The sequence below is a fragment of the Sapajus apella genome, unplaced genomic scaffold (assembly GCF_009761245.1).
Source record: "Sapajus apella isolate SASKATOON/1434 unplaced genomic scaffold, GSC_monkey_1.0 scaffold10, whole genome shotgun sequence".
NCBI classification, from domain to species: domain Eukaryota; kingdom Metazoa; phylum Chordata; class Mammalia; order Primates; family Cebidae; genus Sapajus; species Sapajus apella.
This window is the reverse complement of record NW_022436950.1, coordinates 22,864,623-22,935,604: the sequence shown is the minus strand read 5'-3', so window position 1 is coordinate 22,935,604 and position 70,982 is coordinate 22,864,623. Positions and strand designations below refer to the sequence as shown.

Genomic DNA, 70,982 nt, shown 5'->3' with positions numbered 1-70,982 from the left:
CATTGCCTTTAATCTAAGCTGACTCACAGTGTTGCTTATGTACCCCTGAAGAACCATTATTACACAGCTCACTTTGTCTATTGCAAACATTTTTTAAACCCAAGTTCCTGTCTCTAGCAGATGCTCTCAGGCTGGATCCATATCCTCTCAGCTTGTGCTCTTTCCAGGCATGCTTCCAATCACTTGTACCTGGCTGCCAGAGCGGCTATGTCCATGGCACTGCCCCCAGTGTGCCCCTTAGAAGCATTCCCAAACCAATCACTGGTGGGAGCTGGTGGATCAATGCGCCGGGCCCCTCACCTTTCTAGAAGGATACTTCTGAGAGATGTGTTCTGTGCTGGTTCCTGGAGTTCTCCATTGGACAAAGCTGCAGCCACCATGGTGGACGCTGGCCTGAGAGGGCATCCTTTGCTGGGCACCCTCCCTCCCATCTCACCTCTCCACTCCCTTATGGTTGCTTCTGGAATCAACTCCCACATAAACTAATTGTCCCAAATCCTCACTGCGGAGTCTGTTTTGGGACACCCAGACAAACACCATCTCTCTTCCCTCTATCTCTCTCATAGCTGATAACGTCATCTCCTATTTTGTGGGGAACATGAGGCTGGCTGAGTTTACGGGGAGAGCTGTATGGCCTGACTCATGTGCCTCTGTATCCAAACCTTAAAACTTCCAAATATATCCATGTATCTTCGCCTCAGAAGGGAAGGGAAGGGAAGGGAGAGACCAGGTGAGCCTTGTCTACCTTTCCTGGGAGTCCTTTCTGCCTCGTAAGGTCTTGTTTAACCACTCTCCCCACCACTCAGCATTTTTTTTTTTAAAATCACGTTTATTTCTTTTCTCTACTGACATGTTTCTTTCTGTCTCTGACCTGATGGGAAAGAAAATACAACTTTCCTTGAACCTGTCCCATAACCTGCTGACCTTCCCTCCACTCGGAAGCATCTCCCTGGAATTGTGATTGCTCTTCACCTTGGCATGACCTACCCATTCCTCCTGCCTTTGTGGCCTGGTTTCCACCCATGTCACTCTGGTAGTGCCATGGCAAGATCATCACTGGCGCCTCACTTTCCAAATCCATTAGCCTTCTCTTGTCCTCATCGTATTTTTCTTGATGGTTGGTCTCTTCCCTCACTTTAACCTGTTTGTTAAACTTGGCATTGGGTAATATTGTGAAGCCCCGTTGCGATCACATTACTCTCCTGGTTACAATTTTTTGAAAGCTCCTACTGGTAAAGGGATTGAAGTTGTTTTCTTAATTCACACATTTCGTCTTCCATGGATGACCTCTAGCTTCTCAGCTCATCTTGCAAGCCCTCCACTATAGGCAATAGGTCTACTGATAAGCCTGTGCTAATAAGTGGCAGTCAAGACTGGAATCCCCATCTGCTCTAGTCTAATCCAGGGGGCTTTTTTGCAGGCCTGGGTGAAAATTCAACTTCACCCAATGTAGGAGGAAAAGGGAGTCTTCGCATGATCTAGGCAAAAGCTACGGCTTTGGAGGCAGGTGGGCCTGTCACTTACTAACTCTTTGACCTTGGGGTAGTAATTTAATGTTTTAAATGCCAGTTTTCTCATGCATAAAAGTGGGCATGATAACATCTATCTCAGTTATTGTAAGAAGTAAATCAGATGGCATATAGAATTTTACATTGGGAGGAGATATGGCATTGTGTTGAGAACACGGGCTTGGGTTTGAACCGCAGCTCTGTAATTTCTTGGTGGTATGAGCTAGGCGAAGTTATTTGACTTCGGAGAGAAGGACCTCGGTTTCCTTATATGTAAAATGAGGATAATAATAACTGTTATGTATAAATTTTTTCTTGCCGGGCGTGGTGGCTCAAGCCTGTAATCCCAGCACTGTGGGAGGCCGAGGCGGGTGGATCACGAGGTCAAGAGATCGAGACCATCCTGGTCAACATGGTGAAACCCGTCTCTACTAAAAATACAAAAAATTAGCTGGGCATGGTGGCGCGTGCCTGTAATCCCAGCGACTCAGGAGGCTGGGGCAGGAGAATTGCCTGAACCCAGGAGGCGGATGTTGTGGTGAGCCGAGATCGCACCATTGCACTCCAGCCTGGGTAACAAGAGTGAAACTCCGTCTCAGGAAAAAAAAAAAAAAAAAAAATTTTTTTTCTTTTTGGTGCTGCAAGGAAAAATTAGCACTTGGGACAAAGGATCTCTCAGCAAAGCCATTCTTTTTACTTCCTGCAGAAAGGGTACTCCAGTTAGCAGTCTTGCCATGAGAGTACCATGAACAAAGGAAAACACACAAATTTGTCCCTTACACATTTGTGGTTGTCCTTACTGCTGTGACTGATCTCCGTTAGCTGGAGCCAGACCTCACAATCTAAACTAAAACCCTATTGGCTAACAACTTAAAACTTTTCTAAACAGGTAAAAGCAATGGAGAGCTGGGACCTGCCTGTGAGCACATTCAGCACAAATATCTTGGTTAAAGTACAAGGACATAGAATGTACTACATGCCTGTAAGCATGGCATGTCTAACAGCTACAGAGGATGGGGCTTAACAAAGTTATTAGCACACTTATGATTTATTCTTTAACAAGAAAGAAAACTTTAAAAAGGAACTTTCTACTTCCCACAGTAACTGTACTTTATTTATAGGAACAAAGGAGGTAATGTGTATCCAGTGCTCAGCATGGAGCCTGGCACATGAGGAGCCTTCTGCTCTTATGGATGATCGCACTATGGGAGGCACATTCCAGACTTCCAGAGGATGTTAGTTTCACTTTCCTTTGCAAGCAAATACTATAAACAGGATAATGGGAAACACATTTTAACAACCAGAGACAGAGAGAGAGAGAGAGAGAGATGTTTTCTGGGACTTTAGGGCAGCTTAGGCAACCACTGTTACTAATTACCAGCCCTGTTGTGTTATTTCTCTCTCTCCTTCACTAACCTATGAGCAGCCCCAGAGTGGAGTCATGGCTATTTATATTTGCTTTCACAGCAAGCAAAACAGTGTCAGATACTTAGTGGGCGATCAAAAATGTTTGCGGAATCATTGTCATAAGTTGGCTCTTTAGGAAAAATAATGGAAGCATTGCATGAAAAAAGGAAATGCAAAGTAGCATGAATATTTACTCGGTGGAATATACATGTAAAATAATAACATCCTAGAGAGCTTTCTGTTTGTCAGGGACTGTGCATGCGCAATGATGTGTTTAGTCCTGGCCACAAATCCTACAAGGTGTGTACTGTTATTGTCCCCATTTTATGGATTAGGAAATCGGGGCTCAGAGAGGCTAAGAAACTTGCTGGAAGTTATATAACTAGTGAGCAGCAGAACTGGATTGGAATCCAGGTGCCTTGGCTGCAGAGCTTGGGCTTCTCCGCAGTGTTCTGTTCTCCCCTCCTTCTCACAATTAAGCACTAAATTAGCCTCAGGCAGTGGTGAAGGTTAAATGAATGTAAACCACAATGTCCATCACATGGTGGATACCCAGTACCCATTAGCTCCTTACCAAAAAGTCCCACTTACCAATGTAGCTCAGGCCACCAGAGATGTGGCAATTTGGCAAGGCCAGAGGGATTAATTCTGCACAAGTGTTTGCAGTAGTGACAAGGATTCCTTTAAAAAGCAGTTTTGCTGACTAATTAATTAACTCAACTCCCCTTGCACCTTGTACTTCTGTCTCGGCGCCTGTAATCCACACCATCTGGCAGTATGGTCCTTTGTGTGGATATCTGTCTCCCCAACAGGACAGAAGAAGTCCAATCATGTCTCATTAATTTTTCCATTTCCTGCCGTGCCTAGGACAGTGCTTGGCACAAAATAAACATTCCATAAATAGTTGTGGAATTTTTGAGCTAAATTAAATCTTCACAGTAGAAAAGCAGGAATGAAATAGTCCATGAAAAGGCAGAAAGTGGCCGGGCGCGGTGGCTCACGCCTGTAATCCCAGCACTTTGGGAGGCCGAGCGGGCGGATCACGAGGTCAAGAGATCGAGACCATCCTGGCCAACATAGTGAAACCCTGTCTCTACTAAAAATACAAAAAAAAAAAAAAAAAAATTAGCTGGGCGTGGTGGCATGTGCCTCTAGTCCCAGCTACTCAGGAGGCTGAGGCAGGAGAATTGCTTGAACCCGGGAGGCGGAGGTGGCGTCACTGCACTCCAGCCTGGCGCCTGGTGATGGAGTCAGACCCTGTCTCAAAAAAAATAAAAGGCAGAAAGTAATCTTCAGCCCGATTTTATGCCTCCTTTTCATTAGGCAAATAATATATGTCCATGGTAGAAAAATGAGAAAATATAGATAAGCAAACAAGAAAATGTTGAAATTGCCAACAATGGCACGATCTTGGCTCACTGCAACCTCCGCCTCTCAGGTTCAAGCGATTCTCCTGTCTTAGCTTTCCAAGTAGCTGGGACTACAGGTGCCCGCCACCATGCCCAGCTATTTTTTATACTTTTAGTAGAGACGGAGTTTCACCATGTTGGCCACGATGGGCTCGATCTCCTGATCTCGTGATCCACCCACCTCAGCCTCCCAAAGTGCTGGGATTATAGGCTTGAGCCACCGAGCCTGGGGAGGTCTGTTAATTTTCTCTGCCCTCAACCTGACAGAAGGGCAGAGGAGTGCTGTGTAGGGAAGGTCCTGGCTGTCTCTGAGGCCCCACTCAGACACTGGGCTTTCTTCTGCAAAGCAAGCATCCCCCAGACACTGCCCAGACACTGCCAGGGTGGAAGCTGCAAAATGTGAAGCCAAGGGGACCCCTGGCCGCAATGATGGTGGCCACAGCTAGGTTGACTTAATCCTGAGCAAGCCGGGTTCCTGACTTCGAGGGGGTTTAGAGAGTTCCCTCAGTGAGGAGGAAGAGGGCCCTGCAGCGCAAGACGGCCCTCCAGGAAAAGGTCTTCCGCAGACTGTGGCCTTGCTGGGCTGAGCCCCTGCATGCCCCAGGCATCACTTCCAGCCTTTTCCGCCTTTTCCAGCCTTTCCTTGACCTGCCCCTAGCCTCCCCCTCTTCCCCAGCTGGCTCCTGAACATTCCTTGCTTCCTGTTTTGGGTCTTCTCTCTAGTATCCTTTCAGTTCTTTCTCTCCTCTTCATCCTCCCTCCAGCATAATCCCTCTCTCCCCTCGGGAATGTCTTTCCCTCACAATTGACACAAGACTCCTGACTTGGCTTTGTACCTAACCCAGAGCATGCTCGGATGATAAAACGCCAAACCTCATCCCTTGGCCACCGTCTCTTTTCCTGCCAGCCCCAGGCACCACCAGCATCTGTGGCAGCTCCCGGGCTCCCACCTTGTCTGGGACCCAGGGCAACTTTCTGGTACCCTACAGTGGGAGGGTGGGGGAGGAGAGAAAGGCTGAGCAGTTCTGATTCGCAGAGGCAGGGAGGGTAAAGGAAGGGGTGAATACAGTGCCAGGAGGAAGCGGGGGAGGGGGAAATGGTGTTTGCTTGTAGGTCAGAGGGGACCTGGAATGTTGAAAAGCATGAAGGGGAGAATTATGGGTAATGGCAATTTCACCTAAAGCAGTGGTTTCAAATTTCTTGGACAGGAAGAAACACATTTTACATCACAACCTGGCAAACTACACTATGTGTGTGTGTACCCGTGTACACACATACACCATACATCCTGAAAATCAAGTTTCACATGAAGATACTTATGCTTATGACATTCGATACACTATTTCTATTCTACTCGTTTTCTATATGTTTATCTTTGGTATATAAGTAGTCATTAAACACGTATACTACTATGCCTATTAAAATGATTTCATAATTCACTAGTGATAAACCACAGGTTGAGAAACGAAAAATATAGGCAGTTGAGAGTGAATTTATTATTGGCTTCTAACTCTATGAGGGCGATGAATAAATAATGATATTTATAAATAATGATAGTGAATAGACATAGCTCTCAGCAGTTTTACATGCATGATTTTATTCAGTCTTATAAATCTATTAGGTATTATTATTATTTCAATTTTACAAGTGAAGAAACAGACATGCCTGAGAGTTCATATAACTTTGCTCAAGATGGTAAGTGGCAGAACCAGGATTCAGGTCCAATATTCAGACATTCCTGCTGTTAAAGAAATACATTATTCAATGATATTTGCTAAAGCAGAGTAAGAAAAGACTCAGGACTATTTCTATACGTTTAGGGACTACTGCAATGAGGTCTCACAGCAGGGGAGGAGAGACTGGGCTCACCCCGGGCACGTGGGGATTTGTAGCCAAGGAGCAGGGTGGGGGTCAGTGGATGGAAAATTACTGAGAGTAAACATTAGAGGTAAGGGGAATTCTGGCTAAACAGAGCTAACAAGATTCTTGCTGAAGACAGGCCAGGGTGATCAGACGGCACCTGGGGAATGGTAGAGGATGAGGAAACTGATCAGCTGTAAACAGTGTCCAGATATCAATGATTGGGGGGATTCTTGCTAAACTGATTTAGCCAGGTTATTTGCTCTAACTGGATTTTACAAGACAGTGTACAGGTGGCCTGGAGAGGCTCACACCTGTAATCCCAGCACTTTTGAAGGGCAGATCATGAGGTTGAGAGTTTGAGACCAGCCTGGCCAACATAGTGAAACCCCATCTCTACTAAACACACAAAAAATTAGCTGAGCATGGTGGCGGGCACCTATAATACCAGCTACTTGGGAGGCTGAGGCAGGAGACTCCCTTGAACCTCGAAGGTGGAGGTTGCAGTGAGCCGAGATCGAGCCACTGTACTCCAGCACGGGCAACAGTGCAAGACTCCCTCTAAATAAAAAAAATAATAATAAAAAATAAAAGAAGAAAGGAAAAGAAATAAAGTGCACAGGTGGACCTCGGAGGAGATTCAGCAGCCTAACTGAAGTTTGGCCAAGAAAAGAATCTTTGTCACTTGACAAGGTGATCTGTACACATTCATCGAGTCACTCATTCAGAGCTTTGAGCTTGGTGCTCCAGAGTGACAAATGACTGATTGCAGCTCCTGCCACTTGGAGAGCTGTCAGCAGTAAGAGGGGAGCAGATCCGGAACACAGAAGTATTAACATCACAGGACCTGAGGAGCCACCGAGCGGGAGCAGAGATCATCGAGGCTGCCCCTCACTTCACAGATGGGAAACTGAGGCCCCAGGACCCTCAGAGCTAGAAGCTGAGCCTGTCGTGAAAACAAGAGCTCTAGACAACTAAATGTGTTCTCTTCCTTCCAAGGACCTCTCTGTGGGGTTATGTGAAGCCAAGAGGGTAAACAGATATTTGTAGTTGCCATCTGGAGATTCTTGTGGGCAATAGCATGAGCTCCTGGAAAGACAGGTAAGCACATGCCCACTTCTGCCCTGCTGCTCCCCAGCACCTGGCACCATGCCGGGCACTCGCTACCTTCTGTGAGCATCACTTATACTGCCCATTTTCTTCTGGTCGTGTGCACGCTCATCGTTGCTCTGCTAGACAATTCTTGCATTTGCCATTTACATCTTATATTTTAGTTAATTCTTATTGCATTTGATATCTTCCCAACAGGCTAGCTCCATAAGCACCCTGAGAATGTGGAATGTGTCTGCTTTCTATACCACCATCTACTCAATTGTCGTGGACCATGCCTGTCTCATAAGCAGATGTTGAATAAATAAATGAATGAATGGACATTGGGGAACCATATCCTGAGCTTCCCAACTGAAGCACTTCTCCTGGATTCCTAGCGGGGAGCTTTGTACATAGAAGCTGCTCCACGCACGTGTTCTTGTCTGCGTCCTTGGCAGCAAACAGTAACTACTTATTCATGGATCAGGGTAGGGAGAGCACGAACCTCAGGGAGAACACCACTGAACCTGTGGCTTCGTTTCAGCCTGCAGAGAAAATACAACTGCAGCTGTTCGGCCAGGCAGGTCCAGCTTTCCTGGGTCATCTAAAATGACTGCATGCTTGCTCTTCAATCCTTTCCTTGCACCTGCATTTCTGAGGTGGCTTTGCCCACTGGCTTCTAGGTAGCCGTGGCTGCTTGGGGGAACTGGCAGATCACTGGAGGGCCTCCAGGAGGAAGGGAGAAGCCGACCATTCCTCCTCCTCCATTTCCTCCACTTCCTGCTTTGTTGGACAGCAGCTGTGTCTCCTCTGTGGCACCAGTTCCCTTGGGGGCAGCCCCCACCATCATTCTAGTGCCTGCCAGATGTACAACAGCTGGATTTTAAAAATAAAATGCAGGCCACCAGTTAAAATACAGATAAACTGTATTTTTTTGGGGGTGGGGGAGATGGAGTCTCGCTCTGTTGCCAAGGCTGGAGTGCAGTGAAACGATCTCAGTTCACTGCAACTTCTGTCTCCTGGGTTCAAGCAATTCTCCTGTCTCAGCCTCCCTAGTAGCTGGGACAAGAGGCATGTGCCACCACACTCAGCTAAGCTTTCTGTATTTTTAGTAGAGACAGGGTTTCACCAGGTTGGGCAGGCTGGTCTCGAACTCCTGACTTCAGGTGATCTGCCCACCTCAGCCTCTGAAAGTGCTAGGATTACAGGCGTGAGCCGCTGTGCCTGGCCCAACTGGGTACATTTTTACATCACATTTTTGATTAGGACAAAGTACACATAACATAAATTTTACCATTTTAACATTTTTAAAGTATACAATTCTGTGGCATTTAATGCATTCTATGTTGATTTCCAAAATACAGGCTGGGCACGGGGGCTCATGCCTTAATTTCAGCACTTTGGGAGGCCGAGGTGGGTGGATTACCTGAGATCGGGAGTTTGAGACCCCTGACCAACATGGAGAAACCCCCGTCTCTACTAAAAATACAAAGAAAATTAGCCGGGCGTGGTGGCACATGCCTGTAATCCCAGATATTCGGGAGGCTGAGGCAGGAGAATCGCTTGAACTAGGGAGGCAGAGGTTGGGGTGAGCCGAGATTGCACCATCGCACTCCATCTTCGGCAACAATAGCGAAGCTCCGTCTCACAACACTCTCTCTCTCTCTCTCTCTCTCTCTCACACACACACACACACACACACACACACACACACACACACGAAAAAGAAAAAAAATTTAGTAGTTATTTATTTATTTGAAATTCAGATTTAACAGGAGCAACGGTGACCATTGCTCCTGGGCTCTGAAAAAGCACTTCTTCTTTTCATCCCTGCAGTCCAAGGAGTTTTTCTAGCACCTCTGTAACCAATTCCCTTCATTAAAGTTTCTGAGTAAGACTTTGAGAACTGCCTCCCTCCTGCTTCCCCAGCTGGACCCTGACTGTACAGACAATGAGAAGTATTCACTCTCCAACCGCCAGGAGCTCGGATAGCACAATAGGGTCCCGAGGGAGCTCCCAGCTCACCCAGCCCTGCTCCATCATCAACCCCCTTCCTCGGCGGCTCTCAATCCTCCCCTGCTCCGGAAAGCAGGCCAGGGGTCTCTGTAATTCTGCACCCCCAACCCCCGCCTGGGGTGATGGATTCCATATGTCTGTCTGCGGGGCCCCTCGCCCCCGCGCGGCCCCCTCCCGCCTTCCGCCCACCTGCCTGCCTTTCTCACAGCTCCGCTCTCGCCGCGCCGAGCCCTTCCTGTGGCACGTCTGACACGTCCCCAGCGTCTGCGGGCTCTCCTGCTCCCTCCCTGCCCCCTTTCAGACAAGACAAAGGAAAGAAAAGGGTGGCTCTGGTTGCATTCACTACTTTTATTAATGAATGCGAGAACAGAAACAGCTGGCCCTGCAAACAGCCCTGCTGAACGGGGCTGTTGTAAAAGGAGGCGGAATCCCAGCATTTTGGTTTTGAAAGGGAATTGAGGAGTGAATTAATCTCATTTCTGCACGATACGGGGTGCCTCTCCCAAAATCACAAAAACCAGAAACACGGCGCTAGAGTTGTGAACCCGCGGAGGTGAAGAGTTCAGCCGCGGGAATGCAGACAAGTGGTTCCCAGAAGCACTTTATACCCTGAGAGCCTGAGCGTGTAGTGAGGTGGATTCGCACGGCGCTGCCACGGCGCATGTGGCCTGTGCTGCTGGGGTGCTGTGTGTTGCCGCCCCACGACGTGGTAACAGTATAGACAGAGAATGCTCAGAAACTTCGGGAACAATCTGACGTTGCTGCACCTTCCAATGCCTAGTCATTTTGCTAGTAATTCATTTCCTGATTGTATTTTACAAACGTGGCAGTCTGTGATGAACTAGGGCGCAAAAACGGGGTCTTTGCCAGAGGTAATTTGAAAAGAACTGTTTCGCAGTAACACTCAGGAACTGGGTCCGGCTTTGGAAAGAGGATATATGTCTGGAGGCAAGTGACTTAACCTCTATGGATCTGAGTTTCTCCTCTGTAATATGGGGACGATCTTGGCTCCGATCTCATGGGATTGTTGCAAGAATCCTACAAGTTCACGACATAAGCACCGAGGGTCACCAGGCACACAGTGGGGTGTGTGTGATTATTTGTAGCTACTTCTTGGCTTGAGTTGCTCAAACCACCAAGATCACTGTCCATTGACACTCTTTCTGGGAATCTCTGAGGAGGTAGCTTCTATTCCCACTCTTTATTGGCTGTTTTAATAATTACTGATCTTAAAGTTCACTTCTTTCCATGGTGACATATCCATCCCGTCCTCTATCTTGAATCACGGGATCTACAAGATGAAACCTGGGATCTCTGCATTGGACCTGAGCACTGGGTCCACCCTGGGGCCAGGTTGAAGCTGATGAGGGAAGCCAAGGGCAGCTATGGGGGTCTGAAGAGAAGGTATTAAGCCATGGAAGGGAAGGGTCACAAAGCCAGAGTCACAAAATAGGCACTAAAATGGGAACTCCACAAGGGCAGCAGAGGGCGGACCATGAGAGTAAATGTGGGACAGTGGGTGTCATTGTATTACTGGTAAAGGAGTCCCAATCCAGACCCCAGGAGAGGGTTCTTGGGTCTCATGCAAGAAAGAATTCAGGGTGAGTCCAGACAGTAAAATGAAAGCAAGTGTATTAGAGAAGTAAAGAAACCAAAGACTGGCTGCTGTATAGACAGAGCAGCCCCAAGGGCTGCTGGTCAGCTATTTTTATGATTATTTCTTGATCATATGCTAAACAAGGGGTGGATTGTTCACGAGTTTTCTGAGAAAGTAGGGCAATTTCTGGAACTGAGGATTCCTCCCCGTTTCAGATAAAATAGGGTAACTTCTGGACATTACCATGGCATTTGTAAACTGTCATGGTGCTGGTGAGAGGGTCTTTGTGTATGCTAATGCATCATAATTAGCATGTAGTGAGCAGTGAGAACAAGAAGTCACTTTCCTTGCCATCTTGGATTTGGTGGGATTTGGCTGGCTCCTTTACTGCATTCTGTTTTATTAGTGGGGTCTTTATGACCTGTGTTTTGTGATACCAGTCCTGTCGACCTCCTATGTCATCCTGTGACTAAAAATGCCTAACCTCCTGAGAATGCAGCCTAGTAGGTCTCAGCCTTATTTTACCCAGCCGCTATTCAAGATGGAGTCACTCTGGTTCGAACGCCTCTGACAATTGCGGCAAGTCGTTGGCTCATTCACAAGCATCCTTTATTTTTTATTGTTTTATGTTATTTATTTATTTTCTTGAGATGGGGGCTTGCTCTGCCGCCCAGGCTGGAGCCCAGTGGCAGGATCTCGGCTCGCTGCAACCTCTGTCTCCCGGGTTCAAACAATTCCCCTGCCTCAGCTTCCCAAGTAGCTGGGACTACAGGCGTGTACCACCATGTCCTGCTAATTTTTTTATTTTTAGCAGAGATGGGGTTTTGCCATGTTGGCCGGGCTGGTTCTGAACTCCTGACCTTAGGTGATCCGCCTGCCTCAGTCTCCCAAATTGATGGGAATCCAGGCGTGAGCCACCCCAACGGCCTGCAGCATCCTTTAAAGTGTAAGACGTGTGCCTTTCTGATATGCTTCTAGAATGCTGAAGATGTTCTCTGATGTCCGATAACCACTATTCACACCTTAACACATCTCCCTCACTCCAGGAGGGAATGTTCTTGCAGACCGTACCACACGATGGACAGGAGACACCACCACATTTGGAAGGCAGATGTGGTCGTGGTCGCACTGGTGTGCCCTCCCTGTGTCTCCCTTTCCTTCATATACCTTTACTGCTAAAAGGAGGTCTATGCCAGAAGACTCAGTACCAATCCTATATTCACATCTAGCTTATCAGCATGCTGGGTGTACTTTGTACTATGTTTTTCTTTTCTTTTTTGAATTTTGAATTACTTGCCAACACTTTCAAATTGAGAGAATTCATGCAAAGATCTGGAGAACTAATTTTGCTTTGAAATGAGCCCCTTTGGCTACCTTGGACCTTCATTCCTGCCAGGCCACAATCGGCTGATGCTGAGCAGCAGCTCACTTTTTCAGACGGCATATGGGCTCTCCCCTTGGCACAGTCCCCACCACTCCTGATGGTCAAGAAGCATCTACATATGAATCATCACAGCTCTCTGCTTATCTAACTGATTTATGTTCCCTTTCTGGTACATATAGACATCTGAATTTGCAAACTCTTGTCTAAACTTTGGATTCTTAAGAAGTCCCTAGGGCTGGACACAGTGGCTCATGCCTGTGATCTCAGCACTTTGGGAGGCTGAGGCAGGTGGATCACCTGAGGTCAGGAATTCGAGACCAACCTGGTCAACATGGTGAAACCCCGTCTCTAATAAAAAGAAGAAAATTAGTTGGGTGTGGTTGTGAGTACCTGTAATCCATACTTCTTGGGAGGCTGAGGCAGGAAAATCACTTGAACCCAGGAGGCAGAGGTTGCAGTGAGCCAAGATCACGCCATTGCAGTCTAGCCTGATTGACAGGAGTGAAACTCCGTCTCAAAAAAACAAAAAAGTCCCTCATACAATTCTTCTCTTAACTAGCTGTTGGGACATACTGTTTTTCATTTGCATCCTCTGCTCTATCTCCTACTTTATTCCTCTGTCCCAATCTCAGCTCAGCTGGCATTAGCATCTGTTCAGTATTTTTTTTTTTTAATAAAAAGGCTATTTTATTTAAAAAAAAAAAAAAGTGGGCTCTGGGAGCAGGGTTAGTCCATTTGGGCCTTCAGTGTCCTGGTGGTGATTTTGTCCTTCTTGGTGATGTGGACAATGACCCCCATGCCTGACACTGGATCCCAGTCCACAGCATTGAGCATGGCATGGGAGATGGTTTCAAACAGGTGTTCTGGATCCATATTGGGCTCCCAGAGGGACTTACACATTCCGTACATTTGTTTGGCATAGGTGCCATTGACCACAAAATCATCAGTCACCATGGGGCAGCCGATGAGGTCTAGAGAGCAACTGAAGGGCTTACGGGTCTTTGGGTCCAACCCAGCAATGACTGGCTCAGTGTAGTAGGGGCCAAAATGTTTCTCATACAAGAGGTTGGCCACCGGGCTCATGAGGGTATAAGATTTGATCTACTGAGCTTCCTTCAGCTCATACAGGTTCAGCTAGAACTTGAGGCACTGGGCAACTATCTGGACATCAGTAGCGAGCCCGGCCAGACCAATTACAACCCATCACCCATGGGAAAGATCTGGAAGTCTGTAGTCACCATCCGGGCCTGTATCCCAAAGTGCCTGTCTGCAGCGATGGCCACACAGTCCTTCCCCTTCATGGCCACAATGGCTCGTCCATTATAGTACATAATAGACATGACTGTGGTGTCCAAGGACCCCTCCATTGCCAGAGCAATTCCAGTAAACTGGGTCTAGCCTTCACACCTACCCATTATTTCTGACATTTAGACTCTACAGAGAGGGTCCTGGGATTCCAGGCCTTTCCTCATCCTGCATCCCCTACCTACTTGGATGAATATTAAAATTTAGAGTAACAGAGAAAAGTTATCCGGAATGTCTGGCATGCGAAAGAGGTTAAATAAATGGAAAGTGTTGTTATTGTTTGTGCCATACTCTAGTTCTTCCAAGGGCCGACCCCTAACCCTTTCCTGAACATCTCTCCTCTGAAGTTTCCTCTACAACTCCAGATCGTGCTCTTGTCACTTCTCCATGGTCGTGGTCACCGCTTTCTAACCAGCTTCCCTGACCCTCCTTGGTCCCCTTCAAATCCTTTCTGCCAGCATAGTGATCTCCCCGAAATACAGTTTTGTCCATGTTACTCTTCTGCCTAAAACCTCCAGTGCTCCTCTATTGTTTCAACATGAGAGAGTTTGAGATTCTCAGTAGGACTTCAGGTTGCTCTGTGACCCACTCCATCCCTACTGCTCCAGCTCCATTTCCTGCCATTGCCAGTCCTACCCTGGACTTTCTGGAAACACCAACTACTAGTGTCTGCCATAGCACCCCGAGCTCTGTTTGCCTCTACGCCCTTGGCTATGCCATTCTGATGGCCTGGAAAGCCCTAAAGCCCATGCAATGTTTCTCTCTAAACCCAGTTCCTGAGTCTCTACGACTTCCCATGCTGTGTACTGCCCTGCCACACTGCCCTGCCACAATGCACTGCGTGTCCGTAGCACTGCCCATGTCCTCTAATCCTGCATGGCCTGCCTGCTTTGTTGGAGCGTCAGATTTTTGAAGATAAGAACTGCATCAATCTAGCTCACTTTTATATCCTCAAAACTCAGCCCACAGTAGGAACTTAATCATAATAAATCACATCTCTAATTAGAAAGCAACTTTCCTGATACAGTACTACACCTTTCCAATAAAGAGATGAGTAGGTGATGTTGAACGGAGCCCTCAGGCACACAACTCCAAGCTTTGTGAAGCTGGAGGGCTTCTGCTCACTGTTTTCCTAGGGATAGGCTTGGCTAGAAACTCATTTTGCCCCATTCATTCTCCAGCATTTCACACTGAAGTGGCTTCTTTTTTTCTTCTTCTTTTTTTTTTTTTTTGGAGATGGAGTTTTGCTCTTGTTACCCAGGCTAGAGTGCAATGGTTGCAATCTCAGCTCACTGCAACCTCTGCCTCCTGGGTTCAAGTGATTCTCCTGCCTCAGCCTCCTGAGTAGCTGGGATTACAGATATGCAGCACCACACCCAGCTAATTTTTGTGTTATTAGTAGAGACGGGGTTTCACCATGTTGGCCAGGCTGGTCTCAAACTCCTGACCTCGGGTGATCCAACCACCTCGGCCTCCCAAAGTGCTGGGATTACAGGTGTGAGCCACCGCACCTGGCCTGGCATCTCATTTTTCATCACACGTGCAGTAACCACGTGACCTGGACTGTCTGAGGTCAACCATTCTGCCTTTGTCCCTGTTATATGCACCTGCATTGTGAGACCACAGTCCTGATTGGATCCCCATCCTTTTGATTTTTTGGAAAAGGGAGATTTGCATAGATCAGATGAGAAGAATATGGGCAGTATGGGGTGGAAAGAATGGTGGTGTGTCAGGCATTTATTCTGCACACTGTGTTGTCCCAGGCCCTGGTGAGGTTCTAGACACTCGTTGAGGAATGCAGCAGACTCATTCCTTGTGTGCAAGGAGCTTACGGTCCAGTACAGAAGACACACGTTCATCAGAAACTTGCACAAATAAATGTGAAACTGTAACTACGAGAAGTGCAACTGATCCGTGGAGTTGGTAGGGAGAGTTTGATGCAGGGAGGACAGGTCTTCCATGAGAAGACAGTTGAAGGAAGAGCTGGATAGTAAAAGGGAAGGGACTGGAGGAGCTCATGGTGGAGGAATTGGGCATGGAATGAGGCTTGCCAAGGGCAGAGACCCTATGCAGGACCTTGAAGGCAGGCCTGAGGTGTGGGGGCTTTATCCTAAGAGCCATGGGAAGCCATTGAGGGTTTTGAGCAGAGGTATGAGTTGATCACATTCATGTTTGGAAAAGAATCTTCTCTGCCTACTCTGTGGAGAGCAGATTGGGGCAAAGTCTTGCTTTCTCAATAGGAAGGCAGTGAGTAGAAAGGCAGCTCTTACAGAGTCTGCCAGTCATGTCTGCTGCTCCCCTCTTCCTGTAAGCTACACCAGAGCATGGGGAATTGTCTGGGGTTCACTGATGTATCCCAAGCAACTACAATTGTGTCTAGCTCGTAGCAATTGCTTAAAAAATGCATGCATGCCTCGGAAGTTCCCAAGAGCCTCAGGGCAAGTTTATGTCAATCTCAGATCCTTGATTGACTAAGTAAGGCATCAGTCATCGTGATTCATTTGACCAACTTGTGCTGGAAGATAGCATGTGCTCAAGTGGAGGATACAAAGGATCCCATTACCCCAAAGGGAAGAGAGACAGCAATCAAGGACCTGGCAAATGCAGCGTAACAGTAAGGGCTCAGCTGTGTACCGTGCACGATATGAGTTCATCAGAATTGGATTTGTTGGACGTTCCTTGGTCAAGGTCAGGAAAATCTCACTCAGTATCTGTATTAGTTCGTTTTTACACTGCTGATAAAGACAGATCCGAGACTGGGAAGAAAAAGAGATTTAATTGCACTTAAATTTCCACATGGCTGGGGAGGCCTCAGGATCATGGTGGGAGGCGAAAGGTACTTCTAACATGGCGGCAGCAAGAGAAAATGAGGAAGATGCAAAAGCAGAAACCCCGGATAAACCTGTCACATCTCATGAGTCTTATTCACTATCACGGGAATAGCACAGGAAAACTCACTCCCCATGATTCAATCATCTTCCCCCTGGTTTCCTTCCACAACACGTGGGAATTCTGGAAGATGCAACTGGAGTGAGATTTGAATGGAGACACAGCCCATTCAGTATCTGCTTTTGGTAAGTTGCATGACCTTGGGCAAGTGGCTTTAACTTCTCAGAGTATCACTTTCTTCACCTGAAAAGTAGGGATGATAAGAGCTGCTTTGTAGTGGTTTTATGAAGATTAAATGAAATAAATTAAAGGAGATCACTTTTAGAAATCACTTTGCTAAGAGACTGGCACATAGTGGACCACCCAGCCATGCCACTTCCTTCTGTCTCCTCCTCCTTCCTATTCCTCCTACACTTCCTCTCTTGTTGTTACCATTATTATTATTAGCTAGCCATCTTGCCGGTGTTTCTCCAGAGAACCATTACCCATATTTAAAAAAATGCACTCTTGGCTGGGCACGGTGGCTCATGCCTGTAATCCCAGCACTTTGGGAGGCCAAGGTGGGCGGATCACGAGGTCAGGGATTCAAGACCAGCCTGACCAACATGGTGAAACCCCATCTTTATTACAAATACAATAAATTAGCTGGGTGTGGTGGCACACACCTGTAATCCCAGCTACTTAGGAGGCTAAGGCAGGAGAATCACTTGAACCCAGAAGATGGAGGTTGCAGTGAACTGAGATCATGCCACTGCACTCCAGTCTGGGCAACAGAGCGAGACTCTGTCTCAAAAAAAAAAAAAAAATCCACCCTTGCTTCTACTGTCTTAGAGATATACAGAGTTGCCCAAGTGAGAAGCAGCTCAATTGTGTTTGTTGACTGCACACCCCCATCACTTGGTTCGGAGCTCACAGTTGAAACCATGTTTGTCACCTCTGTCCTCCATGGATTAATATGTGCAACCTGTCTCTCCTAATCAGATGTCACTCTGGCCTCTCATGGTAGCCCATGAGTAGTCACTATCTCCAGAGAATGGCCACCCATCCAACCCTTGGGGTACCCTCCTATAGGCCACTTCAAAGGGAATTTTGCCCACTCCTCATACCTGTATTTTAAGTCAAATCATTTGAAATAAGCCCTCCAAACTGGGTGGAAAGTCTCTCTAGGCATTTTTATGTGAAGTGGAAACAGAAAATCTTATTTTTATAGAAAGACCCTTCCGGGATCTCACTATCTAGTAGAGAAGACTGGGGCAGCCCTGAGGTTTGTTACAGGAAAGGTTTGGGAGGGAAAGATGTCCAGGCCAGCTTCCTGGGGAGGTCACATAAATTCCTGCTTGGTATTCAGAGTGGGTGGAGGGCACACCTTCAGGAGACAGGAGCAAACTCACTCCAACTCCTCCACCATATTCTTCCAAAGCAGTTTTGGTGAGTACCAGGTCCAACTGCTGTTGAAATGTACACCCACTCACCTCACAGCGTAGCCCAAAAGGAACCAGAACCCAAAAAGATAGGGGCAGAGTTATAAACAACTCCACATCACTCTGTGCTTATCTCTGCAAATATTGACTCTGGAGGACCAAACAAGTGGCAAAAAAAACCCAATAATATTTTCCTCCAGAGAGAATATCTTGTTCCAGACAGCCAGGACTAAGTCGGATGGTCAGGCAGCAACAGATGGCACACTGCAAGATGAAAAGGTGAAGGTCTCCATGCAAGGGTGCTGCTCTGATGCAGTGGGTCTCCTTGGAACTCTTATGCCCGGGGAAGGAGAGACCAGACCCAGGGTGCCACCAGGCGGTCTTAAAGAACACAGGGGATCCCATATCGTGGATCAGTTTTCAAAGTCAAGGATTGCTCCAAGAGGCAAATGTCCACGGCAAAGACCAGACTCCAGGTTTGGCAAACATTGAACTGAATCCCTTCTTTGGGTCGGACATCCTGCCAGAGACCTCTGTGAATGATTCCACAAATCCTTACAGAAGCTCCGTGAGCTAGGTGTTCTTACCCCATTTTGCAGATGCAAAAACTGAGGCTCCTAAGAGTTTGATGACTTGCAAAATAGGTCAGATTGTAGGTTATCTGGCAGAGCTGGGATAAGGACTCCCCATTAAGCGCCTCTAAGGTGTGCTGTGCTTGTTCTGGTTGTTTCGAGCTCTGAGTTCTTTTGTGTTACAACTCAAATGCCCCTTACACAGTGAAAGTCCAGAGAGCAGGATTCTGGACAAAGAGCAGGAACTGAGGTCATTGATTGGCTAAGCCTCGGGGTTGTTGACTATTTTGTAAAGATGTGGATAGAAATAATTATTGATTCTGCATTCCGGCTCTTGGGCAGGAGGCATAATTTTGAAAGTATTGGTGAGATGCCCAATGCTGCACCCTAGCCATGCAGTGTGTGTGTGTGTGTGTGTGTGTGTGTGTTGTGCAATTGTGGTAGAGGTTTCATTGTGACCCTCTAAACCCTCCCTTATGCCCAACCCCCAGACAATGATACCTTAGAGCAAGAGCAAACTTGTCCAACCTGCAGCCCAGGATGGCTTTGAATGCAGTCCAACATAAATTCTTAAACTTTCTTAAAACTATGAAATTTGTTCGTAATTTTTTTTTTTTTTTTTTTAGCTCACCAGCTATCATTAGTGTTAGTGTCTTTTATGTGTGGCCGAAGACAACTCTTCTTCTTACAATGTGGCCCAGGGAAGCCAAAAGATTGAACAGCCCCTGCCTGAGAGTCCCTTGGTCACTGGTTATCATTACATTACAGCAGAGTCACCTCGGACTCTGAAGGAAAGGGCTGGGTCACAGAAGGAGGCATTCAGCGGGGATCAGGAGGTGGTGGGAGGATGAAGATAAGAACAATAGAGGAAAAAAAGAGTCACAGAACACAGAGAAAGAGAGAGAGAGGGGGAGACCAACCCCAGGATAAGCTACAATGTGACAGGGAGAAACAGCGATGTAAGAGATAGAAATAGTTGCACTGTGACAAGTTGCCGAGAGGAGAGAGAGAAACACTTTACAGAAAGTGAGCAAGAGAAGTTTCAGTGGAGGCGGCAGTGGGAAAGATTTCAAGTGGGAGGTCGGTGCACATGGAGAGCTGTGGATGAGAGCGGGTGATGGACGGCCATAGAGAGGACTCGGAGACACAGCGGTTGCTGGGCACTGTGGGACACCCCAGAGACAAGGTGCTGCTGTTACCCATAGCCCCGAGGACCTGCCAACCACCAGCAGCCTCCAGAAAAGCTGTTTCTAGCAGGCACCTGTTGTCTATGGCTGAAACCCAAGGGAAATGTGGATTTCAGATATGGGAGAGAGAGAAAGGATGCCACAAACACACAACCGAGGAGACAGAGTTCTGATTTCTAACACCACCTCCAGGAAGTCCTCCCAGCCCACAATTTAGGCTGCAGAACTTCAGAGTTTCCCATGATTCATCTAGAGTCTCATCGTCCCTTTGCATTGCCTTTCTAGCTCTGTAGAATTATAATTGGGTTTATAATTCTCTATAGGCCTTTTTTATTTGTGTTTTTCCTGTGGGTGTGTATTGTTTCTTTTAATAGTCTGTACATTTCTCTACTATTTCTATCTCCTTTGCAGTATCTGGTGCAGGGCTTCTGTTCTTTTGGGCATGTATAACACTCCTTCCCCTTTAGCAATTTATTCTTTTACAAAATTCCCAGCTTATTACATCTTATGCCACTTACCTGGCCATGTTCTTTGTTAAAAATCCTCTTTCCACTTGATAGCTCTTTATACTGTACATTGCCCTCCATGAGGTTACTCATTATCTCATGAATGCAGAGCAGAAGTTATTATTCCTATTTAATAAGTAAAGAGATGAGTCTCAGAGACACGTTTATTGCTTAACTTGGCTGAAAGATTAAAATATTTTCTACATTGTGTAGCAATATACAACATTCAAGCTGATTTTAGGTAGTATTAGAAGGAATATCTTTTATTTAAGTTATGTATTTTGTATTTAAGTATAATAGGAAAATAATATATTAAAGCTGTGTTTTGGGGCATATTATTCCTTGAAGTGTTTTTATTTCAATAAAATAAGTGCTACCTGGTGTGGTGGTTCATGTCTGTAATCCCAACACTTTGGGAGTCCGAGGCAGGCAGATCACTTGAGGTCAGAAGTTCGAGACCAGCCAGGTCAACATGGTGAAACCCTCTGTCTACTAAAAATACAAAAAAGTAGGCAGGTGTGGTGGGATGCACCTGTAATCCCAGCTGACCAGAAGGCTGAGACAGGAGAATCCCTTGAACCCTGGAGGCAGAGTTTTCAGTGAGCCAAGATCACGCCACTGTACTCCAGCCTGGGTGACAGAGCAAGACTTTGTCTCTATCTAAATAAATAAATAAATGAGGTGATTTAAACTTAAATATTAAAGAAACAGTAATCGAAGTGGTTCAAAGATATGGCACTGAGTAGGAAGAAGTTCTTGAATGGCTGATGTTTGGGAAATACTGCTTGGTGTCAGCTCTGAACACAATGGTGCTGAATTAGTTGTGTTTTCCTGTCTGGCCACAGCCGAGATGAAAAGGCAGGAATGCCAAGTATAATGGCTGTTGCTTTGGGAGTTACCAGATCATCCAATGGCCCTGAGAGATGAGCTTCTTTTCCTCAGGCTGCAAATCTTCCACCTACATAGAAGAGAATCGCAGAGGCAGCTCACTTGGAGGCATAGCGGGAGAGTGGAGTCACCTCTCCACTGTAGGCAAAGCCAGGCAGGAGGGTCGTGGGGAGATGGGTGAGGGATGGGGCACAGGAATCAGAGAATACCAGTCTCTGCCCTCACGGAGCTTTCAATGTCACGAGGGAGACAGAGGTAGGGCACAAAAAGAAACACAAAGCCACCTAAACTCGGATCTTAGGACAGCTTTGAGAGCGGCTCCATGCCTGGTGTCAGGGGTGAGGAACGGGCTAGATGAAGTTTCCCTCAGTTTCAGGAAGGTTCTCTGCAAAGACTGAACCAAGAATCATTTTTGAAGACAGCCTTCCTCCCACAAAGAACCTTTCTAATCCTCAAACTGCCCTGTAAAAAGTCTCCAAATTGAGGGTTCTCTTTTCCCCTAGGGAGTGATTCTTTGCTACCTCCATCCCCTGGTGGCTCAGTTTCCAAACTGGATTATTTTATCATTTCCTCCTATTCCTTCCCGCACCCCCCTCTTTCTTGGTAGAGCGGTAACAACCTCACCACCCGGCTTCTGATCAGGAAAGAGAGGCGTGGTTTAATCACAGGGCGACAGAGAAACAAGGCCTGCCTGTGAAATTGCAGCGTGTGGTCTATACAACCTTCTCCCAGGCCGGAAAGAGTTGGGGAGGTGGATGGGTGTGGTTCAAACTCATTTCTCACCCAGCAGCAATTTCATCCGAAACCAAATGTGCCCACAGCAACTTCTTGCTTTCTATGACATGACTCTGGGGAGGAAGATCTCCTGGAAAGGGGAGTTAGGGCAATGAGTGTCTGCTGCATTGAGGGAAGGAGGCCAGGGAAGGGGAGAGGGCTGTGTACGAAGCTGGGCACGCAGGGTCAGTGACCTGCATCGCAGCATGCCTCTGCGGGTGTGTGCGTGTGTGTGTGTGTGTGTGTGTGTGTGTGTGTGTGTGTGTCTATGGGGCAGGCTGGTGCCTGTGGGGAGTAAAGGCATTCCCATTGCCAGGCCCTTGGATATGCTGGCTGGGTGGCTTCCCATCCTTTATTTGTTTGGCTTTGCCTGCTTCTCAGAGGCCTCAGGAGAGTGGGGGTGGGGGTAACGTGGAGATGAGATCATTGTGGGGGCCTGGACAAGTTCGCTCAGACAATATCATGTGGCTGAGACCACTGAGCTAGTGAGAGAAAGAAAAACACACCAAGTAAAATAATGCTAAAAGTAAACACGAAGGCCAGGTGCAGTGGCTCATACCTGTAATCTCGGCACTTTGGGAGGCCCAGGTGGGTGTTTGAGACCAGCATGGCCAACATGGTGAAACCCCATCTCTACTAAAAGTACAAAAATTAGCCAGGCGTGGTGGCACGAGCTTGTAATCCCAGCGACTAGGGGGACTGAGGCAGGAGAACCGCTTGAACGTGGGAGACAGAGGTTGCAGTGAGCCGAGATCATGCTGCTGCGCTCTAGTCTGGGCAACAGATTGACGCTCTCTCTCTATATATAAAAAAGTAAACATGAAGACTCCAAAACAAGGACCTGTTAGTGCGGAGAGGAGCCGAAGCTGGCATGTATGCCATCTTTCTCCAAGTCACAGGCTAGGGAGTGGGGTGAGCAGGGATTTGCTTGGAGGGGAGGGGGGTGCAGCAGACAGATTTAGGATTCAGAAGTCTGCTGTGCTTCAGGAGCTCCCCCACTGGAATAAGATGGGCGGTTGTTTGCCAGACCTGGAAGGTTTATTTAACGATTCCAGATAGAATATCGCCAAACAGATGTAGTTCTTGTTCCTCGAAAGAAAAGCTGCAGCAGGAAGCAGGGGGCGGACCGTCCAGTGGAGGGAACAGCGCTGCTCACATTGTCCGCAGATGCTGCACTCTGCTTGAAACCTTTTCCAGGCCCGCTCTCACAGCATCTGCCTTGCTTCCCTCTGCCGCCTGTCCCTCTTCCTTTCTCCAGGAAGTCTCCGAGTGCACGTCTGAGTCTTGTCCTGAACAGAGAGGGGCTGCCAGCGCCTGGCCAGGGCTGGGTTGAGATTCTCCTCTGGGGACACTGGGGACTGGGATCACCTCACTCTGTGATCCTGGAGGGAGTGGGGACCCTCATAAAGTACTTGACGTTGGTAGAGCTGGCCTTTCTCACAGGCATTCTATGGCTTCCTTGGGGTTACATGGATGGCCGCTATAATGGGGGTCGGTTGGATGCAGGCTGGGAAGTGACACTTCAGGCCCTACGTTATCTCCTGGGCACAGAAGTCTGAAAATCTGCTCTCTAAAATTGCGGAAGCCCTCTACTCAGGGTAGACGAGCTTGGAGGCCAGACTTGGCCTGTAAGGCAATTCTGGCCTCCATCTGTTCTTGTAAATAAACTTTTATTGGAACACAGCCTGCTCATTTGTTTAAATATTGCCCTTGGCTGCTTTTGTGATATAATGGAAGAGCTGCGTCCCTGAAACCCCATGAAGCCGGTAAACCTTAAAATATTCACCACGGGGCCCTTTACAGCAAAAGTTTGCCAGCTTCTTCTTCTTTTTTTTTTTTTTTTTTTTGAGATGGAGTCTCAATCTATTGCCCAGGCTGGAGTGCAGTGGCACAAGCTTGGCTCACTGCAACCTCCAGGTTCAAGTGATTCTACTGCCCCAGCCTCTTGAGTAGCTGGGATTATAGGTGCGTGCCACCACACCCAGCTAATTTTTGTATTTTTAGTAGAGACGGGGTTTCACCACATTGGTTAGGCTGGTCTTGAACTCCTGGCTTTGTGATCTGCCTGCCTCAGCCTCCCAAAGTGCTAGGATTACAGGCGTGAGCCACCGCGCCTGGCCAGGTTTGCCAACTTCTAAACTAGAAAATTCTGGCTGAGGGATGCTTTGCCCAACAGTCCTTTCCATCAGATGCAAAGGGCCCCCATCCTGAGCCATTAAGGATTTCCAGAACTCCTTGACCTCAACAACCTTCCAAAAGGGGAGGGAAAAAACTTCCATTTGTTTGTAATGTGTTTAACAGGCAGTGCCTCTACCCCAGGCTTGGAGCTCTGTCTACAGTGCTTTTTGTAAAACTGTGAGCCCCAGAAGCTGGGCAGGACCCCTGGTAGAGGTTTGACTCATTTATCCAAATCGGCCTGCCTCTGGAGAGTAGGGAACTTCCCAGGGAATGACCAGCAGTCGGAGGAGACGAGGGCTGGTGGAGTTGCCCCTCAACTCCTTGGAACAAGGCCTGGCTTCTATGCAGATGTCCCTCCCATTAGTGAGGAAGTGTGGATGCTGTGCCAATTACACGTTCCAAAGATGCCCTCCACAATATCTCTGTCCCACTCATTATTTCTCCACCCTGTTGAACATGGGCTGGCCTTCCGTGTGTCTAGTAGGATGTGGGGGAAGTGATGTTGTGGGACTTCTCAATGCCAAAAAGACTTGCAACTTCTATCTCATCTCTAGGAACACTCACTCTTGGGACACTCCCTCTTGAAACCCAGCCACCATGCTCTGAGGCGCCGAAGCCACAGGAGAAGCCAGATGCAGGTGCTGGGGTTGACCAGCCAGCTCAACTCGCAGCCAGCAGCCAGCACCCGCTATGCCTAGGGGACCGTGCAGCCCTCTTGGGTGTTAGCTGAGCTGGGCTTTCAGATAATGACTCCAGTCCCAGACACTGTCTGCTATAACCACATAAAAGAGCCCACATGAGAAATACCCAGCTGAATCTAGTCAACCCACAGAACCGCAAGAGGTAAGATAAATGGCTATTTCAAGGCTTAAACTTTGGGATGGTTTGTTACACAGTGAGAGGTCATGAGAACAAGGCAATGGCAGTGTGGGCTGTGATGGGGATAGGGGGTGAGGGTGGCCATCTTGTTAGTCCCAGGTGGGGTTCCATTGCTTTGGTCTGGAAAGCTTCCTCTAGAAGTAGAAGATTTGGACTTTTCCCTTCTGTGCCTTGATATCTCCTTTTTAGAGGAGAATCACCACCAACTCCCTACCTACAAATTATAAATCAAGAAGGAATTTTTTTTTGAACCTACAACATGCCAGGTGCTGAGCTCACGGGATTCTTACAACTACCCTTTGAGATAGGCATTATTGCCCGCATTAAAGATAAGGAAACAGAGGCTCAGAAAAGTCAGATGATTGGCTCAAACTCATCCAAGAAGCAAGTGGCAATGTCAGGATGTAAATTTGGATCTATTGTTTCATGTTTGAGTATTAATTGAAACTGACAATTTCTATTGCTACTGGGAAAAACACCCTACAAAATAAACATGATAAATAATACTTACATAGTATTTAAATGTTTTAGGCATCGTTTTTAAATCTTAAGTGCCTAAAATATTGTTATTTATAGGCTCATAACAGCCCTATGAAGTAGGTATTATCAGTGTCTCCCTTTTATAGATGAGGAAACTGATACACACAGAGGTTAAGAAATTTGGCTAGGTGAGCCAGGTGTGGTGGCTCATGTCTGTAATCCCAGGAATTTGGGAGGCCAAGGTGGGCAGATGACCTGAGGTCAGGCATTCAAAACCAGCCTGGCCAACGTGGTGAAACCACCTCTACTAAAAATACAAAAGTTCAAGACCAGCCTGGCCAAAATGGTGAAATCCCCTCTACTAAAAATACAAAAATTAGCCAGGCATGGTGGCACATGCCTGTAGTCCCAGCTACTTGGGAGGCTGAGAGAGGAGAATCACTTGAACTCACGTGGTTGAGGTTGCAGTGAGCCAAGATTGCGCCACTGCACTCCAGCCTGGGTGACAGAGCAGGAATCCATCTCAAAAAAGAAGGAAAAAAAAAAAAAAGAAAGAAACTTGCCCAAGTTTACACAGTTATTAAATGGTTGCATTAGTCAGGGTAGACTAGGCTCTATTACAGTAACAATCCTCCTTAAATGTTAATGGCTTAAAACAACAGAGGTTTAATTCACACTCATTAACTATTCAAGACAGGAGGCTCTATTCTCTAATCCATACAGTCACTCAGAATCCAGGCTGGTTGTAGCCTCACCATTTAGAACATAAAGAAGACAGAAACTGAGGAGTCATGTGGGGTTTGTTCCATTGCCTCAGGCTAGGAGTGACCCTTACTTCATCTCACTCACAGCTCACTGCCCACTACTAGTCACTTGCGACTCAGTGCGAGTTAAGCTTCCATGTGTGAGGGAAGGAAAAGAGAATGGATGAAGGTGAACATCAGCAGGCTCCACCACAATAGTTTGAATCAAGACTTGAGCCCAGGCCATGCGGCTTCAGAATCCTCGCTCTGAATCACACTAAACTGCCTCCATAAGTCATCCTTTCCTTCATCCAGTGCCTAAGACCATCAGTCCAGTGCCCTCATCCTTCAGAAGAACTTGAGTAAACTTAGAGAACTTGAGTAGTGTGCCACAGTGTGCCCAAGGCCACACACCCTGAGGTTGGCAGCAGGTCCTGGGTTACAGTTACTGTTTCTTGGCTTCCCTAGAAGTGGCAGAAAGGTAAGGTTTTGACATACTCGTTGGATGACCATGGACAGGTCACTTAAACTGTCTAAGCATCATTTGACACTTATAAGAATGAAATGAAATAACACCTGTAAAAGTGTGTGCACAGACTTTCTGCTGTTAGTTTTGTTCCTTTCTTCCTGTTGTCACCACACCTCCCTGCCTGTTACCCAGGCCGTGCAGACCAACCAGGCCTTCAACTTACAGTGAGGCTAAGATTCCAAATCCCCATGGCTGGTTTCCATGCCTTCTTCCAGGCCTGTGAATACCCCTGTGCTCTGGTTTCTAGCACACTTGCTGGAAGCCATATGCATCCATGCCTTTCTTGCTTCATTACGCTTTGGGGAACAACTCCAATCCCTTCTACCCAAGTATTTCCTTTGAATTTCTCCTTCCTCTGCAAGCATCTTCCCAGCTTTACAGAGAGAAGGCCGCAGTGCTTTCCTGACCTCACCCTGAGGAACACTAAACATCATACTCTATCCTGCACCATGCCAAAAGACACGGGCGCCTCCCACGTGCCTAATGCAATCATACTGGCAGGACTATCTTTGGCCGAGGTTGCGTACCAGGCAGTGAGTTAAGAATTTCAGCTTGATTGTTTTATTTACCCTTATTAAAACTTTTGTAACGTTTTAAGATTAGAGACAGGGTCTCACTCTGTTACCCAGGATGGAGTTCAGTGCTGCGATCCTAGCTCATTGTAATCTTGAAACCCTGGCCTCCAGCATCGCCTCCTGATGAGTGGCTAGTGTTAAAATGTGCATGCTGAATGAAGAGACCCCCCGCAAACAGGCTTTGTGTGAGCAACATGGCTGTTTATTTACCTGGGGGCAAGCAGACTGAGAAGAAAAAGGGCGTCAGTGGAGGGCAGTGGGGTAGGAACTGGTTTTATAGGTTGGGGCAAATGCTTAGTTAAAGGTGGGAGGGGAAGGGTGTCGCGGGATGCATGGTCACAAGGGTATGGGTTATCTTTTACAAACAGGCATGATCATAAGGGTGGGGGTTATCGGTTGCAAGCAGAGTGGAGGGTGAGGTAAATTACGTAGTTATAGGGGTGAGGGTCTTCAGAAACCCAATGTCCAGGGGGATATTCTGCAAGGCCGTGCAGGAACAATGGTTGCAGGTTGCAGAGGGAGGGCAATAGTTGAGGCAGGAACAAATTGTTTCACTTCTTGCTGAGGCCACCTGGTTACTTGTGGCTGCTTCAGACTTTCTGGTTCCTAGAGACCAGCCAGAGGTGTATGTGCTGTTTACCAAGGCTAAAATGGCCAAGCCTGGACTTGGAGGCTTACTGGCTAAGATTATAGGCATCTCCCACCATGCCTCGATTTTTTTTTTTTTTTTTTTTTAGATGGAATCTTGCTCTGTAGCCCAGGCTGGAGTGCAATGGCATGATCTCGGCTCACTGCAACCTCCGCCTCCTGGGTTTAAGCGATTCTTCTGCCTCAGCCTCTTGAGTAGCTGGGATTACAGGTCCGTGAGCCATTATGCCTGGCTAATTTTTGTATTTTTGGTAGAGATGGGGTTTCACTGTGTTGGCCAGGTTGGTTTCAAACTCCTGACCTCGTGATCTGCCCAAAGTGGTGGGATTACAAGCGTGAGCCACCACACCTGGCCTGGAAAATTTTTTAATTTAAATTTTTTGTAGAGATGGGGTCTCACTGTGTTGCCCAGGCTGATCTTGAACTCCTGGCCTCAAGCAATTCTGCCTTGGCCTCTTGGAGTGTTGAGATTATTGGCAGAAGCCACTGTGCCCAGCCTGATTTTTACTCTGTTTTGCTGTTAGAGAGTTTTTTTTTTTTTTTTTTTTTTTTGGATGGAGTTTCTCTCTTGTTGCCCAGGCTAGAGTGCAATGGTGTGATCTCGGCTCACTGCAACCTCCGACTCCCAGGTTCAAGAGATTCTTCTGCCTCAGCCTCCAGATAGCTGTGATTACACCACCATGCCCGGCTATTTTTCTTATATTTTTAGTAGAGACGGGGTTTTTCCATTTTGGTCAGGCTGGTCTCAAACTCCTGACCTCAGGTGATCCACCCACCTTGGTCTCCCAAAGTGCTAGGATTAGAGGTGTGAGCCACCACACCTGGCCTTATTGTTTTTTGGAGATGGAGTTTCACTCTTGTTTCCCGGGCTGGAGTGTAGTGGTGTGATCTTGGCTCACTGCAGCCTCTACCTCCAGGGTTCAAGTGATTCTCGTGCCTCAGCCTCCCCAGTAGCTGGTATTATAGGCATGTGCCACCACACCTGGCTAATTTTGTATTTTTAATAGAGATGGGGTTTCTCCATGTTGGTGAGGCTGGTCTTGAACTCCTGATCTCAAGTGATCCACCTGCCTCGGCCTCCTAAAGCACTGGGATTACAGGCATGAACCACCATGCCCGGCCCAATATACTCTTTGCAACAACTCTCTGAAACAGGTACTATTATCATCCCCTTATGACAGATGAGGAAACTGAGGCTCAGAGAGGTTAAATAATTGGCCCCAAATTACACAGCTGTGTTGCAGAGGAATTGGCCATGAATCCAGGCAGCTCTGTCCTAAGGCCCATTTTTACTTAACTCATACCCGCCTCCAGGGCTCACATTCTGATTCTTTTCTTTTGTGTCCTTTCCGTTTGGTCACTGTGGAGTCATCAAACCTGGTCAGCAACTTCTAGATGGCGGTGCCATACAAAGCCCAATCTATCATCTGGGAGGAGGCACTTGATTAAGATTTTCTGAAGACAAAGACGATGACAGTGATCAGATCGAGCTGTTGACCTGGCACTTGATGCTTGTTCAGAAAATCACCACAGAACATGCAGCCCTGGCCCTAGTTTCTTTCACCACAGCACATTTTCCATTCTTTATCTTTTCCATAGTGATGTTCCCGATTTCCATTAGGAAGTTTCTCACCAAGGAACTGGGTCAGAAAAGCCAGAGGTTCTTACCCCTGTTTATTTTGCTTCAGGGTTCACCAAGGAGGAGGCTGTGCTGGTCTTTGGCAAATCCAAGGGGAATGTGTAAAAACTAGAGGACATTTCCTCTGCTCAAGCAATGCTCTTATCCTTTTATGCTTCTTCCCTTCCTCTTGAAACAACAACTAAAACTCAAACTCAAGACTCCCCATGATAAAAAAGTATATGAGCTAACCGTGGTGGCATGTGCCTGCAATCCTAGCTACTTGGGAGGCTGAGGCAGGAAGATCACTTGAGCCTAGGAGGTTGAGGCTACAGAGTGCTATGACTGTGCCTGTGAATAACCACTGGACTTCAGCCAGAGTGACATATGATGTCACTTTAAAAAAAAGTACGATGGCCAGGCGTGGTGGCTCACATTTGTAATCCCAGCACTTTGGGCGGTTGAGGTGGTCAGATCACTTGAGGTGAGGAGTTCCAGACCATCCTGGCCAACATGGTGAAACCCCGTCTCTACTAAAAAAATATAAAAATTAGCCAGGTGTGGTGGTGGGTGCCTGTAATCCCAGATACTTGGGAGGCTGAGACAGGAGAATTGCTTGAACCCAGGTGGTGGAGGCTGCAATGAGCTGAGATCACACTGCATCCCAGTGTGGGTGACAGAGCAAGACACTTTCTCAAAAAAATAAAAAATAAAAAAAATTTAAAAAGGTATGATTTTAGGTGCTACTCAACATATGCATTTATAATACATGACATAAAACTGTATGATGTGATTCCCTTTTAAAATTCCTCCTATTTGGAAGTTCTAGCCAGAGCAATCAGACAAGAGAAGGTAAGAAAAGGCATCCAAATACTTAAGAAAGAAGTCACACTCTGGCTCTTCACTGCTAATATGATTCTATACATAGAAAACCCCAAAAGACTCTGCCGAAAGGCTCCTGGAACTGATAAACGACTTAGTAAAATTTCAGTATACAAAATCAATGTACAAAAATCAGCAGCATGTCTATATACCAATAATATTCAATCTGAGAGCCAAATCCAGGACACACTTTCATTTACCATAGCCACAGAAAGAATAAATTACCCTATTAAAAAGTGGGCAAAGGACATGAATAGACACTTCTCAAAAAGAAGGCACACATGTGGCCAACAAACATATGAAAAAAAGCTGAACATCACTGGTCATCAGAGAAATGGAAATCAAAACTACAATGTGATACCGTCTCACACTAGTCAGAATGACTATTATTAAAAAGTTAAAAAACAGATGCTGGTGAGGTTGGGGAGAAAAGGAACACTTTTACACTGTTGGTTGGAATGTATATTAGTTCAACCATTGTGGAAGACAGTGTGGAGATTCCTCAAAGACCTAGAAGCAGAAATACCATTTGACCCAGCAATTCTATTACTGGGTATATACCCAAAGGAATAGAAATCATTCTATTATAAAGATACATGCACACGTAAATTAATTGCAGCACTAGTCACAAATAGCAAAGGCATAGAATCAACTTAAATGCCCTTCAATGATAGACTGGTTAAAGAAAATGTGGCACATATACACCATGGAATACTACACAGCCATAAAAGGAACACGATCATGTCCTTTTCAGGGACATGAATGGAGCTGGAAGTCATTATCCTCAGTAAACTAATGCAGAAACAGAAAACCAAATACCCCATTTTCTCACTTATAAGTGGGAGTTGAATGATGAGAACACATGGATACCTGTGGGGAGCAACACACACTGGAGCCTGTTGGAGGGTTGGGGGGAGGAAGGAGAGCATTAGGAAGAATAGCTAATGGATGCTGGGCTTAATGCCTAGGTTATGGGATGATATGTGCAGCAAACCACCCTGACACTCATTTATCTATGTAACAAACCTGTACATTCTGCACATGTACCCCTGAAGGTAAAATAAAAGTTGGAAATTTTAAAAAAGGAAGCAAAAAAAAAAAAAAAAAAAAAAGAAGAAGAAGTTACTACCTAGGAATACATCTAACCAAGGAGGTGAAAGGTCTCTACAGGAAGAACCACAAAACACTGCTGAAAGAAATCACAGATTTTTTTGATGATACAAACAAATGGAAAAACATTCCATGCTCATGGATTAGAGAAATCTCTCTTTCTCACATATATATATATGTGTGTGTGTATATATATATATATATATACACATACACACACATATATGTATATACATACATACATACATATACTTATACATATATTTTTTTTCTTTGAGATGGAGTCTTGCTCTATTGTCCAGGCTGGAGTTGGCACCATCTTGATCACTGCACCTCTGTCTCCTGAGTTCAAGTGATTCTCTTGCCTCAGCCTCCCAAGTAGCTGGGACTACAGGTGTGCAATAGCATGCCTGGCTAATTTTTGAATTTTTGGTAGAGATGGGGTTTCACCATGTTGGCCAGGCTGGTCTTGAACTCCTGACCTCAGGTGATCCACCTGCCTTGGCCTCCCGAAGTGTTGGGATTATAGGCATGAGCCACTGTGCCCGGCCAAGAGTCAATATTGTTAAAATGACCAGACTACTCAAAGCAATCTACAGATTCAATGCTATACCTGTCAAACTACCAGTGTCATTTTTCACAGAATTAAACAAAAGCTACTCTGAAATTCACATGTAACCAAAAAAGAGTCCAAATAGACAAGGCAATCCTAACCAAAAAGAACAGAGTTGGAAGCATCACATTACCTGACTTCAAACTATACTATAAGGCTACAAGAACCAAAACAGCATGACACTGGTACAAAAACAGATGCATAGACTAATGGAACAGAATAGAGAACCCAGATATAATGTTGCACACCTACAGCCATCTGATCTTTGACAAAGTTGGGAAAGATAAGCAATGGGGAAAGTTTCTATTCAATACTGGTGCTGGGATAGCTAGCTAGCCATATGAAGAAGAATGAAACTGGACTCCTACCTCTTACCACATACAATATTTAACTCAAGATGCATTAAATATTTAAGTGTAAGACCCCAAACTATAAAAAATTGACAGGTGGAACCTAGTTCAACTAAAGAGCTCGTGCACAGCAAAATAAACTGTCAACAGAGTAAACAGACAACCTACAGAATGGGAGAAATATTTACAAATTATGCATCTGACAAAGGTCTAATATCTAGACTCTATAAGAAACTTAAACAACTCAACAAGCAAAAAAGCAACCCCATTAAAAAGTGGGCAAAGGGCTGGGCGTGGTGGCTCACGCCTGTAATCCCAGCACTTTGGGAGCCTGAGGCAGGTGGATCACAAGGTCAAGAGATCGAGACCATCTTGGCCAACATGGTGAAACCCCGTCTCTACTAAAAAAAACAAACAAAAATTAGCTGGGTGTGGTGGCACACGCCTGTAGTCCCAGCTATTCGGGAGGCTGAGGCAGGAGAATTGCTTGAACCCAGGAGGCAGAGATTGCAGTGAGCTGAGATTGTGCCACTGCACTCCAGCTTGGTGCCTGGCAACAGAGGAAGACTATGAAACAAAAAAAAAAAAAGGCAAAGAACATGAACAGCCACTTCTCAAAAGAAGACATGCAAGTAGTCAATAAACATATGAAAAAATGATTAACAACACTAATCATCAGAGAAATGCAAAGCAAAACCACAATGAGATACCATCCCACACCAGTCGACATAGCTATTATTAAAAAGTCAAAAAACAACAGATGCTGGCAAGGCTGTAGAGAAAGCCTTGTTACAAACTGTTGGTGGGAATGTAAATTAGTTCAGCTACTGTAGAAAGCAGTTTGGAGATTTCTCAGAGTACTCAGAATTATTATTGGACCCAGCAATCACATTACTGGGCATATATATATATATATATATATATACATATATAATTTTCTCACCAAAAAGACATATGTAATCATATGTTCACTGCAGCATTATTCACCATAGCAAAGACATGGGGTGAACCTAGGTGCCCATCAATGGTGGACTGAATAAAGAAAATGTGGTATATATACACCATGGAATGCTACACAGCCATAAAAAGGATGAAATCATGTCCTTTGCAGCAACATGGATGCAGCTGGAGGCCATTATCCCAAGTGAACTAACACAGGAACAGAAAACAAAATACCACATGTTCTCACTTGTAAGTGGGAGTTAGACACTGGGTACTCATAGACATAAAGATGGGAACAACAGACAATGGGGACTACTAGATGGAGAGGGACAGAGGGGCAAGGGTTGAAAAACTGTTTGATACTATGCTCTCTACCTGGGTGATGGGATCATTTGTAGCTCAAACTTCAGCATCATGCAACAAACCCATAAAACAAACCTGCACATGCACCCCCTAAATCTAAAATAGAAGTTGAAATTATATTTTAAAAATTCCTCCTATTGGCCGGGCGCGGTGGCTCAAGCCTGTAATCCCAGCACTTTGGGAGGCCGAGGTGGGTGGATCACGAGGTCAAGAGATCGAGACCATCCTGGTCAACATGGTGAAACTCCGTCTCTACTAAAAATACAAAAAAATTAGCTGGGCATGGTGGTGCGTGCCTGTAATCCCAGCTACTCAGGAGGCTGAGGCAGGAGAATTGCCTGAACCCAGGAGGCGGAGGTTGCGGTGAGCCGAGATCGTGCCATTGCACTCCAGCCTGGGTAACAAGAGCAAAACTCCGTCTCAAAAAAAAAAAAAAAAAAAATTCCTCCTATTTTATCATACATATATAAGCCCCACTGTGAACAGCCCACTGTGAATAAAGAAGGTGTTCAACCAGAACTGGTACATTGAGAAAAGATGGAAAGTATCAATTGTTGGCAAGGAGAGGAATCAAGTGGAATCCCCAGGTACTGCTGATAGGAGTAGACATTCATACATTTACTTGACAAAACTTACTGGCTCCATCTACTAACGCTGAACGCATGTGGACCTTATGACCCAGAAATTCCATGTCTATGTATAGACCCAACAGAAATATGTGTACATACTCAAAAAACAACATGTTCTGGGAAGTTTGTAGCAGCTGTGTTCACGATAGTAAAAAACTGGAAACCATCCAAATGTCCATTCGACAATAGAATGGATCAATAAATTGTGATGTAGTCCTGCTGTGGACCACTACCCAACAATAAGGAACTAGCTACAACTACATGCAAGAATACGGGTGAATCTCATATGCAGAATGTGGAGCAAATGAAGATGGAGACACAAATACTGGTTATTTTAAGTTTTCATTTATGTAAAAACTCATCCACACCAGTAGAAGTCAGGACAATGTTTACCTTTGCAGGGCATGGGGATAATAACCAGCTGAGGCCCCCAGCCTCCTGAGTAGATGGGACTACAGGCACACGCCACCATGCCTGTTTTTTTTTTTTTTTTTTCTTGGAGAGACAGGGTTTCAGTATGTTGCCTAGGCTGGTCTCGAACTCCTGTGCTCAAGTGATCCTCCTGCATCAGCCTCCCAAAGTGTTGAGATTATAGGTGTGAGCCACTGTGTCTGGCAATGTTCTTCCTGATCTGGGAACTGGCTATATGGTGTGGTCCATTTGTAGATATTTATCTAGCTTACCTACTTTTTTTGCATGTATATTTCAAAAACATATTTGTAAAAAACCATTCCTCTACTGATGACTTGGTGGAGAAAATCTCAGCTTGGGTCTAGCTTAACTTGAATGCTGTGTTTAGATTGTTTCACTTTCTTAACTTGGGGAGAGTGTGCCAGCTTCAGAAGCTTCAGCCGGCAACGGTATCCAGCTCGAATCAAATAACATTGTTTTTTTCATTGTGTTTATTTTCATGGTTACCATCTATACTGGCTTTCCATTTATGGTAGTGATATAAAGTTTCTTTTAAAAATGTTCATAAGCAAAAAAAAAAAAAAAAAAAAAAGACAGTGAACTGCCTTACTTTAAAAAAGTTATGTAAATAATAGTACAGGTGGTACCTAGTTACGGTAAACCATGTAAGGGTGGGGTTCATGAAACACAGCTGAGATGGAAAAAGTCAGGGATTAAGGGGAAGGGAGAAAACTAGTCTTAGCCTGTCCCCATCTCTCAACCAGTCCTCACTGCTGGGCACAGACAGGCTGTCAAGCCTAAGGACATACCTTTACAGAGGACTCATGAGAAATCTGAAGTGAGGAATGCTCAAGGAACAATGGGATGCGCAAAGCAAGAGACAAGAAGAGAAAAACCTGGATTCACTCAACAAATAATCTTTGAGCATCTGTGTGCAGGCACTGTTCTAGCCCTGGGCCTACAGCAACAAACAAACTGCATGAGTCTCTGGGTCCTGGTCTGAGTACCATTACTTCTCCTAGGCTTCCTTAGATTGAGGATGCTCTGGATTCAAGCCTCTGTAGCAGCTGGCCTTTGTGGCGTGGGATTCTGAGTGAGGCTTAGGGGAGGTTAGGAAAGTCCTTAAAAAGATGGGGTTTCTAAATCACACTGCCATGGGTGTACTTATGCAACAATCTTACATGTTATTCACATGTACCCCAAAACCTAAAATGCAATAAAAAATAAAAATAGGCCGGGAGCGGTGGCTCAAGCCTGTAATCCCAGCACTGTGGGAGGCCGAGGCAGGTGGATCACGAGCTCAAGAGATCGAGACCATCCTGGTCAACATGGTGAAACCCCGTCTCTACTAAAAATACAAAAAATTAGCTGGGCATGGTGGTGCGTGCCTGTAATCCCAGCGACTCAGGAGGCTGGGGCAGGAGAATTGCCTGAACCCGGGAGGTGGAGGTTGCGGTGAGCCGAGATTGGTGCCATTGCACTCCAGCCTGGGTAACAAGAGCGAAACTCCGTCTCAAAAATAAAATAAATAAATAAATAAATAAATAAATAAATAAATAAAAAAGATGGGGGTACTTTGTTACAAGTTTGTGTGTATTTAGGGTGGAGAAAGTTCAAATTGGCCATTAACCTGGGAACTAGGAGAAAAGAATTGGGTGTGGCCTACAGGCTCATTAGAAAGAGAAATCTCATTGAGTACTTTGCATTTGTTAAGTCAGCATCACTTTGCCTGCTCATCTCCACTGCTCTTGGCTAAAAGATCAAGAACTTTAAAAGGAGGTGGAAAGAGAATGAATCTCAAAAGATAAGTGAGGAGCTGGACGTGAATGAGTGAATGTCACTCTTAGTCTCTTAACAGACTCATCGCAGCCTTTCATCCCCAGATGCTGGGCATTGCCATTAAGACAGAGAATGAGGGGTCCTGCCAGGAATATTTTGAGAGATTGTACTTTTCATTCACTTAACAAATATTTATTGAGTGTCTACCAGGTGCCAGGTCATATTTAGACCTGTGGGCTGTCCAATTTGGTAGCTACCTAGCCACACATGGCTATCAAGCATTGAATTTTGGCTACTTCAAACCAAAATGTGCTATATAGCAAACGCATTAGAACTTGAGGATTTAGGCCGGACGCAGTGGCTCACGCCTGTAATCCCAGCACTTTGGGAGGCTGAGGCAGGCAGATCATGAGGTCAGGAGTTCAGGACCAGCCTGGCCAACATAGTGAAACCCGGTCTCCTCTGAAAATAGAAAAACTTGGCCGGGCATGGTGGCTTGTGCCTGTAATCCCAGGTACTCCGGAGGCTGAGGCAGGAGAATTGCCTGAACTGGGACCCAGGAGGCGCAGGTTGCAATGAGCCGAGATTACGCCACTTCACTCCAGCCTGGCTACAGAGTGAGACTCTACCTCAAAAAAATAAAAAAAAAAAAAAAAAAAAAAAGAACTTGAAGATTTAGTATAGGAAAAGGAATGTTAAATCTCTCATTAATTTTGGTGTTGATTACACACATTGAAATGATAGTATTTTGGATATACTGCCAAATTACGTATATTCTTAGAATAAATGCCACCTATTTTTTTTTTTACTATATTTTAATATGGCTACTAGAAAATTTGCAGTTGCACATGTGCTTACATTTGCGGTTTGCAGATTTCTATTGGATGGCACTGTGCTAGACCCTGTCCCTACTCTGTAGGCGCTGGGTGGCTGGGTGGGGCAACAGAAACATGTTACAAAAGCAGGCACAAGACATCAGGAAACATGAAGGTGAAATGACCACGACCCTCCCTGTGTCTTTGTCTTTTTACTTTTTTCAGGTTAGCTCTCTACATAGTGCTAATGAGTTCCAGAAGTTCAGCTCTGTCCATTTCTTCCTCTGCTCAAACATGGATGCTGTATGTTTACTGCTCAGTATATTAAGCCAAACTTCCACACAGTCAACTGGAGTTCCTGCCTCCGGAATTGCTCTCTGCAAGCATCCTGCACTCTGGCTTAGGTGGATTCACTTTCTGATCCCCAACCTATTTTCCCATTTCTCTGTGTGTGTGTGTGGTTTTTTTTTTGTTTTTTTTTTTTTGAGACGGAGTTTCGCTGCAGAGGTTGCAGTGCGCCGAGATCGTGCTACGGCACTCCAGCTTGGCGACAGAGCAAGACTCCGTATCAAAAAAAAAAAAAGAAAAGAAAAGAAGGAAGAGCCAGAGTGGTGCGGTCGAGGGGCACTGAGGTTAGGGAGATTAAACCTGGGCTGGAGGCAGCTTAATGGCCCATCTCTCACCAAGAGAATCTCTCTGACAGGGGTCTTTGTTAGGGTCACAACCCAGGGGATGGTTGATGATTAAGGCTTTGTCCAGCCTGGAATGATGGGGGTTGGGGGCAGCTTGGATAGATGGCTCACTAAATGAAACAGAACAATGAAAGGAGGCCATCCTTGTCCATCTGTATTATTGAAGACAGCCATAAATGGCCTTAACCCCAGAGCGGGCCTCTCACACCTGGAGGGCTGATCTGACCTCTCCAAGACCCCTGCAGCAGGGATTCTGGGATCTGTCCGGCAACAAAGGCTCGGAATTTGTAGGCGGGGGCCCAGAGTGCTAAGGGATTATTTTAGCAGGCAGAGGCGGAAGGGGGGTCTGGGGCAGAGAAAGGAAGCAGTATTTGTGGGGCATTGCACTTCGGGTTCTCATAGGTTGTAGTCACAAGCTCCCGGCTTTGGAAAACTGCAATAGTTACTAAGAACATTCGGGGCTGTTTGGGTCTAGCGTGGTCACACGGGTCCGAAACACCGCAGGAACCACCCGACACCAAGCCATTGCTCCGAGCCACGTGCTAGTGCCGGTGATACCCCAGTATGGAGGGAGTTGGTGTGAGCCGACTGAAATCTACTTGAAGGTCAAAACGGTGCCTATGTCCTTTGTGTTCCCCTGCCGTTAGCCCAGTGCCGGCCACATGGGAAGCGCACAAACGAAGTCCTCGCGAACTGAGCTGAGGGCAGACAAAAGCACGCTCCCTTTTCCACCGCCACGCCGGTCCTACCCAAATCCGCAAGTTATCCGTATTCTACTCCAGGAGTCAGAGAGGCAGGGCCAGAAGAGGGAGGAGGGACGTGATCCGGGAAGAGCAGGGGACCCCCCCAGAGCCCGCAGGCGAGGCAGAGTGGGCGAACGGACTTGCGCGCACGCACTTTCCCGCGCGCGGGAATGTCGGGGGAAGGGGGTGGTCTCCAAAAGGGGGAGGGGAGAAGGCAGGGGGCGGGGAGAAGCCGGCCTTTTAAGACTCCGCTGCGGCGGCGAGGGACGAGGAAGAAGCTGAGGAGGCGGCCCCCGCGCTCGTAGAACCGTGCCACCTGCCCGCTAGCTCGCTCGCTGCGCCGCGCTGCCGATCGCCAGCATGCTTCCGAGACTGGGCGGCCCCGCGCTGTCGCTGCCACCGCTGCTGCTGCTGCTGCTGCTGGGTGCGAGTGGCAGCGGCGGCGGGGCGCGCGCCGAGGTGCTGTTCCGCTGCCCACCCTGCACGCCCGAGCGCCTGGCCGCCTGCGGACCCCCGCCGGTCGCGCCGTCCGCCTCGGTGGCGGGAACCACCCCCGTGCCCTGCGCGGAGCTCGTCCGGGAGCCGGGCTGCGGCTGCTGCTCGGTGTGCGCCCGGCTGGAGGGCGAGGCGTGCGGCGTCTACACCCCGCGCTGCGGCCAGGGGCTGCGCTGCTATCCCCGCCCGGGCTCCGAGCTGCCCCTGCAGGCGCTGGTCATGGGCGCGGGCACTTGTCAGAAGCTCCGGGACGCCGAGAACGGCGCCAGCCCAGAGCAGGTTGCAGGTAACATGGGCTGGGACAAAGAGTTGGGAGAAACTTGGAGGGTAGCGGAGAGCCCGGCGGCGGCCGTGATGCCGGGGAGAAGCGTGCGGCCGGACCTCACCGACTGTTGTAGGGGAGGCAAAGCCGAGACCTTGCACCAGATCTATGGGGACTGTGGCGAGCGGGACTCGAAAGTCAGGCCCGGGGAGGGGAACTGGAGTTAGAGCAAGTGGAAGAGCCCTGGAATCTGATTTGGTGGGGATGAGTGGGGAGAGGAAAGACATCCCTGCTGCCATAGTCTTACCCGCGTGGAACCGACCCTGACTTCTATTCTGGAGGAGGGATTTGCTGAGGAGAAGGATGGTGGTCAGATCCGTGGGAGTACGAACTCGAAGCTTATTTGGGGCACTGCTTGAGGATCCAGGGGTCCTGGTGGGATCGCTACTGGGAGGCGGAGGCTGCCGGGCGCCGATGACGCCAGGAACCTTGGAAGAGGAGAGGGAGCTAGGAGGAAGCACCGGCGTCCCAAGGGACCTTTTCTTCTACTGGGGTTGTGAGGTGGCAAGAAAGGACTTGGTACTTTGTAGGATGAGTGGCTTAGGAGAAAAAACGAACACTGATATTTCTCCCTAGGGAACGAGCAGGGCTCTTGCTACCACGTTGAATGGAAAAATGAAAGGGAGAGGCATTTGGTCGGCAAGGGGTCTCCCTAACAGCTGAATCCCTGTAACTTAAGCCCGATCGCCGGCTGCAGTCCCGGGACGGCGACAGCCTGGCTGTGCAGTTTCGCATCTGGGCCCCAGGTCGAAAGGCGGGAGAAATGTTACCACCCCCCACCCCCGCCCCCACCCCTTCCTGTAGGATACAATGGGGACCCGGGATTCTTTGTTCAGGGGCCCTCATCCCTCCCAAAAAGTTATTTGAGGGACACAACCAGGCTCTAAGGAGCTCACTTATTATTATTATTTTTTTAATTACAAAAGCCTCCTGCCCGAGTGGTGGGAGGAAGCTGTAATTTTTTTCTTTCTTCTTGGAGACAGTGGTGAAATGTGTCCACTGCCTGCTGCTGTTGTTTAAAAAGCAAGTGAGTCTAAGTTTCTCAAACTTGAAAAAGTGAGAACAAGAATGCTTGCTTTTCAGCTTCTGAGGTCTTTGTAAGCCCCCCACCCCCCACCTCCCCCCTCGCCTGGCCTGCTATTGTTTTTTTCCCTGTTCTCCTTGAGAATGGAATTAGGGGTCAGAGTTGAACTCTTTCTTCTGTTTCTCTGGCACATTTTGCTCTGGAGTGCAGAGCAAGTTAGGGCTTCCTCCGAGGGGAGCCCCTCAGTCCCTTTCTTCTCCCTCCCCTGTCTCTTTCTTCTCCCTCGGCTTGCTTCCTTCCCTAGCCGGCCTGGAAGTTTCCTTTCCTCCTGCTTCTCTTAGAAAGTAACAAGAAAAGGAAAGAGGCCCGACGAAGTCTTTTCACTGCGGGGTGCCCGTCCGCCCATCCTGCGTTCCTCCTCATCACCCCTCTGAGGTCCTACGGGGGAGGTGCTGTGCGGTTTCCGAGCTGAACTCTGACTAACTAAACATCTTCCTCGGCAGGGTGAACTTTCTGCAAGGCGTCTAAGTTCACAGAACGGTTTGGCCGCTGACTGTTTATTAATAAAGTGTGTGATGCCTTTCTTTCCTCAACGTTTTACTATTTTTTTTTCCTGCCCTTTGTTCGTCTCACTCTAAGCCTGAAAACCAATTTTCCTACTTCCCAAATCCTTGAAGCTGGTTAGGGTCTTTAGCCAGGAACAGATGCAGCAGATTTTCTCCCATTCATTTTTCCCAGGAGCCTGAACGGGGGGTGGGGGGAGTTGTCAGGGGAGGCCAGGGACAATGGGGTGAGTTCATGGGAAGAATGTCACTCTGGATTTTCTGCCTGCTTATGGGACTCCCTTCCGCCAGCTTGCCCCAGCTGCCTTCTCCTCCCCAGTGCCCAGACGCCTTCCGCATTTTCTTTTGTTCACCACCCTGGGAAGAGGGGATTTTCAGCCGGGATGGAAGGTGGGGGGCAGGGCTGGAAGCTGAGTGGGCGCACTCAAAAGAAGTGACCAACGTCGGGGTGCCTGAGAAAGAGTCGGGCTGGGGGAGGGGAACACTTTGGGAAGGAGCCTGGGCTTGCAAGGGTGCAGGAGAAAAAGGGGTCAAAGTTGGAGGCTTTTGTGTGGGAGAGGGTCTTAGACTGGGGCAGACACTGGGGTCACAGAATGGAGAGTGCTGGGTCTGAGTTGGGTGGGGTCTGCCCCAGACAGAGATCTTAGCACTGAATCATTTGCCTCCCACTCCATCTCCCGGCCCCTTTTCTCTTCCCTCCGAAGAATGAGCACCCCCCCTCCAGCCTGCATTCCTCTTTGAGCAGGTTGCTTTTGAGAATTTTAAACATACCCTCTTATTTCGAGGCAGCGAACCTCAGCAGTTCCGGCTTTGCTGTTAGCTCTTTTGTCTCTGTTCCCGGGACTCAGGGGCAGTGTTGCTGGCTTCCTGGGGATGGCAGGGATGCAGGGGTGGGGGTGGGCACATCAGTGGGTGGAAGGAGTGGGTGGTGGTGAGCCTCTATCCCACGGGGACGATGCGCTGAGGCTTGTTGGTTCAAAGAAACTGAGAAATCAGACCGGGGGGAAGGGGTGGATGAAAAACCGAAAGGAGACCCTGAGATCTGCTTGAAGTTGGGACTCTAAAAGCGGGTGTGTGTTTGGTGGTGGAATGGACGGAAGTGCTTAGAAATGTCAGGGGCCAAGGAGGGAGCAGGCTTGGGCCAGGCCAGGCCAGGCCCTATCAAAATTCAGGCAGGGCTGGACCGGCTCCCCGTCAATATCTCCCCAGCCTCCTTCCCTACCATGTACAAAGCAGGGGATTATACTGAGGGGCGGGGCCCGCTGCACGTATAAAGGTGCTATAGAAATGTGTAGTCATTCAAAGTCCCAGGACAGACAGACGGGCGGGCGGGCCTGGGGAGGCTCTGCATCTGCAGTTGCCAGGGAAGAATAAAGGGGGGAAGGGGCGAACACTGATTTACAGTGGTTCAGTGCAGCTTCAAAAAAAGGGGGGGCGGTGGGGGGAGAAGCAACGGGACTTCTGGCTCAGTACTGCTTCGCATCTCGTCTTGCATAAATTTGCATACTGAGTTCAAAGTGGTAAAATAGACCAGGGAAATGAGTGGGATCTACTGTCACTGATTGTTAACACCACTACCTTCCACCTCCCCTCCCCCCATCTGGACAGAGCTCCCAGCACTAGTTCTGCTAAGCAGCGCCACCGCCTGAGTCACCAGTCACCACTGTTCGTGGAAGGAGGAGATGGGGAAGCGCCTGTCTAGGAGACCAAGCAGGGTGTGGCAGTGTGCACCCGGGCCCTGCAGGGGGCCTCTCTAAAGGGGTGGGCTGGAGTTTGAGAAAGCTGCAGAATCCCTGTCTTCTTTGTTTGAAATTTCCCTACTCAGCTTCCACATATGCCCCAAGCATTTACTGCGTTAGGTCCCTTTGTGTAAAGGTCAATGATCCACTTCTTTAAACAAGATATTTGAGGGTGGTTCGAAAACAGAAAAATTCTATGTAACCATGTCAGGGAATCTGAGAAAAATGAGGCACAGGAATCTCTGGGTTAGAATAGCTGGCAGAGCCTAGAAGGAGGGGATAACTTACCTGTTGTATTCCTGAGGGTCTGTCTACATCAGGGCTCTTGGTCAAGTGGACTACTGAGTTTCCTGTCAGCAGAGGGAAGAGAGAGGCTTAGTTGGTTCTCATTGCTGGCCTACTTCAGGACCGAGCTTTAAGACTTCCAGGCAAATCATTCCTTCAGGCTTGGGGGCTGGGTGTGGTGGTTCACGTCTGTAATCCCAGCACTTTGAGAGGCCAAGGCGGGTGGATCACTTGAGGTCGGGAGTTCCAGACCAGCCTGACCAACGTGGAGAAACACCACCTCTACTAAAAATACAAAATTAGCCAGGTGTGGGGCATGCCTGTGATCCCAGCTGCTCAAGAGGCTGAGGCAGGAGAATCGCTTCAAGCCGGGAGGTGGAGGTTGCGGTGAACCGAGATCACGCTGCTGCACTCCAGCCTGGGCAACAAGAACAAAACTCCATCTCAAAAAAAAAAATGCCGGGTTGCCTGAAAGTGGGAGCATATCCATTCCCTCATTATCTAACCTTTGAGGGCTCACTTGGAGAGAACTGTTCCCTGGCCCAATCATCAGGTGGCTTCCAGTTGGTTTTCAGCTGGGCTGTTCACTGCCATAGAAAATGGGAGGTACAACTGTTCAATTCTTTTTTTTTTTGAGATGGAGTCTCGCTCTGTTGCCCAGGTGGGAGTGCAGTGGTGCGATCTTGGCTCATTGCAACCTCTGCCTCCCCGGTTCACGCGATTCTCCTTCCTCAGCCTTCCGAGTAGCTGGGAATTCAGGTGTGCACCACCACACCCGGCTAATATTTTTGTAGTTTTGGTAGAGGTGGGGTTTCATCATGTTGGCCAGGCTGGTCTCAAACTCCTGACCTCAAGTGATCCTCCCGCCTTGGCCTCCCAAAGTGCTGGGATGACAGGGATGAGCCACTGTGCTCGGCCACAACTGCTCGATTTTTCTATGAGGAAGTTCTGAAAATTCTGCACCAAAGGGAATGGAGAATGGGTAAATATCTACGATGCCTGGCAGGACAGGGCAGGGGGCTGCTGAGAGGAATGAGGGAGGAGCAGAACAGAAAAGGGCTGTGAGGCCACGTCCACATCTGGCTTTGTTGTTGCTCCTTCCCACATTCTAGAACACTCTCCAAAAGAATAAAGCTTAGTTTTTTTTTTTTTTTTTTATACTGTGTATCTGGGAATTATTTTTATTAGTATTATTTATTTATTTTGAGATGGGGTTTTACTCTGTTACCCAGGCTGGAGTGCAGTGGTGCAATCTTGGCTCACTACAACCTCTGCCTCCCGGGTTAAAGTGATTCTCCTGCCTCAGCCTCCCCAGTAGCTGGGATTACAGATGCCTGCCACCATTCCTGGGTAATTGTTGTATTTTTAATAGAGATGGGGTTTCACCATGTTGGCCAGGCTAGTCTTGAACTCCTGACCTCAGACATCACAAAGTGCTGGGATTATAGGCCTGAGCCACCAAGCCCGGACTATTTTTATTTCTGAAGTAACTCAGAATCCAGGGAGTGCATTTCGTCTCAGCCTTTCTCTCTGTGTTCCTGACTCCCTCTCTTACCCTCTCCATCCTGTCCTCTTGGTCCCTGCAGGCCATTCTTTCCTTTCCCTTCCATGCCTTTCCCACTCCAGCTCAGCTAGAACACCTGACTGCTTGCTAGGTAGGTGGGCGGGGCACAAAAATGGCATGGAAAATACAGTGGTCTCAACCTTCCTCAGAGATCCATCCAATCAGAGGGACACTATGTAGGTGACTGGAGACTATAATGCTTGAAAAAACTGGAATCCTTAGATGAGGAGGGTGGTTGACTGGGCTTTGAGGGAAAGGACCTCTATAGGCCAGGGAATGGTGATTCTCTCCGAGGGGGTTAGCACTAGTGCTGCCCCTGCTGAAACCAAGGCATAGAAGAGGGAGATGATGCTTTAATTCATCAGGGAAGCTGGTGACCTGGTTGGCGATATTCTAGACCCCTCTGCTTCTCCTGTCTCTGGCCAGCATTTCGCTGAGATGGCAGGCAGCCCCCAGGAGATGAGTGGTGCTCGCATCTGTCCTCACCCTATTATGAACCAGATTCTGCGCCTGCTTTGTCTCCTGTCTTCCACCTCCCTGCAAGGGAGGCTTTTCTACCTCCGTTTCACAGGTGTGGACACTGAGTGGGTCAGCGGTAAGAAAGTGCTGAGAGACTCACCTGAGTACCTTCCCACTGCACCCCTCTACCTCCACGGCCAGGCAAAGAGTTGCGCTGTTGGCAGAGAAAAGCGTTTGACTCTATCAGCCAGAAGTTTTGTTCCTGGACACCTGACATGTGCAGGTGATGTTTGGGGCACTTACCTCACAACTGTAAGTAGCCAGCATACAGAGGTCAGTCAAGAGGGACAAAAAGGGTCACAGGGTGGGCCTCTCGAGAGAAGAGCTGGCTGGTAGCAGATGATGGTGCGGGCAGCCTGGCCTTTGCTGTCATATTGACCTGGGTTCCAGTACAGACATGTCTCTCTCTCTCTCATTCTCTTTTTTTTGAGGTGGAGTCTCACTCTGTTGCCCAGGCTGGAATGCAGTAGCATGATTTCAGCTCATTGCAACCTCTACCTCCTGGGTTCAAGTGATTCTCCTGCCTCAGCCCCCTAATAGATGGGATTAGAGGCATGTGCCACCATGCCCGGCTAATGTTTGTATTTTTAGTAGAGACAGAATTTCTCCATGTTGGTCAGGTTGGTCTCGAACACCCAACCTCAGGTAATCCACCCACCTCGGCCTCCCAAAGTGCTGGGATTATAAGCGTGAGCCACCTGCTTGGCCAGACCCGTCTCTTAATACCAGAGTAGTTAGCCAGGCTCTTCCACCCTTGCCAGTTCCCTGTTGGTAAAATAGCAATGATTTTACCTCTTTCCCAGGGTGTATGTTAGTGCAGCTGTGATGATGGCAAGCACCTGGCACATAGTAGGTTCTTGTACATGTTAACTGCCTTAATAATCTTGGCAACTGATGCCTTCTCCTTGACAGTTAGCTGGCCTTTAAATGAAGGCCAAACTGGAATGGTCAGGCAGGCCACTCTTCTCTGGAGGTTCAAATCCCAGGTGGTCTACCATATACTAATCATCCAAGGTAAGAGATTTCTTCTTGCTAAGCCTCAGTTTTCTTATTTGTAAATCAGAAATTGATAGTACTTCACTGGGTCAACTACGCAGACGTTTGTAAAGATATGAACTACGTGTAAAACCTAAGCTCTTGCATTTTGGTAATGATTTACTTGGTTTCTATCTCTTCACCTGTGAATGAAATATCCATACCTCTCCAACCTGCTCTACAGGGCTGTAGCAAGGCTGTTTACGGAAAGGGCAGTAAAGCTGTACTTTACATGCAACATGAATGCAGTTGACGGTGCATAAATGGCTGGAGGCCAACAGGCTTGCATTTTTTTTTCTTTGAGATGGAGTCTTGCACTGTTGCCTGGGCTGAAGTGATCTTGGCTCACTGCAACCTTTGCCTCCTAAGTTCAAGCAATTCTCCTGCCTCAGCCTCCCAAGTAGCTGGGATTACAGGTGCCTGCCACCACGCCCCACCAATTTTTTTATTTTTAGTAGAGACAGAGTTTCACCATGTTGGCCAGGCTGGTTTCAAACTCCTGACCTCGTGATCCACCTGCCTCAGTCTCCCAAAGTGCTGGGGTTACAGGTGTGAGCCACTGTGCCCGGTCAGGCATGCATTTTTAATGGATTAGTTAGGCAGTGCTCTTTGGGGCCCATGTCCTAACATCTAGGGCTGACTGTTTTTGTTATGGGAGCTTCCCTCTGCAGTGTCTAGAATGGGGGTGGGAGGGACTATGGGGGAATAGAGGTGGCTCCAGAGCTTGGACACCTGGGTTCTCATACTGACCTTGCTTCTCGTAAGCAGGTAACACAGGGCTGAGTTCCTCCTTGACTAGGCCAGCCCACCTGGAAGACCTAGCCTTCTGGCTGTCAGTCTCCAGAGCTCTGGAGAATCTGTGAGGCCACATCTTCGGGTGGCGGAAGGTCCTCTGTATAGATGGCCTTCCAGGGGATGTCTACAAGGATCCAGACTTTAGAATAATAGTGTTAAATATTAACTAATCCAGGTGGTCCTAGCACATTTAGCACATCTGGTATGCTCAAGGGTGTGCAATTGTGCAGTCATCAAAGCCAATGAGGACCCCTTATAGGACCCATTTCCTGCACCAGGAAAATGGTCCTTTCACATCTCTGAACCTGGGATGCCAGAATGCACTGAACTTGATCCTGGCAAAGAAATTGGAAGCTTTTTCCAAAAAAGTGATAATTTTCTTGCTACATTGTCTCCAGAGGTTACTCCTGAGTTGGGGAGGCAGCATCCCATTTTGCAAGAGGCTGAGGGATTTTCCATAGGAATGCTGGGTTAGGGGAGTGTCTTCTGAGTACTGGGGTTCTACCTAATGTCTGATTCCATCTGTGGTACCAAAAAGCCCTCTGAACGGCAGCCTGTCTGTGCACAATGATGCCGACGACTTTCTTTTCCAGCATCGAATGAGGCAAGGCCCCAGGAAAGCAGAGAAGGAAGGATACCTGAGTCTCTGAGGGTCAGAATATACTTAACGGTGAAATCAGGACTGGGGACAAAGCACACTATTGCCACCGGGAATCCAAGTGGATGATCACGTTAGACCAGGGGTGTCCAATCTTTTGGCTTCCCTGGGCCACTTGGAAGAAAAATTGTCTTGGGCCACACATAAAATACTCTAACACTAACCATAGCTGATGAGCTTAAAAAAAAATTGCAAAAAAAATCTCATCATGTTTTAAGAAAGTTTATGAAATTGTGTTGCACCATGTTCAAAGCCATCCTGGGCTGCAGGTTGGACAAGCTTGCCTTAGACCCTTGGAGGGCTTTCATGGTGGAGGCAGGAAAGGAAAAGCCCATTTTACAGGTGGGATAGTAGGTCCAGAGAAATGTGTTGGTTTTCAGTTCCAGAGTAATTTCACCTGCTCCCACTCTCCACCCTCACAAAGTGCAGGCTGGATGGGATGTCAACTTTTTTTCTTCTCCTTTAGAATGGTCCATATCTTCCTATGCCTCTCCTCCTCCTTGGCCACTAACCCCTGACTCTTCCCTCCCCCTTCTCTGCTCACTCCCGTTCCTTAACAAAGCCAGGGAAGATCTGGGCTGGCTCAGTCCCTGGGTGTCAGTCAAGACTCAGAGGGAGACCTTGCTCAGAAAGCCAGCTCTCCCGGAAAGAAATACAGAGCGACTGTAGTCAGGAATTTTTTCCCTTTCCTTTTTCTGTGGGTGGGGGGAGGGACACTTGGCAGTCCTTGAGGCCCTTCTGGCTGCCAGCCCCACATCTCTTCCTGGCTGTTGGGAGGCAGGGCAGGGGTGAAGATTGGGGAGGAGGGGGCAGGGGCTGGCAAACCCCCAGTTGCTGGGCAGAGGAATTGGCCCGCAAGCCCTGGTGTAGTTGGCCTCTAGTGAAGCCTGGGGAGGCTTCTAATTAGTGGAGGACGGTGAAGGTGTGGCAGCCTGTGCTCATTCAAGGAACTGAGCTCTCTGAGCCAGAAAGTCAAAGGGAAGAGGGGGCTGAGCCCCAGAGGGCCTTGGCAGGTCAGAGGTGGGGAGGAATGGGTGCCTACTCCCTGCTCCATCCTATTAGAAGTTGAGAAGAGGGGACATTTCAGCTGGAGGGATTCGGGTTGGATTCCAGGGGTGCAGTCTCATTGGCACCAAGCAAAGAGTGCTACCTCAAAGGGTAAGTGATACAACAAATGGCTTTGTTCTAGACATCGTCCATTTCTACCAGAAAGCTTTGTTGGTTTTATATTGTTCCCCCGCCTCCTGCTTCCTGCTCCAGCTCCGTTTTAGCCTCGAGAGTCTCTTCACTTGACAAATGAAGATATCAAGGCTACATTCAGGTTCAACTGCCAGGGCAAGCACAGACCAGATTGCTGTCTGCTTCTGTAGGTTCTTCCAGCCCTCCATTTCCACCAGACTCACACATGCAGAAAAGCAGTGAATTACATATTGCTTCTTGGAAAAGCTCTTTTCCCTGGGAGGTAGTCATTAAGGCATACCTTCTCAAAAATGTTCCTTTATGCAACTCTCTAGGAAGTTTCTTTTAGGTCTATTGTCTTTGCTTCTGGATGGAGGTGCCAAGTTGCCTCCGGATGGTGAATTTGTTTTCTAAAATGCCTGAGGCCAAGAAAGAAATGAAAATGGCAATTCCCTTGTACCCCGTGTCCTGCTCCTATGACTGCCTGATAACACTGGGCAGTTGCTATAGCAACGGTGGCAGGAGGTGTGTCAGGCAGAATAAGGGGGTAGGGGTGGGACGGGTTTACCCGATCAAGGTAGGGCTGCTGACATGACTGATAGCCTCCTTCTGTGGGAAGATGGGGGGGTCCCGTAGAGATGGGGAGGGGAAGAAATAAAGCCCTGGGGCTAAAATGTCTTTCTTGGGTCTTTCCTTAGTGACCAGGTTAACAACCTGGGTTTGATTTTGGCCACTGGTTATGTGACTTCGTGCATTTGGCTTCCAACTCTACAGCTCATTTATCAAGTGTGAGAGGGGATAAGAAATGATCAACCTCCTGTGCCTGCTTGATAATAAAGTTAAACATGCCAGCCACATAGCACAGAACCTCAGATAATCAAATGAAGTAGTGCAGGTTTTGATTCTTGCAACACAGGAGAACAGGAGAATGGCAAACACCTGTTTTTGGATGTTTTCTGATTGGTCAAGACTCCTGTTAGCAGGTGTGGCTTATTCCCTTGAGTGTGGCTTACCTGGACAGCTGCCCTTTGCTTTGGCAAGCCTTCAGTGAGTCCAGAGAGGAGTCAATAGTTGATGGTTTTCCAGGGGGCAGTCATGACCCTTGATGCCATTGTGCCTGGGTTCTACCAACTAATGACCAACCATGTCCCATTTGTGCCCTAGAAGTTAGGACTCCCACTTGAGGCTCTGCTGGTTGTCTCTGGCTTAGTTCACTGCTTCTAAAACCATGAGAACATAGCCAAGGAAGGCGATTGATATGATACACTATCAGACAAAAATAGTGAACTTTAGCTGAAGATGGAGAAAAGCATGGTGACCTATTTAAAGACACTTATTTATATTCAAGACACTTCTTGTGCTGGTTTGAGAGTGGCCGGCAATTCTGGACATCTTTGCAGGTTTTAAATTTCTTTTTGCATCCTGTGGGTTCAATTAGTCAGGCCTGGAGTATCTGAGAGCAGAGTTATGGGGATGGAGAAGAGGACAGTATAAGGGGAGGGTGGTGGGAGAGAGGTTGGTAGGACTCAGCCTTTGTTACACTATGTGAGCGGGGCTGTGGGATTGCCTCATCGAAACTTGAGTTGTTCGAATGTGGGTCTTGGGAGAGGCACGTGTCCTTCCCATCTCATCTTATGGCTCCACTGGCTCACTACCTTTCTTGACTCTTAGCCACTCTTGCTGATATGGGCTCCAGATGGTGAGACAGAGGCCAGAAGAGCAAGAAAAAGAGTTAACGTAACAGGGTACTCTTGGGCAAGTGCTAGATGCCATTCAATAGTGTATGAGTCCGTTTTCACGCTGCCGATAAAGACATATCTAAGACTGGGCAATTTACAAAAGAAAGAGCTTTAATGGAGGTATGTGGCTGGGAAGGCCTCACAATCATGGCAGAAGGTGAAAGGCATGTCTCACACGGCAGCAGACAGGAGAGCTTCTGCAGGGAAACTCCCTTTATAAAACCATGAGATCTCCTGAGACTTACTCACTGTCATGAGAATGGCATGGGAAAGACCCACCCCCATGATTCAGTTACCTCCCGCTGGGTCCCTCCTATGACACGTAGGAATTGTGGGAGCTACAGTTCAAGATGAGATTTGGGTGGAGACACAGCCAAACCATGTCCGATGGTCACCTTTTCTAATGTGTAAACATTAATTGAGTATATGCTGTGTGTCATTGAGGAGACTTTATTAAAAAAGCAGCTGTCATACCTCCTGTAATACATGCTTTTCATGCTGGAGGGAGGCAAGAAAAGCATTTTAAAAAGGTGAATAAAGAAGAGGCCAAGTCTGTAGAGATGTATATATATCCTATGCAAATAAACAGGTAGCTCTTTTAGCCTTTGGACCAAGGCTCTTGGGAAGATCTTGATGTTAAATAATGAAGTCCCTTTATGGTGACTGAAGTTACGAAGTAAGGAAATCAAGTGGGACAGGCTTCCACTTCAGTCTTGAAAGAAAAAAGCACAGTGTCTCTTCCTTTGTTCCAAAAATGTAAATTGAGCACACAGAATTCACTAAGGATGGAAAGCTGTATGGAAGCTAAGACCAAATTTCTGTCTTCAAGAAGCTTCCATTCTTAGGAGGACTAAGAAAGTGCACAGACCTACGGCTTTTTGGCAATGAACTCAGGTGATAGTGCTGTGAAGAAAGTTGGGTCAAATTACTGGAAGACTTTACCCAGCAGTGCTTTTCTTTTTAAAATTTTTAAAAATTTTTTAATTTGTGTTTTTGAGACCAGGTCTGGCCCGTCGCCCACACCGGAAGGCAGTTGCACGATCTCAGCTCACTGCAACCTCCACCTCCCAGGCTCAAGCCATCCTCCCACCTACAGCAGTGCTTTTCATCAGTGTAATCAAACGGCGGCGTTTGGACTCTTGGAGGCTACATTGTTCACCCTTCTTCCTTCTCAAAAGGTTTCTCCTAAGTTATACCAGAGGGAGTCTGTGCAATTTCTTCCCATCTGCAAATTATCACTTGTTTTGTTCTTTCTTATGAAAGTCTTAGATGGCTTCTAACCTGGATCTCTCCTGTTTTAGTTTAAGGCTGTTTTCTCTCTGGCTCTGGGGAGGCAGAACAGCTCCCTCCCTTCCCTTGGGTTTTCCTGGCCCTTTGTGACCTCCACCACTCAGCACCCTCTGTCCACGCCAGGATGGGCTTGTCCCTTGAATATCAGTTCTCAGGACTGAGTCATCTTAATTACTTCGTCTTCCGCTTCTTAATTCTGTGACCCTCTCCTACTATCTTTGTGTCTTCTTTCTGACTCATTTCCAAGTTCTTCATGGAATGGAGAACTGGCCAGGAGCCCAGGGCCAGGTTCAGTCTGGCAGAGAAGTGACCCTGGTGACATTGCACTGGCCAATGAGAGTGGTGGGAAGTCTGCTATGCCACTATTGTTTAGTCCTCTTCCAACCAGTAGGGCTTCAGGGACACTTGAGGTTACTGATAGCTCTGCTTGATGAGGAAGGTGAGGGGTGGATGACGTTAAGAGGTGACTTTTTTTTTTTTTGAGACGGAGTCTCGCTCTGTCGCCCAGAATGGAGTTGGTGGTGCCAGCTCAGCTCACTGGAGCCTCCACCTCCCAGGTTCAAGTGATTCTCCTGCCTGAGCCTCCCAAGTAGCTGGGACAACAGGCACGTGCCACCATGCCTGGCTAATTTTTGTATTTTATTAGAGATGGGGTTTCACCATATTGGCTAGGCTGGTCTTGAACTCCTGATCTCATGATCTGCCCACCTCGGCCCCCCAAAGTGCTGGGATTACAGGCATAAGCCAGCTCGCCTGGCACTTAAAAATGCAGAAAAAATGCAGAAAAGTGCTAAGAACAATGTAATAACACCAGTCTACCACCCAGAACCGTGAGCGGTTGATATATTGTCCACTAGCATGCAGTACTTAGTGTTTATCTTTCTTAGCTAAGCAGATTTGCATATATATGTTAGATGACTAATATGCCTATGTTTGCATATATTGCATCTGTATGCATATGTATGATAAGTGATTAATATTGTCTAAATTGTTTTGTGAAGATAAATTGAAAATGTACATAAAGGTTTTATTTTCCCTCTTAACATTAGGTTTCTGAGATCTAATGTTGTCATACACAGGTCAGAGATGTTCTTTTTAACTGCCACATAGTGTTCCTTTGTATTACCCTACTGATTTTATTTCTCCATTCCAAAGACTTTTGGATCTTGTTGCTTATAGTGTTTTTACAACCACTAATAATGCTGTAATGAACAGTTTTGTGCATGTGTCCCTGTGCACGTGGAGAGAGAAGTAGAATTGCTGGGTCAGGCACATTCTTCCCATTCCATAATACCTGGTCCAAGTTTGAATCAAAGCACACTCTACTCACTTGGGCCTCAGCAACTAGGTCACCTTACCAGGTTTCCAATGGCTTTAGTTGAACCCGAGGAGAAATGTTTGGGACCCACGGAAAGGAATGAAAGCCGATAGTGCTCTTTGCCATCTTGATATCAATTTCTCTGGCTCTTCAAGGATAGCTTGGCTCATGGGGCCCCAGAGACCTTGGCTGAATTTGAGCATGTTTTTGTTTTCCCAAACTGTCTGTCTCAGCCCTGACCCTTCCCAGGTCTTTGTAATTCCAGGAATGACCCTGATGTTTATACAACAGCCCTTTGGAGAGTGCACAGGCAGGGAGGCTCTGGAGAGGCTGTGCTGTTTCGGCTTACCCAGGGGGGGAACCCGAGATGAGACGGCAGCATGAGGGCATGCTCTAGAAACCTCCATGACGCCTGGCCAGGAAAGGCCCCTCTCCATGCATCCAAACATGCTTATATGTCTGTTTACAAGCCCATGAGTGCATGAGCTCACAAGGCTGCGTCTCTGCAAAACGTGTACATGAGGCCACATCTCTTAAAAAGAAGAGGCATCGTTCTCTACTCACCAAGAAGTTCTTAGGGAAACCCAGACAGAACAGAGAGAATGCCAGAGCTTGACAGGAGAGGGATCATTCATCATACAGACTCCTTAGCCCTTGCCTCTGAATTTCTGGGGCTGGGGTCTAGGGCTGTATTTTTAGCAAGACTTTCAGCTTCCCAAAGTGCTGGGATTACAGGCATGAGCCACCCTGCCCGGCCACCACACATTTTTTTCTAAAGCCTAGTTTTGCCCACAATGAGTTTGAGGGGCAATAATACCATGTCCTGTTTAACGGCAGCTATCATTTTAGCAGAATTGTTAATATCATTTTTCAGACTTGAGACATTAGCTCAGAGAGGTTAAAGGTTCTGACGCGCGGGTGAATCCCAAGGGGCAGCACTGGTATTCAGGGTTCTTGACTACTGGTTTTCATTGCTCGTTCCAGTTTGTTAAGGAATCATCCACTGCTGTGGATGTTAGTGGAGTCATCTAGATAGCAGGGGGAGGAGAATGGTGGTTAGTTTTTATCCTGTTGCCCAACATATGTCAAGGCTAAGTGCCTTTTGGGATAAATTTACAAAGACGGAGCCACGTGAGTTTTCTGCCCGGCTAGGGTTGAACCAGGAAGCAGCGGCAGCCAACCTTCATTCCCCTGGCCCATTACTCAGAATCAACTCTTGAAAGGCTTGAAATGCACCTGTTGCAAGAGGTGAGTTCACTGGAGGAATGATAGGTTCGGGGTTGGCTTAGACCATCTCTGTGATACCCCTCTTCCCCAACCCTGCTCTTAGATTTCAAGATAATCATGAGGTAGGAGGAGAAGCCTGGAAAATGGTAAGGCTTTCTTCAGAATAAAGAAAAGAAGAAAGAAAGGAGACACATAGAGCTGTTAGGAAGATGTGTGAGCGTTCTAGGGAAAAGGTCTAATTTCTTCACTGGGTCTGGATAAGGACCAATGCCACACCCTCCAAGCAGACGGGACTGGGGAGTTACTTTTAGATTTCTGGGGCTTAGGTTCCTAAGAGAGCTTTAAGGTCTCTCATAGATCAGGAATCACCAATTTCCAAATAGAGCACTGAGGTCAGAACAGAGCACTAGGAGAAAATGAGATTTTATGGGAGTCCATTTCTATCGAACATAGGGTTTGATTTGTTGAGTAAGATCATTGATACAACAAACAGGATTACATTGGAAAAATGGGCTGTGCCAAAATTAAGTCTGAAACCTGGGTATGAAAGCATAGGAGTGAACAATAAAGGCTCTTGGGCTATCAATTTCCAGCTACTCTCCCGGCTAAATTAGTAAGGGTGGGCCAAAAGACAATGTAGGGACCCCATGGCAATTGTGAAGCACTGCTGATAATGGCAGAGAGGTTGTGTTTGCTCCTGCGAATTAGATGGAAGTCCATCCGGGCTCAGGTTTGCCATCTGTAAAATGGGACAATGATTCATTTCTTCTCATCCCATCTGCCTTACCTCCAGCTCTCCTTCAGGGGTCGAAAGGTATGGCAGTCTACCCAAGGCAAGGATGGGAGTTCACCCCTGCCCTTCAAAGCCCCCCACTAATGGCCCTGGGGTTGTCTGTCATCTCCCTGATTTCTCTTTGGAAAAGCTCAACCTTCCATATGTGAAGTCATTGCTTCTATGTTGACCCATTTCTCCAGGTGCTATGTAGGGGAGAAGAGCCAATGCTTACTACCCATAGGGAAAAGTCTCTTCAGGGGCCTTGAGGGCTCCTGTCAACCATTTCAAAGCCCATGAACCTTTTCCATTGATGTCATTCAGGTTGCTAAGAACCATTTCTTATAGTGCCCTTTGCACCATAGCCCATGGAGTTGCATACATAAGTGGTTGCTTAATATTATTCTGAACTTAACTCTCTTAGGCAGAAAAAAAAAATACAACTTGGTATTTTTGTTCTGAGGGCAAATTCCATCTCTAGTTGGAGTTCGACATCTGGAATGTTTTCCTGTGGATTGTTCCTGCAGCCTAGAAGAGGATATATGAGAAAAACTTGGTAATGTGTGATGATGCCTGTGTCTGACGGGGGGGGGGGGGGGGTGCGATGTGGGTACTTCCTGGTGGGCAGGAAATGGAAGTGGCTAAGTGCTAATCCCATGTGCACCTACTGTGTGCCAGGCCCTCACTGTAGATGCAGGCAGTGTCCCTTTGGATCCTCCCAGTGACCCGCTGGAGGTGTACGCTGTCTGTCCTCTTCTTATAGATGAACAATGGAAGCTCAGAGAGCTTAAGGAGCTTGTCTGGTGCTGCAGAGCTCAGTGATAAAATCTGGAATTCCAACTCTGGCGGTTAGACGTTGGGGTTTGAATCTCTTTGGCTGGGAACGGTAAAAAGGAATGAAGGCTATTCTCAGCCCACAATGCTTTGTGATCTCTGCCAGGTCAACTCTTTCATTTCCCTTCCCTGGGCTTCCACTTCAAGATGTAGAGTTCAGATCTGGCCACTGGATTTGAGTCCAGAAGCCTGTTCCGGAGAAAGAAGCAGATGCTGATGCATGGTCTTGTTAAACCACCTTTCAAAGACCTTGCGTCAGCAACTCGGCACCCTGGATTTCTTCATCTTATTGACATGTTCGTTGGCAGTGCTGAGATCAATAAAGAAATGGAATGAAACATACCCTTGAATCCAGGTGGCCTCTGTGAGGGTGGACAAACTTGACCTTCACCTCAGAGAGGTTGGGACATCTCAGGACAGGAAACCAACTTTGTCCTCTTGGAGGAACACTGCCCAGTTGGCCCCTGCCTTCTGGGACCTGGAGCCAGGGTTGCATATGACATCTGGGCCCTGGACACTGTCTCTGTGGGCCCTTCTGTAAAAAGATATATTTTTAAAATTTAAAAATGATTATTTTTAGTTTTTGAGACAGGCTCTCACTCTGTCACCCAGGCTGGAGTGCAGTGGTGTGATCATGGCTCACTGCAGCCTCTGACCCCTGGGCTCAAGTGATCTAACCATGAAAACCTTTCAGGTAGCTGGGACCACAGGTGTGCACCCCATGCCTGGCTGTTTTTCTTTCTTTCTTTTTTTTTTTTAATTTTTAGCAGAGACAAGGTGATATTGTTAGGCTTGATGTCCCCACCCAAATCTTAACTTGACTTGTAGTCCCCACAATCCCTGCATGTCAAGGGAGAGGCCAGGTGGAGGCAATTGAATCATGGGGGTGGGTCCCCCATGTCGTTCTCATGATAGTGAGTTCTCATGAGATCTGATAGTTTCATGAGGGGCTCTTTCCCCCTTCGCTTGGCACTTCTTCCTGTCACGTTGTAAAGAAGGTGCCAGCTTCCCCTTTGTCTTCTGCCATGATTGTAAGTTTCCTCAGGCCTCATTAGCCATGCTAAATTATGAGTAAATTACCTTTGTAAATTACCCAGTCTCAGGCAGTTCTTTATAGCTGTATGGAAATGGACTAATATGGCCAAGCATGGTGGCTTATGCCTGTAATCCCAGCACTTTGGGAGGCTGAGGCAGGTAGATTACCTGTGGCCAGGAGTTCAAGACCAGCTGGCCAACATGGTGAAACCCCGCCTGTACTAAAAATATAAAAATCAGTGCTTGCTTCGGCAGCACATATCCTAAAATTGGAACGATACAGAGAAGATTAGCATGGCCCCTGCACAAGGATGACACGAAAATTCGTGAAGCGTCCCATATTTTTTTTTAATTAAAAAAAATATATAAAAATTAGCCAAGCATGGTGGTGCACGCCTGTAGTCCCAGCTACTCAGAAGGATGAGGCAGGAGAATGGCTCAAACCTGGGAGGTAGAGGTTGCAATGAGTGGAGATTGTGCCACTGCGCTCTAGTCTGGGCGACAGCACGAGACTCTGTCTCAAAAAACAAAACACAAAAAACCGTATTTTATAACTGGTTTAATAAATGCAAATGTATTGATATTACGTATTAAGACTTTTCTGACCTAAAAGTTAATTTTTTTTTCTGATGTTAATAGAAATAAAAACATGTTCTAGGCACCGTGCCTGCAGAGCCTAATGGATAAGTTGGCCTTGCCTGGAGACTTCAGGCCCAAATGCACATTTATCTATGTGTGCCTCTCTTTCTTCAAATGTGTTTCCAGAGATTACAGAGGGCCTTCTTCTGAGGATTAATGTTGGGTTGACCTCTGGGATGCAGCCAAGGGATGCTTCTTTGGCCACTGTCTGGTATAAGAGGGCCTAGTGAAGAGGGAGCTACAGGCCGAAAAGTCCTCTGAAATGCCCAGGAAAGACCCTGTGCCCTACACTCAGTAAGCTGTGGACGAGCGTGGCTGCAGGTGGAAGGGTGGCGGAGGGGTCTTAGCTATGGATGTGGAATATAGTAAAAGTAGATTTGCTTTATGTGGGGCCTGGAGTCATTTCAGCATTGGGCTGTCAGCTTTCAGGCCTCGGGCTAAACTAGCCTGACTCCGGAACAGTGATTCCCACCCTAGGCCATTTTGCCTCTCAGGGGCCATTTGGCAATGAATGAAGACACATTTTTTTGTTCCAACCTGGGGAGAGTGGCACTGGTTTCTGTTGGGTAGAGGCCAGGAATCTAAGTACACAGGTTCGCCCCCTGCAGCAAAGAATGATCTGGCCAACTATTAGCAGTGCTGAGGTGGAGACCCCCATCCCAGAGGATGTTCCAGGCATTAGGTTTGGGTGAGCAGAGCCTTCCCAGAAGCTCCTGGGTAGGGCTACACGTGAGCTGCCTTAACCTTCTCCAACCAGGCAACATGTTATTGTAGCCGTAATAGAGACCGGCTGCCTTCACCCAAGCCACTTCCCAGAAGGGCACAGCCAGGTGTTTCTGAGCATCACAGACTTCATGTCCACAGAGTGGAGAGTTCCAGAAATGGTGGCAGGGTGCTGTCCCAGCAGACTCCCAGGGCTTGCGTCTTCTCTAACACCCTCTGAGCAGAATGCGGTGTGGAGGTCTCCAGACATCCTTCCTGCCTCTGTGGGTACAAAGCTGGGCAGGGTGTGGTGAGCAGGGTGATGTCAGCTACCAAGGGCTTGGGTGAGGGCGACTGGAGGTTCCCACTTCATTTTGTCTTTCTCATTTTGATCCTGAGTAGCTGGGATGGAGGCAAAGGCTCTTCTCTATGTTCTGATGCAGGGCAGGGTGGGAGTGGGGGGACTTTGTAGCCACTTTGCCCTCCTCCTATGTTTTTAGTCTGCAGAGGAAAGGGACAGGGAGCCTGAGATGGTCCCACCCAGGTCCGGGGACATGGAAGCCTGTCTGGGAAGGGCAGTGGGGCGGAGGCAGGGAGGCTGGGGATGAATTCGTGCGCCGTATGGGCGTCTGTGATGTGTTAGAGGTTTTCCCTGGCCTTTCTCTTTCACCATTTTGTTCCTGACCTCTGGGGTCCATCTGAAGAGGGAAGAGGGGCTCTCCTCCATGGTTGCTCCCCCCAACACCAACCATCTAGGAGGTTGTGGACCTGGTGGCACTGAAGAGATCTGTGCTGCATGATGGGGTCACTCAGTGTCCCTGTTGGGAACCTGGCAGGCAGCTGAGCGGGGGGACTCACTCAGCCTGCTTCTCTGGGCCCCTGGGTGTCTGCTGCTCTCCACGTGGAAGAGCACAGAGGCAGGGCAGGATAAATGAGGAAAGCTGTGGTCTAGTGGCTGGGTCTGATTAGACATGGTGGAGCAGGACTCCCACCCAGCCTGGAGGCACTCGCCAAATCCGTCTTTTCCTGCCAGTGGTGCCGGGCTGCCGGGCTGCTGGAACAATTTGATCTGTGCTGGCTTCATTTATGGCACAACCCAGGCTCCCCAGAGCCCCTGTGGGAATACCCATTCACGATAAAATAATTTTCCAGGTGTCAGAGGTTTATACATTTAAATATTTCAATTCTTTTTCTAAAGTCAACAATTTCGGATAAAAAGTCTTTACAAATGATGAATAGGTAAGATTTTAATTCCTTCCCCCTTTTGATGTCCCAAGACCATCATCATCAACATAATTCTTGTTTTGGGCTCTAATACATGGGCGTCCCCAGGGGTCATTGAGGGGTGCGGCATTCATTGTTTGCCATGCACAAAATGTACTCGGAGTTTGCGTGTTTGGTTTTCTTAGTGTCCTCCTTCCTCTCTGCCATTTGATCCTTCTTCCTACTGTCCACATGCATTCCTTCTTTTCTCCCTTTAATTTTGTTGACTTCCTTCTGCTGCAGCCTTGGAAACCAGACGTCCAGAAGCCAGGCTCCTGCAGCAGCATGGTTGTGAACTGTCAAGGTTCCTCACGGGATGATTCTCCCCTTATTTTGGGTGGAAAATGCCAACATTTAAACATGCCCAGCCATGGTGACAGCTATTAGGATGTTCAGAGCTTATTTTCCTTTGTTTCCCGGTTCTTGGTTGGGTTCCATGCTGCTGAAGTGGCAGATAACTGGGGCATTCATTATCAATCATCATCACTCAAGTAATAACCACGGGCAACATGGATATAGAATTTCTGTGCTCTGAGTCATCTTTTACTTAGTTTTTGAGACAGAGTCTTGCTCTGTTGACCAGGCTGGAGTACAATAGCAAGATCTCGGCTCACTGCAACCTCTGCTTCCAGGGTTCAAGCGATTGTCCTATTTCACTCTCCCAAGTAGCTGGGATTACAGGTGCACGCCACCATGCCCAGCTAACTTTTTGTTTTGTTGTTTTGAGACAGAGTCTTACTCTATTGCCACGCTGGAGTGCAATGGTGCAATCCCAGCTCACTCCAACCTCCACCTCCTGGGTTCAAGCAGTTCGCCTGCCTCAGCCTCCTAAGTAGCTAGGACCACAGGCGTGTGCCACCACGCCTGGCTAATTTTTATATTTTTATTAGGGACTGGGTTTCACTGTGTTAGCCAGGATGGTCTCAATCTCTTTATCTCGTGATCTGCCTGTCTCGGCCTCCCAAAATGCTGGGATTACAGGTGTGAGCCACCATACCTGGCCAATTTTTTGTATTTTTAGCAGAGGGGGTTTTACCATGTTGGCCAGGCTGGTCTCAAACTCCAGACCTCAAGTGATCCACCTGCCTCAGCCTCCCAAAGTGCTGGGATTACAGGCATGAGCCACCGTACCCAGCCTAAGTCGTCTTTTAACTGCTTTACATACTCTCAATGACGAAAGAACTGTTATTATCCAGCAACTTAGGTAGAGGCACAGAGATGGTCTGTGCAGCGGAGAACACGTGCACCTGATATAGCAAATGGCAGAACTGGGATTTAACCTGACTACACCCCCGTAATCAGTGCTGCTACCCTGGTGATGGCGTGCCGGCTTCTAAAGGATGCTGCCGGATAGCAAGTGAAAACTGACTAGTTATCAGGCTTGGAGGGAGGGAAGGGGACGGGACAAACCTCCACCAAATGTTCCGTATGCTGGGGCCTATGCTGGACATGCCCTGGCAGCAGGTGCTGCTGGAGTGCTAGCACCTGGTCCCATCCCTGTCATAGAAGAGGTGCCCCCTCCCTTAGTTGGTGAGTGAGTGAATAACCTTGTAGAGAATTACTTTAAGAGTTATTCCTTTGTGTTTTCAGGGCTGTAGGTTTTTGAAGGTACATTAATGGGGAAGAGAAAACGTGCAAGATCGGTTGAAAAACACCCCCTCTGCACCCACCCAGATCTTGTTGGGACCTGCAGGAGAGCAGCTCTGGGTGGCGTGGTCTGGGGCTGTTTGCTTTGCTGTGTCTCTAGGGGGCTGGGGCCGGGGCCGGGTGGTTTGAGGCCCTGCCCTTCTGGAGCGTGCCTGGACTTGTCTCCCTGTTATAGCTCTGCCACGCGATTCAGATCCTCTCTGCCTCCCTTGGCTGGACGTGCCTCAGCCAGAGTGAGACCGTGGCAGGCTGGAGCTGCTTTCAAGACCTCTTTGACCTGGGCTGTGCACACAGAAGGCCAAAGAAGGTCTAAGGAGACTTACTGGATGCTTCTTGGACAGGCAGAGCCCTGCAGTCAGCTGAAGCTATGAAGCTGAAGCAGTCATACAGAGTTCCTATTCTTGGGGCTTGCAGTGCCATGGGGTTGGGGTGGGTTGCACAGACAGACTTGGGAATGAGGAAACATCAATGGGGCAGAGCTGTAGTGGCCTCGGAGGAGCACTGTGGGACCTTTGAGGTGGGGCCAGGTTGGCAAATGCAAAGTGACAGCAGGGTGTGCTGGGACTGGGTTCCAGGTGGCAACATGGCCTTCCACCTTCTCCTTTGCCATGCGTGCTGCAGCCTAGTGATGTCTGTGGCACAGGTTTTAAAAAACTCAACTAATTGGTGCTTTTCCAGACCATAAACAAACTTTAAACCGGGGGTTATGGTGGGAGAATCTGGGAGGTCCCAGAGGACTTAAGTCCATTCTATGGCTCTTCAGATGCCTTTGTCCCTCTGTGTGCCTCTGTTCTGCTTTTGCCTTGTAGGAGGGTCCCTGTCATTCTTCTAGAGTCAGACAGCCCAAGTTCAAATCCTGAATCCATCCCTTTTTCAGATTTGTGATGTTGGTCAAGTAACTGACCTGTGAGCCTCAAATTCTCCATCTGTGAAAGTTGGGAAGGGTGCTAGTAGTGCCCACCTAAGAATTAGGGTGAAGCTGAAATTGATCATCCATGTAAATTGCTCAGCACGGGACCTGACAAGTCTGTGGCACGCATTAGCCATGCGTCATCTCCACCCTCATCATCGTTAGAGCCCAGGTGGCTCCCAGAGGGCACATCTCTGGGAAACTGGACCTGAGCACTTCTTCCCTTCCTCTCTGCAGACGATGGCGATGACTCGGAAGGAGGCCCCATGGAGAACCACGCAGACAGCGCCGTGACCATGTTGGGTGGGGTAGGTGGTGCTGGCCGGAAGCCCCTCAAGTCGGGTATGAAGGAGCTGGCTGTGTTGCGAGAGAAGGTCACTGAGCAGCACCGGCAGATGGGCAAGGGCAGCAAACATCACCTCGGTGCGGAGGAGCCCAAGATACTGCGACCGCCCCCTGCCAGGGTCAGTGAGGCTCAGGTCTGGTGGGAGGGGTGGGAGGATGTGAAAAAGGGGGTCTCAGCTGGAGGAGGGCATCCCAATAAGATCCTCGTCTGGTGTGACCTGTAGGCAGTGCACTTTTCTTTCCACAAACTGACCTTTGGGGCGATCAGTATCTCTGGCTGTGAAATAGACTGGACACGTGGTTTTTTGATGTTCTTTCCTTCGAAACCCTCCATATTTCCATATGGTTTTAGAACATAGGCAAAGAAAATGAATCCCAGAGATGAAGACAGATTCCCTGAAACTTGCTCACTCTTTTTCCCCCACTCCCTGAGATGGGGTCTTGCTCTCTTGTCCAGGCTGGAGTGTAGTGGTACTGAGTCATGGCTCACTGCTGCCTCCAACTCCTGGGCTCAAGTGATCCTTCTGCCTCCCTTGGGACTCCTGAGTGGCTGGGACTATAGGTGTGCACCACCATACCTGGCCAATTTGTTTTTTTTTTTTTTGAGATGGAGTTTTGCTTTTGTTGCCCAGGCTGGAGTGCAATGGCATGATCTCTCGGCTCACCGCAACCTCCGCCTCCTGAGTTCAAATGATTCTCCTGGCTCAGCCTCCCAAGTAGCTGGGATTACAGGCATGCACCACCACGCCTGGCTAATTTTGTATTTTTAGTAGAGATGAGGTTTCTCTATGTTGGTCAAGCTGGTCTCGAACTCCTGACCTCAGGTCATCTGCCCACTTCAAGCCTCCCAAAGTGCTGGGATTACAGGTGTGAACCACTGTGCCCGGCCCAATTTTGTTTTTTGTGTTTTGGAAATGGGGGGTCTCACTATGTTGCCCAGGCTGGTCTCAATCACCTGGACTCAAGTGATCCACCCACCTCAGCCTCCCAAAGTGCGGGGATTACAGGCACAAGCCACTGCGCCTGGCCTGAAACTTAGTCACTCTTGTTGCCATATACTTCTCTCACTGAGCTATCCCCCTCTTCTTTCCTGCCCAGCTCTGCCACCTTGGGTCCTGGCCCTGGTTGGTTTTATGGAAAGAAATGGAGCATGGGCCGTGGGGTGGGGGCATAGAGATTCTGGAGACAACCTCTTGGATTGGTATTTGGAGATAGAGCCCATTCTGACACATGAACGCCATGGTCACAGAGCAAGGAAGGGAGTGAACATTCCCATCCATACGGTTTTCTTAGGGTCTAGGGTTGGGGAGCCAGCATGGCAGGGAGATCCCTAGGTGGGGTGTCAGAAGTCCCTGTGCCACCTGTTGGCTATTACCATGGGAAAGTCCCCTCCCTGTGCAGCAGCTTCTCCCTGCACTTGGCATGTGGCGCGTGCTTTGTGGGCCTGCTATCCTGACTCCGGGCGTCCTCTGCTGTCTGTGCTCGCAGACCCCCTGCCAGCAGGAGCTGGACCAGGTCCTGGAGAGGATTTCCACCATGCGCGTTCCGGATGAGCGGGGCCCCCTGGAGCACCTGTACTCCCTGCACATCCCTAACTGTGACAGGAATGGCCTGTACAACCTCAAACAGGTAAGCATGGTGCCAGCCTGGGCCTGAGTGGCTGCTCCTCAGCCCTGAGCCCCAGATGTGCCCTGTTTCTGCCCCACCCGCCTATAATCTTCTGAGTTCTAGGCTGAGTAGGAAACCCAGACTTCTGTCACCAGGAGGATCGGGGTGCCAGCTGCCAGGCCAGGAAGGGTATGGCTTTTCTTCCTGCCTCCGACAGATCACATGCTGGCTCCATTCGCCCAGCCACCCACCAGCCACACTTGGTATCCAGGTTGAGAGGAGGCTCTTTTTTTTTTTGAGACAGAGTCTCACCCTGTCACCCAGGCTGCGGTGCAGTGGTGCGATCTCAGCTCACTGCAACCTCTGCCTCCCCATTAGCTGGGACTATAGGCGCACGACACCAAGCCCAGCTAATTTTTTGTATGTTTAGTAGAGACAGGGTTTTATCATGTTGGCCTTGAACTGGTCTTGAACTCCTGACTTTGGGATCCACCTGCCTCAGCCTCCCAAAGTGCTGGGATTACAGGCGGTTGGGCACATATTAGCCCATCCCTCACTTCCCCCGCCTCACTGTCCTGTGTGTCTGTGCCTTTCCTGTGAGACAGAGGAAGGAATGGGATTAATGAGGAGGTGCCAGCTACCATCCTGTTTTCAAGCATGAGTTCTCAGCTCTGGCTGCATACTGGGGTCTTCTGGGGAACTTAAAAAAATACAGAGATCAGGGTCCCACTCCAAGAGATTTAGATTTTGTGGGTCTGGGGTGCTTTCTGGTCATTGGGGTTTTATTTTTTTTACGGAATTTTTTTGAGATGGAGTGTCTCTCTGTTGCCCAGGCTGGAGTGCAATGGTGCAATCTCCGCTCACTGCAACCTCCGCCTCCCTGATTCAAGTATTTCTCCTGCCTCAGCCTACTTGAGTAGCTGGGATTACAGGTACCCACCACTACTACACCTGGCTAATTTTTGTATTTTTAGTAGAGACAGGGTTTTACCATGTTGGCCAGGCTGGTCTTGAACCCCTGACCTCAGGTGATCCGCCTGCCTCGACCTCCCACAGTGCTGGGATTACAGGCGTTTAGCCACCATACCTGGCTGGTCAGTGGGATTTTATAAAGCTCCCCTGGTGGCCCTAATGGCAGTCTGGGCTGACCTGAAGCATGGATGTTTGGAGCCGGGAGATGGGAACAGGGCTCTGCTGACAGCCCAGGGGTCTCACCTCTCCGCCGTCTTCACCATCCAGGCACCCTGATCCTCTAAATATGAGTTTAGCATTAAAAGCTATTTGTGGGCCAAGCGTGTTGGCTCGCGCCTGTAATCCCAGCACTTTGGGAGGCCGAGGAGGGCAGATCACAAGGTCAGGAGTTTGAGACCAGCCTGGCCAACATGGTGTAGCCCCGTCTCTACTAAAAATACAAAAAATTAGCCGGGTGTGGTGGTAGACACCTGTAACCCCAGCTACTTGGGAGGCTGAGGGAGGAGGACAATCACTTGAACCCTGGAGGCGGAGGTTGCAGTGAGCTGAGATCGTGCCACTGCACTCCCGCCTGGGTGACACAGTAAGACTCCGTTTAAAAAAACAAAAAAAGGCTATTTGTGTACATGCCCTCTAAATGTAAGCTGGCTACTCAGTCTGGAGCTCAGAATAAAAACTCGATCACTTCTCTTGGAAAACAGGCTGTCTGCTGCACTTTTGGGTACTAATGTAGGCATAGTTAGCTTGGGCGTAAGTATAGAGACCTTGAGCTGGAATGCCTGGGAGTGCCTGGCTTCCATCCCAGCTATGCTTCTTACCAGCTGCGTGACCTTGGGCGAGTTGCTTAGCCCATCTGTGCTTTAGTTTTATCATCTGTCAACCAGGGATAATAATGGCATCTAATTCACAAAGTGGTTGTGAGGATTAAATGACTGCATTTGTTAGAAACTGAACAAGCGGTGTCTTTTGCTCACACAGTGCCTGGCACATAACTGATTTTGATTGCAGCATGAGGTTTTTCACCTTACACTATGACTAAGCTTCAGTATGCTGGGTCACCACCCCCCCCCCACACTGGGTGGGGCCTCCTTGAGGCTGGGGACTGAGTCTTTTAATCTTCGAGGATCCTGAACGGCCTTATCAGAGAGGGCCTGGGTGGGCAACATCAGCATTACGTTGGAGCTTGCTAGCCATGCAGAATTGCCAGCTGTCCAGGGACCTGCTGAATAGGGATCTGCATTTTATCAAGGTTCCCTGGTGCATATTTGAACTTGAGAGGCTCCGCCCTGCAGTGTGTGGGTAGCTGCACTCCGTGGCCTCCAGGTGGAGGGAGGGAGGAAAGCTGCCGGCTGCGGGCTCCTCCACGCTCCTCTCCTTTCTTTCCAGTGCCAGATGTCTCTGAACGGGCAGCGCGGGGAGTGCTGGTGTGTGGACCCCAACACCGGGAAGAGGATCGAGGGCGCCCCCACCGTCCGTGGGGACCCCGAGTGTCATCGCTTCTACTATGAGCCTCAGGAGGCTGGCGGGGTGCCCACCCAGCAGGCACAGTAGACCGCAGCTAGCCGGTGCCTGGTTCCCCCACCCCCACCCCTCTCCAAGCACTGGCAGAAAACGGAGAGTGCTTGGGTGGTGGGTGCTGGAGGGCTTTCCAGTTCTGCCACGTGCATTTATACTTGGAAAGAGACCAGCACCGAGCTCGGCACCTGCCCCCTCTCTCTTCCTAGCCACAGATGCCACACCTGCCCCTTGTTGCTTCCCCCCTGCCCCAGGGAGGAAGGGAGTCATGGTGGGGGAGCTGGGGTTCAGGTTTGGGAAGGGGGGAGAGACACATTTTTATTTTTTAACCCCTATGTCTCTTTTGCTTATGAATAAAGGAAGGAAAAGTAAAGTGTGTGTCTTTTGTCTGAGTCTTTGGGGTCTAACAGGGAAAGATGAGGAGGTTGGCCTACCCACCAGCATCCAGCTTTGCCGTTGGCCCATAGGAAAATGGAAAAGGCCCTGCCTCGGTTTCCTGTTCATGAAATGGGAATAAGAAGGAATGGGAACCTCCTGAATCCAGATGAAACCTTCCAGTGTGGCCCCAGGACTCCCAGGCCCCAGGACTCCCAGGCGAGGCTTCTGCCCCCATGCGGCCCCTGCCTGGCCCTCTACAGGGGTGGGATGAGTCACACTGGGTGGAGGTCAGGGGAGACAAGGAGCAGGGGTCCGGCTTCCTCCCTCTCACATCCAGCTGACACTGCAGTGGGAGATAAGGCACAGGAAACGTTGGAATTGGGGTTGTCTGGCCCCTGAAATAAAGGAAGCTCCCTCCGGCCCAGGGTAAGACATTTCCACTCAGCCCCCAAAGGGACTGGGGCTGTGGTTCACTGGCTTATTCACAAAGGTGACACCACTGAGAGTTCAGGCGCTGCTCTCTAAGGGGCCCACGTGATTTGGTCTCCAGACCAGCAAATACCAACTGGAAACAGGGCTGTGCCGAGGAGCCCAGGCTGAGGGACTGTGGAAGGAGTCACAGAATGTGACCCTGTTTCCTTAGCAGAGTTCCACGTCGGAGCTCACCTGCATCCGCCACTCTGTTCTGCTGGCCTCTCAGCCCCAGTGAATTCCAGTAGGCTTACACACCCCCACCCCTGCCTTTGCAGTGGGCCATGGGGGGAGAAAGTGCAACATTTGAGGCCGGCTGTCCCTGCCCCCAACCTTCCTCAGCACGTGGCCCAGGGCCCAGGCCCAACCCACAACCCTCCAGACCTTCCATCTGGTAAGTGTGGAGAGGCAGAGGGATGGCGGGGCCTTTACCAGGTGTGACATAAGTGTAGCTGGAATGCGAGACAGCCCTCAGAAATGCCACGAGATGAGCTTTCTTGGAGCGCAGGAAAACCAGATCCCCAAGAATAGATGGAGCCCTGCCAAGAGGGTGTGTTCCAGGCTGTACCCAGCCAAGCCAGCACGTGGCTCTGCCCCGAATGAAGGTGTGCTCCTTCCGCCAATCCTTGTGCGTCCGTGAAACAGGCACTCTTGTTAGTTACACTTTACAGATGAGGAAAAGGTCCCTAGAAGGGCCCAAACTCCCCAGCCCTGGGCCTGGGGACCCCTAACTCCAGCCTGTGACAGCCACCCACCCCTGAGTTATACCGGGCCCGTGGGTGGAAGCAGGCGGAACGCTTTGGAGAGGGCCTAGAGCGCTCTGGGCACCGGATGGACCCGGGACCCGAAGTTCTGCAGCCCCCGTGCGGGGTCTGATTGGCTTTCCTTTGGCGCATGCGTGATGCCGCCGGCCCGTCCCCCTGTCCTCTCCAGCACCGGAGCTGCTGTTCCCGGGTGGAGCTGCTCTTCCCGGGTGGAGCAGCCCACGCCTGGTCTCCTGGGAAGCCGGGTGGTTCTCAACCGTGGTGAACGTTTGACTTGACGGGGGCACTTGAAAAAGCAAACAAAAAACAAAAAACTGATGCCAGTGCCTCAGCTTCAGATATTCTGTTTGTTTTTGAAAATGAAGTGATTTTTAATTTTTAAATAAAAGACTCTAAATGATTTTCAGCATATATTACAAGTTTAGTTTTAAAATAGACTTAAATTTATAACAGGTCTTACACTGACTTCAATACATAGGCACCCCAGAGCACAATGTGCAGGTGTGACAATCACATGCTGACCTCTTAATATTCCAAGGGGACCAAGATCTTTTTCAAACACAGAAAGAAATTGGGCTTTGTATAATGCTAACCCCTAAGAGCGATTCTCCTTTATAAACTAAAATATTATTGTCCGTTTCATATACTTTTGCTTTATAAAGAACTCCCACAGGAAAAACTTTCTGGAGGTTGTCCCAGATATAAACAGCTACATTTTCAGTCGTGCTCACCGCATCGCAAAGTATGGCACATCCATATTCAGATTCTCATGATCAAAGGGCTGCATAATCACCTCCTCCATATATTTTTTGAGATCAGCCAAATTCATAACCATTCCCTTAGCAGGGTCAGTCTCTCTATGTATTGTCACTACAACTTTGTAATTGTGCCCATGGCCATTTGGATTGCTGCATTTTCCCAACAGTTTCAAGTTTTCTTCATTACTTAGAAATTTACTGTGCAGCCGGCGGCTCGCGCTGAAGGAGATGCGCAGGACACTTGCGCCGCCGCCAGCTTCAGACATTCTGATGTAACTGGCCTGCCGTGGAGCCCAGGCAGGGTCTTTTTCCTTTCTTAGGTTCCAAGGTAATTGTGGACCAGGGATAAGGCAAGAAGAATGCCGGAGTCAGGAGGTCTGGGCTTGGATCCGTTCCCACCATGTCGTTTTCCATTGCCTGAGGCTAGGCCATCATCTTCTCTGAGCCTGTTTTTCTCATCTGTCTATCGGGGATAATATCAGCCTCAGATAACAGGGTGGTATCAGTGTGAGACTGGATGCGAAGGTGCTTTGAAAACTATAGGACTGTATAAAACGGGAGGGGTTACTATGGGGCCCTTGTTGGGTCAGCTGTTTGCCAGACCTCATGCCCCAGGCTTGCCACGTTGTCCATTCCATTCTTTGAACTTTTACAGAGGGCTTTCGAGGATGCCACAACCTCCCTGCCCATTTCCCCTCCATTACCCTTAGTGCTCTTATACCCAACCCTCTGAAGGAGGTGGCTTTTTTTTTTTTTTGAGACGGAGTTTCGCTCTTGTTGCCCAGGCTGGAGTACAGGGGCATCATCTCGGTTCCCTGCAACCTCTGCCTCCTGGGTTCAAGCAATTCTCCTGCCTCAGCCACCCGAGTAGCTGAGATTACAAGCATGTGCCACCAGGCCCAGCTAATGTTTTTGGTATTTTCAGTAGAGATGAGGTTTCTCCATGTTGGTCAGGCTGGTCTTGAACTCCCGATCTCAGGTGATCCGCCTGCCTTGGCCTCCCAAAGTGCTGGGATTAGATGCGTGGGCCACCACGCCCGACTGAAGAGGTGGCTTTTATGGATGAGTGGGTGAGCAGCACCTCTGCTGCGGCTCTAGCTACAGGAACCACACGAATTGCTGTGCAGTGCAACCTAGAAACATTCGCCGAGAGGAAGCATCAATGCATCCATATGGGAAGACGGCTGGCTGGGCAGGGATTGTGCAGTTGTCAGGCACATCCTTCACCTGGAACGAATTGCCTCTTTAAAGGTTAAGCAAATACAGGGCCTATACTGCCACTCTGTGGCAGCACGCGGAACTGCAGCTGAGCATGCATTGGGCCTTGACTTGGGGCTGTTGCACTGAAGAGGAGTGGGCCAGAAAGACTCAGTTGGAGACCTTGTTACCACTGGCCCTATCCCAGAACCTCTGAGTTAGAAACTCGGCGAGGGGCCTGGGAGTCTGCACGGAAACTTGCTTCCTGTGTGGTTCTTATGGAGGACTGGTTGACTTTATTTATAGGACACAGGGCAAAATAAAAATATGGAGTCTCTTATTCAGAAATGATTAGGAATGTCAATACATTAATAGCGGAACATCAAACCAAGCGCCAGCCCTGTGTGAACGCATGGGTCATGCCCACGGACTACGCCTCTTCTTATGCCCTCTGTGTTTGGACAGCCCCGACTGTCATCCCCGAATCTGTTCATTGTGTCTTGAATACTAGCTACATAGTAAGATGTGGTGGCTAAAAGTGTGAGCGTGGAGGTGAGGTAGCCTTTGAACAGAATCTGGACTCTCTTGAGTTATGTGCTTTTGGGCGTATTTCTAACCTCTGTGAATCT

General features: G+C 48.2%; 1 protein-coding gene, 1 non-coding gene and 1 pseudogene across 4 annotated transcripts; 2 read left to right on the top strand and 1 right to left on the bottom strand.

The window, feature by feature from the left end:
- Window positions 1–12,940: 12,940 nt before the first annotated feature.
- LOC116551515 lies at window positions 12,941–13,666 on the bottom strand (annotated as a pseudogene).
- Window positions 13,667–39,046: 25,380 nt separating this feature from the next.
- Window positions 39,047–67,153, top strand: IGFBP2 (insulin like growth factor binding protein 2). Of its 3 annotated transcripts, none has more exons than XM_032278288.1 (4): window positions 39,047–39,572; window positions 62,583–62,809; window positions 64,179–64,319; window positions 66,657–67,153. In XM_032278288.1, the coding sequence occupies exons 1-4, from the start codon at window positions 39,152–39,154 to the stop codon at window positions 66,819–66,821; spliced, it is 954 nt and encodes a 317-aa protein (XP_032134179.1). In that variant the 5' UTR covers window positions 39,047–39,151; the 3' UTR covers window positions 66,822–67,153. The 3 variants fall into 3 exon arrangements, with proteins under 3 accessions (XP_032134179.1, XP_032134181.1, XP_032134180.1); XM_032278290.1 differs by lacking the exon at window positions 39,047–39,572 and adding an exon at window positions 54,544–54,564; XM_032278289.1 differs by lacking the exon at window positions 39,047–39,572 and adding an exon at window positions 55,806–55,871.
- On the top strand, window positions 57,424–57,530 carry LOC116552094. The gene has a single exon (XR_004269211.1). It is a non-coding gene; the product is annotated as a U6 spliceosomal RNA (small nuclear RNA).
- Window positions 67,154–70,982: the final 3,829 nt, after the last annotated feature.

Coding starts and splice junctions, on each gene's coding strand:
- IGFBP2 (XM_032278288.1), top strand. CDS start 39,152: ATGCTTCCGAGACTGGGCGGCCCCGCGCTGTCGCTGCCACCGCTGCTG. Junction 39,573..62,582: donor CAGCCCAGAGCAGGTTGCAG/GTAACATGGGCT, acceptor TCCTCTCTGCAG/ACGATGGCGATGACTCGGAA. Junction 64,320..66,656: donor GCCTGTACAACCTCAAACAG/GTAAGCATGGTG, acceptor CTTTCTTTCCAG/TGCCAGATGTCTCTGAACGG.